The following is a 71,221-nucleotide window of genomic DNA, read 5'->3' as shown; positions in this document are numbered from 1 at the left end:
ACAACAATTAGCGGAGGGACATATACAACCTTCTGTATCTCCCCATAATACTCCCATTTTTGTCATCAGAAAGAAATCTGGTAAATGGAGATTATTGCAAGATCTAAGAGCCATTAATAATGAGATGGTTATTATGGGACCTGCTCAATCGGGGATTCCCCAATTGTCTGCTTTGCCAAAAACCTGGTATGTTTTAGCTATAGATATTAAAGATTGTTTTTTTTTTTTCAATTCCATTTCATCCTGAGGATAGTCCACGTTTTGCATTTACTATCCCTGCACTGAATCATGAAGGTCCTGATCAGAGATATGAATGGAAAGTACTCCCTCAAGGTATGGCTAACAGCTCAACTATGTGTCAAATTTATGTTAACAAAGCAATCCAGCCACTTAGAAATCAAAATTCTGAACTACAAATATTTCACTATATGGACGATGTATTATTAGCACACAAAGATAAAAACACATTGCTAGAATGTTATGCCACACTTACAAACTTATTAAAAAATTATAATCTAGAGATAGTGTAAGGGTCCGGCGAAGCGTTGGAGGGAGAGACCACAAGAGACCGGCTCCATGCAATTGGCAGAAGGGGTTTTATTGATTCAGCATGCTGAGGCTCCAGGCTCACTCAGGAAGATACAGCAGCCCAGAGCCCAGAGCAGAGGTCAGGCAGAGCTTAAGTACACTTTTTGGAGAGGGCGGGGGGCTTTGCATACATCAGAACAAATCATCATGAGGCACGGGAAAATTGAACAACAACTCTGAGACCTGATTAGTACATTCATTGGTGGGAACAGATTGGACAGGGGTGATTGGTCACTTCTAAGCGGGGTGCACATTTAAACTGATTGGTTTTAGGTCCTGCGATGTCTACGTGCTAGCTTCACAGAACCCCAGGTTATTAGACAACCAGAGGAGCCAGTGAGAATGTTTACTGGGCAGTTCGGGTATTGTCCTAACAGCTACAGAGATTACAGGTTCCGGGGGTAGCAGACGAATTGTAACAATACTTGGTCTTTTACTTTTTAACCCAAGCCTTGCAGTTAGAAACTTCACAATGTCCGGTCTTTTACACTTTAACTCGGGCTCTGCGGCTTAAAAACAGCTTAAAATTTTTACCTTTACAATAGCAATAGATAAAGTACAATTAAATTTTCCAATTAATTATTTAGGAGTTCTATTATCCTCAACCATGGTCCGTCCACCAAAAATTCAAATACAAGTAGATCAACTCAAATCACTTAACGACTTTCAAAAGTTATTAGGAGACATAAATTGGATAAGGCCTTATCTAGGCATACCAACAGGAGAGTTGGGACCTTTATTTGATATCCTAAAAGGTCCATCAGATCCAAATTCACCCCAAATGTTAACGTCTGAAGCAAGAAAGGCATTAAAAAATCATTGAAACTTATATGGAAAAATATGCATTTGGATAGAATTGATGTAAGTTTGCCTTTATTATTTATTGTACTACCAACAAAAAATATTCCTACAGGAGTATTTTGGCAAGAAGGTCCATTATTGTGGATACATTTATCTTATTCTCCTAACACTATTCTTACTAGGTATCCTGAGGCTGTAGGACAATTAATACTCAAAGGAATAAAAGCAGCGAAGGGAGTGTTTGGAATTTCTCCCAATAAAGTTATTACTCCATATACTATGGATCAAATTGATGAGTTAGCTAATGAGTTAAATACTTGGGCAATAATCATGTGTAAATCTAATGTTTCCTTTGATAACCACTTACCATCTAACCGTTTGTTGTCTTTTTGGTCTTCTCATCCTGTAGTTTTTCCAAAAATGACAAGAAAAACACCTATCGGGAATGCTCCAAATATATTCACTGATGGGTCAAATAATGGTACAGCAGCAGTAGTTACCCCTGTTCAAAATTTTACATTTTTAGTACCCAAACAATCAGCTCAAAAGGTAGAGCTTAATGCAGTATTACAAGCTTTTGTGATGTTTAAAGATTCTGTATTTAATTTATTTTCCGATAGTCAGTATATAGTTAATGCTATAGTATCCCTTGAAGATGCTGGTAGGATTTCCCCTTCCTCTACTGTTTTCTCTTTGTTTTCCACTATACAAAGTCTAATCTGGGACAGAAAAGATCCATTCTTTATAGGACATATCAGGGCACATACAGGATTCCCTGGAGCCCTTAGTTTGGACAATGATTTAGCAGATAAAACTACACATGACATACATATTTTTTCTACACTAGAAGAAGCTACAAATTTTCATAAGTCCTTCCATGTCAATGCAAATATTTTAAAAAAGCATTTTAAAATAACTAAGGAACAAGCTAGACAAATAATAAAACAATGTCAAAATTGTGTGACCTTTTTACCACAAGTTAATCTTGGAGTCAATCCTAGAGGACTGATACCTAACCATATTTGGCAGATGGACGTCACACACTTGCCAGAATTTGGAAAATTAAAATATTTGCATGTTACAGTTGATACTTCTTCCAGATTTTTGATGGGCTTCCTTCATGCCGGAGAAAAAACTAAAGATATTATACCTCATTGCTTACAAAATTTTGCCACTGTGGGTGTTCCAAAACAGTTAAAAACAGATAATGAACCTGGTTATACTTCTACCTCTTTTAAGCAATTTTGCTCATCATTTGGCATTACTCATATAACAGGAATCCCATACAATCCACAGGGAAAAGGCATAGTTGAAAGAGCTCATCAAACTATCAAAATGTACTTATTAAAGCAAAAAGAGGGAATTGGGAAGGGGTATACATCCCCCAAAGATAAACTTAAAATAACCCTTTTTACTCTAAACTTTTTAAATTTGGATTCATCAGGGCTTAGTGCTGCGGAAAGGCATATGTGTCCAAAAAATGTCATAAGCCCAAGGTACTTTGGAAGGATATTCTAACAGGACAATGGAAAGGTCCTGACCCAGTGATTGTCTGGAGTCGGCGTTCTGTTTATATGTTTCCACAGGGAGAACAGCAGCCAATTTGGATTCCAGAGAGACTAACCAAAGCGATTTCTACAGACCAAAAAGAAGATGACTTGGCTCAAATCCATAACAGCTGATATCCTTATATCTGCAACAGTGGTTCTCCCACACCTGGAAGCTAATGAATAATGAACACCATTAAAGCCTATTTCAAATGTAAAAAACCTTGGGGCTTGCTTGTGGGAATATCTTCAGACCCATTATGCAAGTTGCAGGAAAAAGGATGGGATATCCAAAGAAGAGTCAAACCCAGGTGGTAACCAGGATGCCTTTTTCAATATCTATTTTATTATTGCCTTTTCCCACATCATGAAGTTCTATTTTGTTTTTTGAGCTCATACAGACCTAGGTTAATGTTTTTCTGATCATTTCTATTTTTTGACTGTAGAGTTTTTAAACATTGCAATGGAGATTTCACCTGTGAAAAGTTACAAGGCCTTTACTATTATGTGTTGTATGTATTGTATTATGTGTGCACACTTGTGTTTTGTGTTGTATGTCTGTATGTGCGTATGTCCATATATCCTATATGAGGAGAGCTCATATATGATATTTGGATCCCGAGTCAGGGATCTTGGCTGAACGGCGGGTGTCGGGAAGGCCGGAGCCCAGGCAGGGCCATGGGGGCGGTGCGGGAGTGGCCCGAAGGTCCAGCGCCAGCGCAGATGTCCGCTGCCCAGGTGGGTCCCTCGATGCACGCCTGAGCCCCGCCTGAGCAGCCGGGCTCTGGAGCGGAGGAGCCGGGGTGACCCCAGGAGCTCAGCACGACCTGGCGGCCATACAGGTGGGGAGCGCGCCGGTGCCCCCGCCGCTAGCCCAGCCCGGAGCCCTGCCACCCGTCAGGCAGGCCTGGGGGGGGGCACTCCTGATCAGACCACCTCGGAGAGCCCAGAGCGGGACAAGAGTCCTCCCGCCCGAGGCCCGCGTTGGAGCTGAGGCGCCAGCCGCGTCGCGTCGCGTCGGATGCCCAGCTGGACACCAAGGCTTTGCTACTGCGCGGAGGGCAAGGGTGGGCGCTGGTGGAGGCCACCGGCCGTGCGGCCCCTCTCCTCCGCCCCTGGGGTGTCTCCCCAGACCTCAGCCTAGGGCCCAGACTCCTGCGGCAGAGTGCTGACCCTCCTGACGGCACCGGTGCGGGGGACTGGGGCCCAGGCACCGCCCTGCTGGAGGGGTCAGGGCTCCTGGAAGCGGGAAGCTCTGCCCGGCCTGCTGTGCTGGGGGCGGCGGTCGCTTCAGGTCCTCGCCACTGCTTGCCCCGCTCTGGGTTGCCCAGCGTCATCCGGACGGGTGTGAAGCGACGACGTCCCCTGCTGACCTCTGTTCCTCCGCTGACGACCCGCGAGGGGCCTCTTCCGCGCTGCGGGACAACTGCGGGCCTCTTCTGTGAAGGGCCTGTTTGCGATTTTGCTGATGTTTCTTTGGGGGTCTCTGCCTTTTCTTCTCCAGTTCTAGACTCTTCACAGTTCTGGATTTGGATCCTTTGTGTCGTCGCCATTGCAAAGACCTCCTCCCACTCCGCGGCTCCGCTTTTCATGGTCCAAACGGTTCCGGTTCCGTTGGATCAAGAGACACTCTAGGGGCTGGGGAGGTGGCTCAAGCGGTAGCGCGCTCGCCTGGCATGCGCGGGGCGCTGGGTTCGGCCCTCAGCACCACATACAAATAAAAGATGTAGTGTCCACCGAACACTGAAGAATAAATACTCAAAATTCTCTCTCTTTAAAAAGAGAGAGAGAGAGAGAGAGAGAGAGAGAGAGAAAACGCTAAACGTTAATGTAGTTCACTGTGCCTTTTTGTCCTTTATATTTTTGTGTCTGAGGAACCGGCCTTGTTGGATGGCACTGTTCTCCTGTGAGTTCTTCTGAAAGCTAGCTGCTCTAACTTTCACCTTTAGACCCATTTGTAATCTCTCCTTTGAAGTGGTGAGCCATGGAGTAGGAGTGAGGCCGGGAGTCCTTCCGCCCATTTTGAGAGGGTGTAATGACAGCTCTGCCAACATGTGGGTGGCTTACTTTGCTTTGCTCTTCCCTGGGTCCTGGAGTTGCCCCCTGGAGGCTGGCCCTGCCCTGCCCAGCTCCCTCAGCTTCCTCTGAGGCCCGGGGCTGCCGCCGCTGCCAGGCGCAGAGAGCACTGCCATAGCGCTCCCAGGACTCGAGGGCTCTGGGGACAGAAACATGCGCCTGCCCTGCCCAGACCCTGCAGGCTCACTCTTGGAGCCTCAGTTGCGGCCAACTGCCCTAGTGGGTCTTCACTTCCCCTGCCCCAGGCGCCCGACCTGGGACAGCCATGTGTGGGTCCTTGGCGAGGTCACCAGTGCTTACAGACCAGAAGGAGCCCAAGAGGGCGACCCTTCAGTGTCTGTACACCCTTCACACTGCCCTCTGCCCCGCCCAGGGGGAGACTGCAGCATGGACACCCAGCCCTCTGGACGGTGCAGAGCCTGGAGGCCTCGCAGGGGGCTCAATACCACCCAGTCTAAGGCCTGATCTGAACGTGGAGAGGCAGAGCCAAGAGGGAGGCCCTGCACCCACCTTCCACAATGGCCAGCCTGTACTCAAGGCTACCTGGGTCTCAAAGTGCCTCTGTGTCCCCCAGAAGCTTTGGTGAGCAGGCACCTCACCTCCACTGCTCCCCTGTGGAAGGCTCTCCCTCCTGGCTGGGCAGGCACCTCTAGGTGACCCTCAGAGGGATGGTCCCTGTCTGATAGAGCTCGGGTGATCTGCTTCCCGCTCCGTGTGTGAGCCAGCTGGGATCCCAGTTTCCACCCGCAGAAGCAGCAAGGAAGGACCCCCACCCCTCCCACAGCCTGATCTGGAGTGGAGGGGCCAAACTGGTGTGCTTTCACTGTCCCCCATCCTGGTGGCCATGGCTAGGGACCTTGTGGATGGATAGGTACCAACTCGCAGGACATTGGGGGTGGACTGCCCTAGCATCCAAGACCGCTCCAGAGGCTCCTGTGAGGTGCCCAAAAGAGACTGGGGCTGTCTGCAGGCAGCTTCCCAACCTTCTTGAGGCCAGGGGCACCTGGCTGGGGGTGCCACAGCTCCTGCCATTAAAAGCTAGGACTCCCAAATGTCTTCTCTACCTGGGAGAGGTGAGGAGGAGCCTCAGAGGTCCTTTTGCTGAGTGCAGCCCACTCCCCACCTTGGTTAGCACTAGATAGTGTTTAGAACAAGGTCCTTGACATACAATCCCTTGGCCATCCTCCCAAGCAAATCAAAACTGTCAGCCTTCTATGAAGAAAAAAAAACTGTTCCTACCTCTACCCCACACTGTTGCCCAGTGTCGGGAGCCATTCTCACATGTGACTGGGTGACTCCCGGTCAGGGTCTGAGGTGCTCTGGCTGTGTCGGAGCTTTCCCGGCCCTCTCCTGATGAGAGAACCCATCCGTGTGGGGGTGTGACTGACCACTGACCCTGGGGGCCCAATCACTGACCCTGACCTTGGAGTGCAGCCCCCCTTCAACCTTCATTGGATAGAATTCTCCCCTGAATTTCTTGTTCCCCAATAAAAGGCTACTCCCTGGCGTGCTCGCGCTCTCTCTCTCTCTCTCCTGCTAGCCCTGAGTAATCCTTGCTGCCCTGCCGGGCGGTTAGAGGTGGGAACCAGAGAGGGGAGCCGTCTCGGACCTGGTCATAGAAAAAGGTAACTGAGTCTGTGTGTTTATTTCGATCTCACTAGCTAACTTTTATGCCAAGAACCTCATTAATGAAACCATTGCGCTGGCCGCATGGTGGAGCCCAGAGCAACTGTTACAATGGTGTACATGGTCACTGTCATAACCCATCAGTGGTTAAGCACCCCTGGGTTCAATCTCTAGTGCAAAAAGGGGGGTTCTGGGTTTGCTGCTTAGTGGTAGAGTGCTTGCCCATCATATGAAAGGCCCTAGGTTCAGTCCCCAGTATCAAAAAAATAAAAAACAAACAAAAAATGGTATATATGTGTTATGGTTGAACTCTTAATTCCACATCTCAGAATGTAAGCTTATTTAAGAATAGGGTCTTAAAAGAGGTACTCAGTTTAAAGCTAGGTCATTAGAGTGTCCTTAAGCTAGGCTGACTGGCATATGTACATAAAGGGGACAGCTAGAGGCAGACATACATGCAGGGAGAAGGTGGACATCTGCAAGCCAAGGAAAGAGGCCTGGACTGATCCATCCCCTGGCCCCGGAGAAGCCTGCAAGCACCTGAGTTCAGCCTCTGGCTTCTGGCTAGGAGACAATGCATTCAATGCACTTCTTTTGTTTAAGCCACTCAGTGCATGCTGCTTGGTCCCAGTGGCCCTAGCATACTAAGCAACGTGCTTTGGAATATTTTCTGGTAGCTCATAAACTCATCCCTATCTTAAAAAGCTACTTTCGCATAAATAGATTCCACCACTTGTCCACTCATTTAACAATGTATGATGGACACTTCTGTGCAGGAGCATATGCTTATCTTACTCTTTGGGGCAGCTGCATGGACCCAAAAGGGCTTATTTAGGTTGCTTGCAGGTTGTTGCCACTGACAACAATCTACTGATGGGGTGACATTTCAGCCTGTGCCCCTTTGGGGATAGGGATGTCATTCAGTGGCTAGTATGTACAAAGCCTTGTATTCCATCCCAGAACAAAACAAACAAACAAAACCACAAATTCTAACCTGTTTTCCCACTGGGCAGCCTCCCTAGACTGGCTCAGGCCCTTCCAAGGTACTGGCCATTCCTGGGTCTTAGGTTTCATCTTCCTGCTCCCTGGTCATTGGCTGATCCTTCATGTGGAACAGATTTCCCCCATCCTTCAATGCTACCCTGACCCAGATGTGTACAATAGAGAGGCCTGAACTGATGGCAGTGTGCAACTGGAGCGGTGTGAACAGATGCACACGCTGGAGAGACCCAAAGGTTTGTAACTCTGTGTCCAGATCATGCTTGTTTGCCATTAGGTTATTTGAATAGTTTACATTTCTTTCTTTTTCTCCTAGGTGAAAGGGTTTCTTAATATCTCCTAATTGGAGGATGAAATATACCTACTGATTTTTAAAAAATCAAATCAATGTATTCATCTCTCATCCCTTTTTCAGTTTTCACTGCCCCTTGGAATACTCTTCTAGATAGCTAATCACATCATCTCTTTATACACTCATCCTGCCTCACCTTTCTAATCATTGTCTTCTACTTGAACTTCCTGAGTACCAGGTGCCATCAGTGAGACAATATGTTTGAATCCTTCTTCCTCCTGCTGCTGCTCAGTGCTGCACGCCTGCGTGGCTTTTCCATCTTTTCTTCTTGATACTCACCCCATGCTCTGGAGGGCCATCCCCTGGTCTCTGAAATGCAGATGGTGTGTGTGCCCACAAATTGCCACGTGCCAGACTTATTTCCTTTAGAAAATGTCTCTTCACAATTTCGATGAATGGACTTAATATACTATAAGTCCAGCCCACATGAAAACAGTTCCATTGCTACACGGATTTGATCCAAACTGGGCATTTATTTTCAAAATGATTTCATCTGTGTTCTTGGAATTTAGGTTGCCTGTTCTTAAACTTTGTGCAGAGAATCCCTAACTTGCTTCCCCATAACTCACTCCTTTAACTAAGGGCTGAATGGAGAACTTCCTGGACCAGACCTGTGCTTCAAGTTAAGGATCAGTGATTTGCATAAGAAGCCTTTGTATTGTTATCAAGGTAACAAAAGCCAAAGTTGGGGGGCGGGGGGAGGAGGAAAAGTCACTGCCAATCTTCCTGCCCTGACACAGAAATCAGATTCACTTTGTCTACTGACATCTAGGCTCTGCCCATGTAGTTGTCTCTTCCTGTGGCAGTCACCACACGACTGCACGTGCACAGTTTGAATGCTGCTTGTTGGACGTAATAAGTATTCACGGTTCCATGTAATCTGGGGATGATCTTGCCGATCAGCTGCACTTTCCCGTAGTAAGCGGATGGCAACATAGCTGACCATCCCTTGCACTGCGCATGAGGGGCTTCCAGGTTTTCACTATTGTACATAATACAATGGACATCTTTGTGCCAGGGCTTTTTCTGCTTTTGGATTACTTCCTCAGGCAAGGGTGGAGTAACTATGTCAAAAGATCAGAAGGGGTTTTATTTATTTATTTATTTTTACTTTAATTAACCTCCTAAGGTGTTGTGCTGGGTCACCTAGCTGCCAACACAGCAAGCAGAAGCCCAGGTCCACTCTGAATGGTGGCTCCTCCTCTTTATAGAGGACCTGCACCACTGCCATCACCTGAGCCCTGCTGGACACCAGCTGTGAAAGTTTGGGAGGTAGTCACAGAGGGTTGGTTCTTCACCCCAGTCTCCAGCAAGAGCTGTGGCTACAGGTGGAGGGGCTCTACCCGAGGTGAAACTGCCTTAAGGGACTCTGGAAGAATGTCAGGGCTGTAGCCTGAAGTGCTTTCCTGTGGACACCATCTTGGACCTGTACAAATGCCCAGAACGCAGGATGATTGCTCCTATCTGGCGCCCGTCTTGTTTATCAAGTGTTTCCATCAACTCTGACAGACACACATTTTCAGCCATGGTTCCTGTAAGAGAAGAAGTGTTTTTTGACTTTTCACACTCAGCACCAGCTGAAGTGGACAACTTCAGATGGAACAATGCAAACTATAGGAACTACACAAAATCTAAAACAAAGCGGGCCTTCTCTGCAGGAGTGGCTTCAGCATCCCAATTCCCTGTGAAATGTGCCACAGTGTGCCTGGGCCAGTGGCCTGGCCTCTCCCTCCAGCCAGCCTCACAGATTCCAGGTGCTCCTGCAGCCATCACAAGCATGATCTGTGAGAAGGTGCATTTGCTTCTCATGGCTGCTGCAGCACTCAGTGACTTTAGACAGCCCCTGCGGCTGTGCTCAGAGGCTGGCCTGGCTGAAAACAAGGGGCTGTTTCAGCCCATTTTGTGTTACTATAACAGAATACCACAGACTGGGAAATTTACAAAGAGCAGAAACTTAGGCTGCAGCTCTGTGGTAGAGTGCCTGCCTGGACATACAAACAAGGGCCCCGGCACTGAAAAAACAAAACAAAACAACAACAACAACAAAACAAAACAACAACAAAAAAACAAACAAACAAGAAAGCCTGGGACTGCCCAGCGTCTGGAACTGTAAGAAATGAGAAATTTATTATATACGTTTCTTCAAATAGATTTCTCACAGTTCTGAAGGCTGATAAGCCCAAGGTCAAGGTGCCAGCACTGGTGAGAGCCTTCTTGGTGTCCCCTTAGGGCAGAAGAGCAGAAGAGAACCTCCCCTGCAGGCGTTCTGCAGCAGCACTAATCCACACTGCAGCGGAGGGAGCCCCCACTCCCAATGCCTTCCAATAGGCCTCACTCCCAACTCTGTTGCACTAGGTTTTACTGTCAAGTGAGTTTGGGAGGGGACACATCCAAGCCATAGCAGAGACATCTCCCCTTTTGTGCCCCAGCAGGCGGTTCCTGGGGTTGAACTTGGGAGCTGCCATACAAGGTCTAAGGGATGGGGAGGACATATGGTGGCAGTCTCCACCTCCCCTCCTCCAGCAACAGCACTCCTTGGGAGGCTCAGAGTTGAATCCCTGACCCCATGCACAGAGCAGGCACATGACCAAAGCCAGCCCTTCCCAGAGAATGTGAAATAGAGCGGGCAGTGGCAGCTGTAGTATAAAGATGTGTCTGATACTAGGCCGACCTCCACCAAGGCATCTAGGAGGGCAAGGCCAGCCCACAGAGGCCAAGACTGAGGAGAGAGGCCTACAGGCAATAGTGCCTGGCCAGGTGCCCAGAACTGACCTTCTCAGGCTCTGGGGACACATTCAGTCTTCGGAATCTTCTGTGTTACAGCTAAGGCAGGTTGAAGATAAACAGGTGGTTATTTGCACATCTGGCATCAGCACTGCCTCTGGGTCAGTGTGCTAGGGAGCACAAGGCGGTCACACTGCCTGATCTCACAACTAGCTCTGCCGCCTTGGGCAGACCATTCAACTTGTTCCTCAATCACCTTGTTTCTAAAATGGAAATAAGAAAACTGTTTCATGGGGTTGTTGTGAGAAATGAAGAAGCTAAGAACTAGTGGGCCCTAACCAAGTCTTAGGTTAGCGCATGGTGTACCTCAGAAGATGACAGGAAATGGCGTCATTCATCTGAGGTGGTCAGATTCAGGCTCTTGTGGGCCAGTGAACAGTGCGGCTGGTTCTCTTGCGGTGCCCCAGGTGGGAAAGCGGTGCCCAAGCCACTCCAGTTGCACCTTCACCACAGCCTTGCCTTTAGCCCTTATCTTCTCTTGTCAGGACTCCACACTCGTTCTTGCAATATCTACCCAGCACATGTGTTCTGGGCACAGGCTATGTGCTCAGGGTGTGTGTGGGAAGCCATTCTCCCATGTGATTGGGCACCTCCCTGATTGGGTGGGTGTGAGGCGTTTTGTCCAAACTGTGTGGGAGCTAATCCCCACCCTCTCCAGGTGCCAGAGCCTGTCCGTGTGGGGGTGTGACTGACCACTGACCCTGAGGCCAATCACTGACCCTGACCTTGGAATGCCGCCCCCCTCGACCTTCACTGGATGGAATTTTCCCCTGAATTTCTTGTTCCCCAATAAAAGACCACTCCCTGGCGTGCTCTCTCTTTCCTTTCAGTCCTGAGTAAACCTCACTGCTCCACCAGGTGGCTTGAGGCAGGAGCCAGAGGGGAGAGCCTTCTGGGACCTGGTCATAGAGAAAGGTAATTGAGTCTGGGTGTTTATTTTGATCTCACTAGTAAACTTCTAGGCCACGAACCTCTTTAATGAAACCAGCGTGCTGGCTGCCTGGTGGAGGTGTGCTCTAGGCAATGACAACACTTGTTCAGCACCAAGAAGCCAGAGTGCAGGGCTCCAGCAAAGACACCCAGGACATAGGTACCCTCCCAAGATGCGGGACCTGGACCTGGAGGCCTCTCTGGGAAAGTGGTGCCTAAGCTTAGGAAAACTTGGGAGTTGGCTGGGCAAAGGGAGAAATGTTCCCAAACAGAAGAAAGAATGTGAGTTATTATTGAGGATTCTCTTGGCTCCTCTCCCACCAGTTCACAGATCCAAAAGCCTCTTTTAGAAAGAAAATTTAGGGTCTGGGGATATAGCTCAGTGGTATAGCACGTGATTTGTGTGGGGGAGGCCCCCAGTTAGAACAAAACAAAACAAGCCTGCCAGTCACCTTTTAAAATCATTCAGTGGAGCTCTTGGAAACAAGTCTCACTCTTTGGCTCTTTCTTCCTGTCTTCGTGGTTAACCTCATCTTTTGATGGCCCACTACTCCAGAAGCTTGCCTGACCCCACCCAGAGCTGCCCACCGTCAATCACACAAGCACATTAAAGGACAAGAGAAGAATTTGCACCCCATAATCTAGAAGTGGGACAACTTGAAAGAGATCTTTAAAGCATATGTATTAAACGGATCAGAGAAAGGCTAAAAAAGACAGGAACGGGCCACCCACCCTTCCGCCGGCCCACGGGGTGGTCATTTGCACGTCTGACCGCCCACGTCATAGCCCCGGCACGGCAGGCTGCTGGGGCTAGCCCGGTCCTTTGCATTGGTCACTGTGCTGGACACACCGGGCACTCCACTCATGGTAGCGGTCAGTTGAGGCTTGGCGCTTGATCAGTTCCAAACCCACAAGCCCGGCACATTGCCGAATGAATGGAAATAAGGAACCCGGCTCCACACGCGCGCTGGAGCTCTCAGGCGACAGAACTACCTCGGAGGCCCCGCCCTGGACTTCACTGACCAATCAGCGAGGACCTCGAATCCATGCCCGCCTCCCGCCGCGCCCCTCGACCAATCAGAGAGGCCAGAGCGTCCGCCTCGCCTAGTCCCGCCTCGGGCGGCACACGCCGCTGTTCGCAAGTCAGGTTGCAAATAAAGTTCTTCGCGGCTTTGAATTTTTTTTTTTTTTTTTTTTTAAAGCGCTCGCTGCAGCCGAGGGCGAGAGCGGCCGAGTCCCCGCCCCGCTACTTCCGGTCCCGCCGCCGGGAGCCGGTGCGGCTGTGAGGGGCCGCGTCTCGCCGCCGCCGCCCGGCCGGGCATGGTGTTGGGCGCCGGCCCGCCTCGCCTGTCTCGGGGTGCCCAGGTGAGGGGCGGCCGAGGCTCGGCGGCCCCGGTTTGGGGCCCTCGGGCTCCTCACGCCGGGCCGGACCAGGCCAGGCCGGGCGGCCTGCGAGCGGGGTCTGGCCGGAGGCTCACGCCCAGCACCCGGGGGCCGCGCCGGGCAGCAAGGTCACCGCCGGCGGAGCGGGCCGGGGGCTGCTGGGCCCCAGGCCGAGCCGAAGTGGCCGCCTCGCTCGCCGCGGCGGCAGAGCGCGGCCAGGCCGGCTTCCCGCCGCGGCGGAGCCACCGTGCCGCGCCGGTCGCCGGCCCGCTCCGGCCGGGGCGTGGCCTGGGGCGTGGCCTCCCGCGGGCTCAGTTTCCCCTTCTGTCGCCGAGCGGCTGGGCGCGCCAGGCTCGGGTCTGCCCCTGCCGGAGTGGGCCGTGGTGCGGCCGCCGCGGGGGACCCTTCTTGGGGAAGACCCGGACTCCGTAGGAATCGCGCTCCTTCGGGAAGGGAAGGCTGGGTGGGAAGGGAAGGAGCGCGTTCCGGGCCCGGCCATCAGGTGGAACAGAAGCTTCCAGAAACGAGCAGGGTGTTGGTGCGGGACGGTGGGAGGGAGATGAAGGCGGCAGAGTGCTGCGGGGCTGGGGGTCTCTCCGGGGACATACCTGCCATTCAGGTAGTGGGAGAGGGGCGGGTGTACCTGCTGGAAATGAGACCGCCTGGGCTCCAGGGGTGGTTGGCCAGCCAGACTGGGCCAGCCGGGAGCTTCCTGGGATCTGGCATTCTGGGGAATAGTGGGGCCTGGACTTATTTGTGTCCTGATCCGGGCTCCTTTGGCTGGGGAAGTTGAACGTCCCCTAGTGACCAGCTTGCATTTCTTATGCTTGGATTGGGGCTTCTCTATGGTGGAAAAATTGTAAATGAAGTTACCCTTACATTGAGCTGACTGGTCCTTGGTTGGCCTGCACAGGTGACATGGCCCGATTTCATCACAGCACACTGGAATGCTGAATAAGCAGCATTTGATGATTAGACCAGTAAATAATACAATCTTCTTCTATGGACACACTAAAAACAGGTCCCACCCAGAGGAGGAACTTAACTGGGCCAATTACTACTTGTGGAACCTAGAGACTGAGCATGCCATTCAGAATAGCTGATCTGTTCCCAAAATGCTGTTAGTCAGAGTGTCGTTTTCCAGAAAGGGGAAGTTTAATTTTAAACCAGATTGTGGAGAGTTTAGGCATTGAGGAGGTTCTGAAGCAACTGTAGATTTTCAGCTAACTTCTTGACAGTAATTGTTTTTGTTTGAATCTCTGTATAGATTTAATTTTATAGCAGTGGAAATATTTCCTAATTAGGCCTTTGGTTTATCCTTGAAGTGGCATGTGATAACGACACAGATGGAAGAGAAATAGATGGTCACTATAGTCATATTTCTTTGGATGTTAGGAAAGTAAATTTTGTATTACTTTATGTAAGGCAAAACTCCAGTGTTTTTTCTTTAAAACTTGCACTCAGGTTCCCAATGTGTTTGTTAGTGTTGTTATAGATAGACATGATACCCTTATTTATTAATTTTTGATGATGCTGAGAATTGAATCCAGTGCTTCACACATGCTAAGTAAATACCACTGAGCTGCAACCTCAGCCCTCCCAATGTATTTTTTTTTTTTTTTTTTAAGAGTTTCTCTTAGGGCTGGGGTTGTGGCTCAGAGGTAGAGCGCTTGCCTAGCATGTGTAAGGCACTGGATTCAATCCTCAGCACCATGTAAAAATAAAACAAAGGTACTGTGTCCACTCACAACTAAAAAATAAATGTTTTTTTAAAAAAAGAATGGAAACAATACCTTTATTTTGTCTACTTATTTTTTTAAATCCATTGCCTCACGCAGGCTAAGTGCTCTACCACTGAGCAACAACCCCAGTCCCCTCCCAATGCATTTTATTAGTAAATTTGAAGATAGTAAGCCAGGGTTCTGTCAGTGGAGTTGCATGGGGGGCCTCCAGCCTCTGCCACAGAGAAGGCTTCAGTGTGGGTGAGCAAATGGAAAAGCATGAGGGTAACTTCATAAGCACAGCCTTAGGCAGCAGCGGTACAGAAGAGGGTCTTGGTGGACACCCTTCTCCACAAGAATGATGACTCTTGCCAGGCCTTTCTAAGCTCTGCTTGGTACAGGTCCTCAGGGAGCTGGGATGGAGGGCTTATGTCTGCTGCTTGCTTTTCCATGGGGCTCTTCAGTATAACACCGGAGGACTGACCACTGACCTCTTCACACACTGCTTTTATTTTTAACTTCTTACCCTATTTTCACTACTGAAGTGAGCCAGAGGTTGAAAAGCTGGTGGTCCCTATGTGGGGCATCTGATGCCTCTGACTGACCACTGTGTGATGGACATGTGTCTTGGCCCATCATCAGGGAAGACTGATGTGCTCAAGTCTGGGCAGTGAAGAGAATCTGATTTAGGGCATTAATTATAATTTAGTGTTGGTGTTGTTGCCACAAGTGTAAATAAAGTACAGCACAAATCAATGCAAAGATCCTTTGAAGGCTGCATTCATACCTTTGTTAAAGGAAGAAGGAAAGGAACACCTCGCTGCTCCCTCTGTTCCTGAAGGGTGAGCCCCTGAGCCACACCTAGGACCCTATTACAGGGAAGAACAGACTTCCCAGTGAACAGTGGACCTGTTTGGATTCCAGTGTCAGGCACATGCTGGTAGAGAAGCTGTAGAGGCCCCCCCCTAGACTCTATGCTTGATACAACCCCAGGGCCTGACATCTGGAGGGTAAGCACTGAGTATTAAATGTCTTACTCTCCCTTTTAAAATATTTTAATTCACACTTTAAAAGTTAGGATGGTATGGAACTTTCCTAGGTTCATTATGAAGGAATCTAGTCTTGTCTTATGTCTTGTGCCTTCAGGATCTGATTGCTGTCTAGAGGCATGGTCTTGACTCTGCTCTCCCCTGGTCTTTCAGGGTAAAGGTGGCAGTAATGCTAACATTGGCAAGCAAGCTGAAGCGGGATGACGGTCTCAAAGGGTCCCGGACGTCAGCCACCACGTCTGACTCCACTCGGAGGGTCTCTGTGAGAGACAAGTTGCTTGTCAAAGGTAAGCAGCATCCTGGAAGCTGATTCTACATGCTGTCGCCAAATGAAGCTTGCTGGAGACATTTCTGAAATAACAAAGCAGCGTGCTGCTGAATTGAAACACTTATTCAAAAAGATTTTAGGGAAATACTTATACCTTGCAGATGATAATGGGATTGCTTGTGGCAAGGAGAGGATCTCAGAGGCTATGGTGCCTTATGCACTGGCAGTGTTTTTTGGGGGCTTGCCAGTGTGCTAGCAGAAGGAATAAGGTGCTAGGAGTCAGTAGGCCTAAGTCCCGTTGTGTGTGCTGCCATTGTCTTCCCTTCTTCTTTAGGGCATAGACTAAAGCAAATCCTTTGCAAAGTGATTTCTTTCCACAGTTAACACATAGTGTCCTGGAACCTTAAGACACTTCTGCTAGCCATGTCAGTGAAGGGAGACTTTATCTCTGGATATGTAGTGTGTGAGAATGTATGTGTGTAAGGGTATGGCCCTCATATTTGCATTTGTAAGTTTTTTGCAATATTTAGGTACAGAGGCTCTTATCACAGTTATGGGGCCTACAAAAGATGAAGAAGCAGCAGTTGTTGCCTTTTAGGAACTTATCATTTGCAGCACTTTTTATTTTATCGCAAATTACGTTTCTTGCATGTATAGTAGCTGGATAGCAAAGAAGGGTTGAGTAGTGTTGGCACTGGCTGTTTGCATGTCACAGTGAATGGACAGCAGGGATATCCAACACTGGTGTGTCCTGAAGGCATCTGGCAGCAGGAGAACCAATGTGTGTCAAGTCACTATGCCCACTTCTAAGCTGAGGAAGGAATAGGACAGGAATACAGCAGATTTGTGGAGACTTTAACAAGGACCTCTTCCTTGTAGCTTCCCCTGCGCTTGAATTGTGTGTGCATGCAAGCGCATACACGTACTTGTGTGTACAGGGGTTGAATCCAGGGCCTTTGCCATGCTAAACAGTGCTCTGCCACTGAGCTGTATCCTGGACTACTGCCGCTGAATTTTGACTTAGCTTTGAGTTATGCAGGCTGATGGGTGATGGGTTAAAAGTGGAGTAACAATTACTTTTTACATCTTGTTCTTACCTCCTAAGCCCAGGAGAACCTCAGGTTGTATTCAGAGCCTGTTAGCCTTTGGAGAGCAAGGGTCAGAGGCTGGGGCATGGGCTGGAGCACTACATTGGGTGAGCTGGACAAGATTTGGAGTCCTTTTCTCAGATTCTGGCCTCAAGGGTTCTACCTTCTGAGGAAGCCAAGAGCCAAGCAAACCAGAGGTGAGGGGGTGCTGTTGTGATACTTGGGCTGGAGAGTGTTTTAGAGCAGTGAGGAAGGCCTGGGCATCATCTGAGCAGGAGCAGTAGAAGCTGACAAATAGACTATCCCATCTTTGACTGTCATCATCATGGTTAATAGCAGCTTTGGTATGGAGGGCCAGACCCTGTGTTGGGCACCATCTTAGTGCATTTGTGCTGCACTAATAAAATAATACAGACTGAGTAATTTATAGACAATAGAAATGTATTCTTGTTCTTCTGGAGGCTGGGAAGTCCAAGATCAAGGTACTGTCAGGATTAGTGTCTGGTGTCTGGTGAGGACTGCTGTCTGCTTCCAGATTGGTGCCTGGTTGCTGTAGCCGAGGGAAAAGTGTTGTATTTTTACATGGCAAAGGAAAGGAAGGGACAAAAGAGCCTAAGCTAATTTATAAGGCATGATCCATCTCTGTGGGCAGAGCTCATGATATATTGCTTCCCCAGGGCCTCTCTTTATACTGCCACGGTGGGATTAAGCTTCAGCATGAATTTTGGCCACCTTGAGACTCTATTGCAGCTTTGTTGCAGCAGGATGGACAGACCCACTTCCTGGGGTGTGGCAGGCTCTGGGGGAGCAAACTCAGCAAGCAGAGGCCCAGTGAGCAGAAGTGCAAGTCCACAGGAAAGAGAGTGCTAGGAGGCTCAGAGTTCCTACTTCTATTCTGCTGGACTGACCTGGGAGCTTTCAAATGGTTTGGGGGCCTTCCCAAGCTTAGTGGGAGCCCACTGAGTTTCACAAAGCAGGACAAGGTCTCAGCTCCAGGGCAAATGCCTTTGGATGGTTGACAGGGCCTATCAGATTTTTCAACCTTGTGAGACCCATTCAAGGAGAGGTCCAGGTGGGGTGGGGGAGTCCATGCTGTGGGGCTGGCAAGATAGTTGGAGGGGTGATCATGATGAGAATCCCTTGACTTTTTTAAAAACAGGCTGTTTGAGTTCAGCAAGATTGCTACAGTCAGAACTGTTGTCCTGGGCTTCTGTGAGGATGTAATTCACAGGAATTGACAGGTTATAGAATTTTGTCATTGTGTATTTGGGACTTAAAGTCATAGACTGGGTTCCCAGAAGGGGAGGGAGGGAGTGTGTCATGCAGGGTACTTATTAAGCAGTATCCTTGGAACAGTACCCATGAAGGGAAGGAGGTGAGAGAAACAGAAGGGGCAGAAGGAGGATTGCTTTGCAAGAAGTCCCCAGGACAGCCTCTTCTCTAGAGTGAGCTTGGCCCCTAGAGCTGTCCCAGGCTGGTGAGATTGTCAGGCCTCCTTCCACAGTCATTACATGGAGGCTGGCCTGGGAGGGACTTGGCTTGGGGTGGGAGAGTCTGTGTAGCCACAAAATCCTGGAAATAGCTGAAGGCCATCTGCTCAAAGGCCCCTCTGAGGGGGCAACTGGACAGTGTATCACAGTGGCTCTTCTGTGATGTGACTGGCTACAGGGCTGAGTGGACACCTATGGTGGGGAGGGATCCGAGTGGTTGCACAACCAAAATCCCATTTATTGGAATAGTGACAGAGGCTGGAGTCAGCCCTCCCTGCTCTGTTCCAGGTTGCTGGAAACCTTTGGCCTTGTCTGCACTGGCAAGGGCTCCCTTCTGCCACACTGACTTTCGTTAGTGTCCCTGCTGGTTCTGAGGATGCCCTGCAGGCTGAACCAGTGACACTCTCCTAATAGTGGTTCCTGGAGTTGTTAAATGACTCATGTTTTTGGGTCTGTCTGGCCTGGCTCCTGGTAGCTGGGTCACAGAGGAGGGGCTGTGTTCCCTGTTGGTCTACCTTTGTCAGGACCTGACTGGGGTGCCCTTGCAGGTGGTGTCAGCATTCCTGAGCCAGGGTTAGGCCCTGATTCATCAGGTTTGGAGTTCTGAAGATGCTCCCAACCCCATAAGACACCCCTCAGAGCAAAACCAGCTACTTCCTTGTCTGAAGTTGGCACTTCCTTGTCTGAAGTTGTTAGATAGCTAACAGCTGAATGCCTTTCTTTCTCCCTGTTCTTTCACTTGCTCACCCACCAAACACGTTAGTGCCACACACTGTTAGTGACCCCCAAAAGACCCAAGGGTACTTCAGGCAGGTTTGCAGGAGCCCTCGCCTGTTAATCATGGAGCTTAAACACGGAGACTTGGAATTGAGGTCTTCGGGGTGGGTCTAGACTCAGGGGCTCTTAACAGTCTTTGTCCCTAGCAGCTCCATGGGCTTCCTATGATTCTCTTGTGTTCGCTGGTCAGGGTTGTGGAGTGTGGTGCTCTGAGTCCACCATCTGTGCTCCACTGAGAAGAGTAAGGAAGGACTTCTGTGTCACTGTGGACCATCAGTGTATAGGTGGGGCCCTGGCCTGCACCAGGTCTGCATGTGCCTGCATTCCAGTGTGATTCCTGGAAAAGGAAGAAAGAGCATTTATTGTTTCCCAGAGGTACTCTCTTGAGTCAGTCCCTGCCCAGACCTCTTGCAGGTGGGTAGGTTTTGATCTGCCGCATTGTCAGGGCCATCATAGCGTTTGGCAGAGTGTGAAGCTGAGGGTAACATGCTACATTACACATTATTGAAATAAGAGCAGTGGCCCTGCAAGGAGGTATCCTACCAACATGGAGGTAGGGTGGTTGGTCATGAGGTTAATCTTTGTGTACTCCATTGGGGCATTAAATACTGTTGACCTACTTGGGGAAATTTGGAAGCCCCTTCAGGTACTTCCAGTAGTCTGGAAGGGCAGGGAGGTCCTGTGGGAATTTTGGACAGGGGCCCAGGTAATATGCTCATGAACAAACTAGGTGGCATCTGGTCTTGGGCCCCATTCTCAGTGACACCAGGCTCTTCTCAGGGGGCTGTGTCTGCTTTTCAGGGTTATAGCCTTGCTTTCCTAGAGTGTGGTGCTAGGAGGCCCTTGATGGTAGCAGCTAGGGGTCACTCAGGGGTAGCAGTATTCTCTGCAGAGGCTAATGCCCCAGGTATGGGTCATGTGCCTCCCAGATAAGTGCACTGCAGGTGGGTGCAGGGAATGCAAAAGAGGCAGGATTTGAGAATTTTATTGCATAAAGATAGGAAGCCAAGGGATCAAGTTCTAGTTCAAGAACTGAAGGAGGCAGTGCTGCCAATGGAAGTGGTTGGGTGTCCTGGAAAGGAGCTGTTGTGGCTACCTCCAGGGAAGGGCTCAGCTATTCTGCCTGGAGTTGTTTGATGGGGCTTGGTGCTCCCTCTGGTTGTCTGCACCTGCTACTGCCTTTTGTCTTAGAGCAGTAAAAAACTGCCACAGGATTTATATCTTATAGTTCTGGAGGTTGGACATTTAAGATAAGTTCCTAGTGAGAGCTGGTCGATTGAATTCCTGGTGGGGGTGCTCTCCTGGCTCATGAACAGCCACCTCCTCTTGGAATCCTCACGTGGCAGAGAGAACAGGAACTTGGGTCTTCCTTCCTCTTGTGAAAGCACTAATCCCATCCTAGGGCTCCCCCTTCTTGACCTCATTTGAACCTACTTGCCCCAAAATCCCACTTCCAAATACTATCACGTTGAGGATTAGGGATTTAGCATAGAAAAGAGGGGTCACAAATTCAGTCCACAACACCTTTGGAATACCTGCTCAGTCTCCAGCCCTGTGAGGAGAAGGGCTCCTGGCATCTCTGGACACTCATGGCAGGGGCCGTGCCTCCCTATAGGCAGGTGTGTTTCCTTGTCCCACGTTTCCTTAGCCCTCATGTGCTCAGCCCAGTGCCACATACTGGTTTCCTGGGCTGGGTCAGGCTGTGCAGCCCCTGCCTGTGAAGAGTGGGTAGATCCAGGTGGCAGTGGTAAGGAAGCAGCTAAAGCCCTGTGTTGTGAATGGCCCAGGCCAGGACAAGCTGAGAATGTGCAATGTGGGGGCCATTGTGGTAACTGGGTGGATTTTGCAATCATATTTGAGCTTAGTCATGCTTCAGGTGGACTCTGTGGCTTGATCCTTAGAAAGAAAAAGAGTAGTTTTTCAGAAGGAAGTTGTACGTTATGGAATTGTGCAAGGTGCCTCCCAGAAATGCTGAACCACTGAGTGGTATTAGCATCTTGGAACCAGTGAGTCATTAGCAATTTAAAAATATTTTTGTGTTGTTACCTTACAGGTGGGATAATGTCCTTTGTATCCTGAGGTTTTGCAGGGAAGGGCTGCTGCTCTTCCAGGAGGCCTCCAGGCTGGCAAAGTGATGGGCTTGCTTCTTTGACCAGCCTTCTGTATGTTGACTCTGAGGTGATAACTATAGATGACAGTAAATTATCCACTGTCGTCATTTGAAGTGTAGACAAATTTGTCATTTATGACAACTCCCTGAGAGGATCATTGTGCAAGTGTGACTAACTTATTTTATGTTCTCCACTGGGCCAGACCAAAATGCTCAACGTCTTAATTGAAACCTATGTCCCCAGGATTCTGTTTCTTGCCTGTGCTGGCTCTTGAACCAAAAGTCTGCAGGGGCTCTGCAGTGGGGTTCATTAATAGGCTGAGTCGGAGGCTCAACCCTTGTTCACTTTCCTTGAGTGAGTTATACTGAACATGCAATTCATTGTGGAATTTAAATTCTTGACTATCATATGAAGTTATCTTAGAGCAAAACTTTTTTATTAAGTTCATTTATTTATTTATTGTAATTTTTTTTTTAGTTGTAGTTGGACAAACACCTTTATTTCACTTATTTATTTTTGTATGTGGTGCTGAGGATTGAGCCAGGGTCTCGCACGTGCAGGGCGAGCACTCTACTGCTGAGCCACAACCCCAGCCCTTAAGTTCATTTATGTGTGTAACGCTACCTGTACACATTTTTACATGGCAAAATGGTCAGTAGCATTTTCTGTACTTGGTGCTATAGTCTGAATGTTTGTGACCTCCCCAAGTTCTTGTTGAAATCTAATCACCAGTATAATTAGAAGGTGGGGCCCTTGGGAGGCAATTGGTTCATGAAGGTGGGGTTCTCACAGATGGGGTGAGTGACCTGTAAGAGACCCCAGAGAGCTGCCTTGTATCTTCTACCTTATGAGGATACTAAATGAAGACACAGTCTGTGGCCAGAAAGTGGCCTCTCGTCAGATACCACATTTGCTGGTACCTTGAGCATAGACTTCCCAGCCTCCAGAACTGAGAAGATAAATGTCTACTGTTCCTAGACCATCTGTGTAAAACGTTTTGTTATAACAGGCCAAATGGTCTAAGAACCTGGGGAAAATGAAAAGAATTCAGAGGCCAAGGCCTCAGCTGGAACTTTTTACACAACTAATCTGCATTAGGGCAGGGGTATCAGGATTTTTAGAAGCCCCATATCTATTGGCTTGTGATGATAAATACATAAATCCAAAATTTACTAAAAATTAACTGAATCATTTAAAGTGGCTCTTTTTTTTTTTTTTTTAACTATAAAGGAACTTTTGTTTTTGTTTGTTTAAAGTTGCTGTATTTTACAGTGTGTTAATTATTCCTCAGTAAAGCTGTTGAGAAAAATCAAATTGGCAAAACATTCCCCAAGCAAAGGCTGGGAATCCCTATTTGAGGTATGGTGTCCTTTGTTGGGAGTGTCCGTGCTATCATCCCTGGAGGGAAGGGTTCTGGCCACGGTACTGTTCCTCTGTTGAGATGTCTGCTCCGCTCCTTCCTGCTTCTCCTGCTGCACTTTGTCACAGTCTATATTTAGCATTGGTCAGTGTCCTCCTTTCCTGTGCACCTCTTCCCCATCCCTGGCACTAGACTATACACTCTTGTACTTTTGTTACATTGTCCCTCACTAAAAATTCATACCTTCTGGGTATGTTTTTAAATTTCAAAAGGCAAAACTAAATGACAGGAGTTATCATAACTGTAGACAGACTGTCCCTCTGCCTAGGTGGCTTGGGCCACTGCCACAGAGTGAAGTGAGAGAAAGCCAGATAGATTCCTGTGGTCAACATCAGTCTCTCAAAGGAAGGTTCCTTGAGAACAGTTTCTTATTAATTCTTAACAAAAATATAAATAATAATGTAGTATTTGCTTTGAAACATAGTTTAATTGTATGGATAAGCAATTAGAAATGATTAGTGTGGATGATCCATTTGCTGTCTTCCTCAGCCCTCTGCCTGCCTTACTTCTCCCTAGGAAGGGCTAGAATAGCTGGTCAGAAAGACAACTGAAGGTCAAGGTCAGTTGGGTCACTATAAACATCTCAGTAGTGAATCTTTCTTAGTTTACCATCATGCTGTTTTAAGTGAATACTTTGAATGTTCCATAACTGCCAAGAGGGCGGACTTAGACAGAATTGGTTGCCTTCCCAGCCCCAGCCAGAGGGTGGTCAGTTGGTAGGTTTCTTTGCCCCACAACCTGCCTTGCTAAGAGCTTTGCTCTTTTTCTCAGACAAGAAGGTCTCCCTGGCAAAGCATTGGCTGTGACAACCGTGGGGGGAGTGTGGGACTCTCCCTCACCCTAGCTCCTCCTCTGCCCTCTCTATTTTTCTGGGTGCCTCACCCAGGTTCCTGGGCCCTGGAGCAGGTGCATGAATGGTCACTTGCCACCATCCACAGGCTCTGTTGTTCGTGCACAGCTGCTGCCACAGGCCCAGGCCTCCCACACCCAGAGCCTCAGTGTGCCTCTTGCTTTCCACTCGCCTCAGCGACCCTTCCCCACTTGCCTTCTTGGAGGAATAGTCTTGCTGCACTGCACTTTTGGTTTTTTTTTTAATAGTTTTTTTAGTTGTTGATGGACTTTTATTTATAAGTGGTGCTGAAAAATGAACCCAGCACCTCATATGTGCCAGGCAAGTGTTCTACTGCTGAGCCCCAGCCCCAGCTCTTTGCCCTGCATTTTGACCATATATTTATTTCTTCCTGTCTTGCCCTCCATTTTCCATCTCCCTTGTATTCCAGCTCTTTGCGATGTCTCCAGTGGCCTTTCCTGGGGCCACATGTCCTCTTTCCCTGAAGCATTGCATTCTTGAGTCTTCTGCCTTTTGGCCTGTTTCTCACCTATGACTTTTCCTGCTCTCTGTCTGCTTTCTGCTGAAGTTCTCCCCCTACCCCTCTTTGTTAACCTTACCCATTCTCTTTATGACACGGCTTCTTGCCCTGGCTCTGATTGTGCTGGAGACTTTTCAAGTTTCTCATTCTGGGCTTCCCTGTTGTGTCAAGCCCTGGTACCATCTCTGACCTGTCACTCCACCTTCTGTTGCCATACCTGTAGTTCAGTGTGTTCTCTGGCCCCTGGCCTGCCATCTTGGCGGTATCTGCTGCCCAGCACACAAGACATCTGGCCTCAGCTTTTCTCTTGTATAATGGTTGAGAAATCTTCTTGGGCTGCCTTCATGATCTTGGCCCTCTTCTACCTTGTTTCCCGTCACTCTGCTGCTGTATGTGGACCTTTGCTCTGGCTGCAGGTCTATCGGCTTTTGTACGTTGCTGATTTGTATGCTGGGAATATCCATTTTTCCTACCTCTGTAGGATTAAAGTCTACTTATTCTTCGAATCCCAGCTCAAAAACCTCCATCAGTACCCCCTACACACACACTAGAAGGAATCTCCCTGGCCAAGGACCATTTTACCTTTTGCTTGAGGCATAGATTACTTTTTGGCCCATTTATTGCAGGGTATGCAATGAGCTACCAGACTAGTTTTTTTGATTTGTAATTAATTCATTTATTAAGTTAAAAAGCATGATTCCTTGATGTGTGTGTGCGTGTGCATGTGTGTATATATATACACACGCACACGCACACACACACACACACACACACACACCCATAATTGAAATGATGACTAGTCAAGCAAATTAACATATCCATCTCCTCACATGGTCACATTAGATCTCACATTATTCATTCTAACTGCAACTTTGTACCTGTTGATGAATATCTCCCCATTTCCCACTGCCCTTTCCTTGCTCCCAGTCCTGGTCACCACTGTTCTACTTTGTTTCTCTGTACTCTTCGGCTATTTTAGATTCCACGTATTAGTGTTATCTGTAGTATATTTCTATGTCAGACTTATTTCACTTGGCATAATGTCCTTTAAGTTTATCCATATTGTCTCCAATGACAGGTTCTTCTTTATTAAGGCTGAATAATGTTCCTGTGTGTGTGTGTGTGTGTGTGTGTGTGTGTATAAATGTGTGATATATGTGTATGGTATGTATGTATGTGTATCATAATTTATTCATCAGTTCAGGCAGCTTCTGTATCTTGGCTGTTGTGTACAGTGCTGCAGTGAATGTGGGGGTGCACAGATCTCCATGAGGTATGACCTCATTTCTTTTGGATATACATTGAGAAGAGGATTGCTGGGTGATGTGGTAATTCCATTTTTAATTTTGGGGGAATCTCCATGCTATTTTTCACAGTGACTGTACTAATTTAGAGTCCCACTAATGGCCTGCAAGGATTTCCTTTTTGTGGGGACAGGTGCATGGAATACTGCAACACATGGCCTCCTCCAGGTACTTGGCCCCACACGTTTTCTTCACACCCTCACCAATACTTGTTATGTCTTGTCTTCTTGGTAGTAGCCATTCTACATAGGGTTGAAATGATTTCTCACTGTGGTTTTGATTTGCATTTTTCGGTGTTTAGTGATATCGAGCATCTTTTTTTATGTATGTGTTTGCTGTTTTTTTGTCTTCTTTGCTAAAATGTCTGTTCAAGTCCTTTGCCCCCACCTATTTTTTTAAGTACAGAGGATTGAACCCAGAGCATTCTTCCACTGAGCTATATCCTCAGTCCTTTCTGTGTTTTTTGTTTTGAGACATGGACTTGATAAATTGCTGAGGCTAGCCTAAAATTTATAATCCTCTTGCTTCAGCCTTCTGAGTAGCTGGGATCATAGGGATGCACCACCACAACTGACTCCTTTGCCCGTCTTTGACTCAGGTTTTTTTTTTCACTGTTATGTTGTATGGATTCCTTAGATATTTTCAATACTTATTTCTAATTTCTTATCAGATACATGATCTGCAAATGTTTTTCCCTAGTCGTAGGTTGCCTTTTTTGCCATTCAGAAGCTTTTTGCTTTAATGTAATCCTGCCTGTTTTTTTTTTTTTCTTTTTTTTCCTTTTCTTTCTTCTTTTGCTTTTGGTGCTTGAGCTTTTGATGTAACTTACAAAAACTCATTGCTAAGGCCAAGTCAAGGAACTTACGCCCTTATATATTTTCCCTTGGAGTTTCATGTTTTCAGGTCTTCTGTTGAAGGCTTTATTCCATTTTGAGTTGGGTTTTGTGCAATTGTAGGTTATGAAGGTCCCCTTTCATTTTAATGCCTGTGGATATCCGGTCTTCCTAGTAACATTTGTTGGCCTTCATCTCCCTATAGTCTTGATCTCCTTGCAAATTAATTGTGTGCTTAGGTTTATTTTTCACACTCTTTATTTTTCCTATTGGTCTATATGTTTTTATGCCATATCATACTATTTGATTACTATACTTTTTAAAATTTGAAATTCGAATATAATGCCTTCAACTTATGTTCTTCTTTCTTAGGATAGCTTTGGCTGTTTGGATCTTTTTATGGTTCCAGACAAATTTTGGAATTGTTTTCCATTTCTGTGAGGAATGCCATTGAATTTTTTTTTAATACCTTTATTTTATTTATTTATTTTTATGTGGTGCTAAGGATTGAACCCAGTGACTTACCCATACTAGGCAAGGTTTCTACCACTGAGCCACAACCCCAGCCCTGCCAGTGAAATTTTGATAGGGATTGCATCAAATCTATAGATTGCTTTGATTAGTATGGACATTTTAACTATATTAATTTTTCCAATATATGAGCACAGGGTATCATTCCATTTCTTTGTAGCTTCTTCAGTTTCTCTCATTCATATTGTATAGTTTTCATTATACAGATGTTTCAACTTCTTGGTTAAATTCACTATAAATATGCCATTGAATTTTTTTTAATTCCTTTATTTTAGTATTTTTTATGTTATCTTTTTTTTTAAGAGAGAGTGAGAGAGGGAGAGAGAGAGAGAATTTTAATATTTATTTTTTAGTTATCGGCGGACACAACATCTTTGTTTGTATGTGATGCTGAGGATCGAACCCAGGCCGCATGCATGCCAGGCAAGCACGCTACCGCTTGAGCCACATCCCCAGCCCCTTTATGTTATCTTAAATGGGATTGTTTTCTTGATTTCTTTTTCAGATGGTTCATTTTTAGTGCATGGAAACAAATGGTTTTTGTGTATTGATTTTGTATCTTGCAATACCAAATCCATTTATTATTTCTAACAAATTTTTTTGAGAAGTCTTTAGGACCTTAAGTGCTATAAAGAATCATGTGTGCCAGGCGTGGTGGCACACGCCTGTAATCCCACTGGCTTGGGAGGCTGAGGAAGGAGGATCTCAAGTTCAAAGCCAACCTCTGCAAAAGCATGGCGCTAAGCAACTCAGTGAGACCCTGTCTCTAAATAAAATACAAAATAGGGCTGGGGATGTGACTCTGTGGTTGAGTGCCCCTGAGTTCAATCCCCGATACCTAAAAAAAAAGAAAAGAAAGAATCATGTCATGTGTGAACTTGGATAATTTTACTTCCTTTCTGAGTTGGATGTTTCTTCTTTCTTTTTCTTGTGTAATTGCCCTTGCTGGTGATTCCACAGTACTGTGCTGAGCGTGGGCACGTTGCCTTGTACAGGTTTGTCCTCTAAGCTTTTTCATAGCAGGCTGGTAGGAGGTAAGCAGTTTTGTTCTGCAGAAGAGTACTGAGCTTACGCACCTGGTGATGTACGGATAGAAGAGGAACTGTGGTGTTGAAGGCCTCAGGAGAGGATTGAGACCAAGAACCGTAGCTACAAGGAGGCAGGTCTAAAAAAAGATGTAAACACATTCTATGTGTCAATCAGATTTTAAGAGGAGTACTTCTGTGACTCAGTGGAACAGTTTTCAAAAACACTGCAGTCACCATGTAATTTCTCTTTATTTAAGATGATTTGCATACATTTTAAAGTGAATTTTCAAGGCTCGTTGTCCAAATTTGTTGGCATTCTGAAAGTCACCTTGTATATCTGAAAAGTAAATAGCTTGAGATAAAACTTTAGACCCAGTTTCAGTGTTTTCAGTATTTTTTTTTCTTTTATATTCTGGAAGAAATTGATAATTTAGAACTGGTGCATTTTGAAGACAAACATTAACCATAATCTCTTTGTTTCTACAGAGGTTGCAGACCTTGAAGCTAATTTACCTTGTAAGTATAGCATCACCAGTCAAAATTAAGTATTCTAAAATAATTGCATGAAGAAAGCTTGTTTTTGTTTAATGACCCTGCATAGCAAAAAAAAAAAAAGCTGTTTTTCATGTATCTCAGAAATGAATTTTAATTTTGTACAAGAATTTCTTGAGGACCTACTAAGAGTACAGAGGTGTGTAGTCTTTGTGAACATCTCACATGCAGACTGCTTTCTTAGTGTACCAGAGCTGTACCAGAGTTAGGTTTTGGATCTCTTCCACATGTATTTTGTCCCATGTCCAGTCTACTTTGTGAAAATTTAATCAATAACTGACAGTCCTATCTTTGTTAGTGACAATACCACTACTTTAGTCCAGAAGGTACTTGTCTGTGACCTGCCTTGGTGTTTGAGGTAGGGCTTCTGTACTGCTATAGTCCACGAGTATCTTCACCTTGATCAGTCTTTCCTGCCCCAGACACACAGGCCTGCCTTGGAGTGCCCACTCACCATGCCCTGCATGTGTAATATGTGTCAGGTTTTCCTTTTTTTTTTCTATCAATTCCTTCCCAAGACTTTATTTATTTATTTATTTATTTATTTATGGTACCAGATATTGAACCCAGTGGTGCTTAACCACTGAGCTACATACCCAAGCCTTTTTATCTTTTATTTTGAGATAGGGTTTCTTTAAGTCCTTAGGGCCTCACTAAGTTGCTGAGGTTCTACAGGAACTTGCAATCCTCTTGCCTTAGCCTTTTGAGCTGCTGGGATTATAGGCATGCCGCACCGCACCTGGCCTCCCAAACCTTTTATATTTCCATAATAACATCAAAGTTTGAAAACTTGGACCATTTTACTATTTTTTTGAATTACAGCTTTTTGTCACACTTGTTTTAAAAACAGTTTAAGTAAGAATGTCTATTGAAATATTTTGTAAGTTGGTCTCCTGTTTTGGCTGAGTGCTGCAGAGAACTTGGGGTATTGATGTGAAAACCCACTGACATGGCTAGGAAAGGGCTCATTTTCCCTGCCACCTGAAGTTGGAGGGCTGCAGTCCTTGAGTGGTTAGCTTATGAGGGTAAGTACATAAACTGTTTAAAAGTTATTTTTAAAGTATAGATAGATGAGAAGAGTGGTTATGACATAAAATGATTTTTACTTTGGGTCTCAGTCACAATGTTGCAAGTCTCTAGATTGCTTGCCCTCCAAGTGTTCGACTCAGAACTGAAGGCTTTGTCTTGGGATACTACTAAAATGTTAACTTTATACCTACTGAAGTATTTATAGATGAAATGATGTGCTTTAAAATGCTCCAGGAGAACCAGTAAATAACTGTGTGGGTGTAGGACAGATGAAGCACAACTGGAAAAAAAATTTTGAAGCTTAGTGATGGGTCCATTTTACTCTCCTTTGCCTTCACGAGTGTAGGTCACTTTCCTAATAAACAGGGAGGCTACAGTCCTTCCACTTCCACTCCCGACATTCTTGCCACTGGCCCTGACTTGAACATATACACATCATCTTTTCATTCAAGACTGCAAAAAAGTTCCCCTTACAAATGATTTATTTTATTCTTTTTTTTTTTTTTTTTAAATACTGGGGATTGAACCTTGCTAAAATTGCTTAGGACCTTACTGAGTTGCTGAGGCTGGCCTTTGACTTGACATCCTCCTGCCTAACCCTCCCAAGCTGCTGAGAGTATAGGCATGTGCCACTGTGCCCAGCAGTTTGTTTTCGTGTTTCTTGAACATGAATCTTACATAGATTGCTGGTTTGTACCAGAGTGTAGTTTCAAAACTTCACATCCCCTTTTTAAATTAGGATTTTAACTAAATAACTGAAAAAAGCATTCCAATGTCTGAGATAGCTGGTAAAAGACAGCATGCTACCCTTACCTGCACCGGCAGGCAGTGGCTCTGTTCCCAGGGGAAGTTCCTTGTCCTGATCCAGGACACTTCTGGCTTGGGACCACTGAGCACAGAAAGTTCCCTCCAGGTTGGCAGAGCATCATTTCACCAACAAAACAAGCTGAGCCACCAGTTAGTTTGTGAAGATGTTCTTTTTAAAATGTCATGGTAAACTCCAGTTGGAGCCAGTTCTCAGGAAGCATACTTATTTTCAACTTCTCTTCACCACAATGGCCTGTATGTCTATGTGCTAGGGGAGCAGATTAGAAATTTGACCTGATAGTTTTCCTAGATTTTTCGTGTTTACCAGCCTTTACTCACTACATACATCACTCTCCCCAGGGGTGTTTTCTTCTTCCTCCTCCTCCCCTCCTCCTTTTCCTTTTTTCCGCCTCCTTGTGTTGGGGTTTAACCGAGGGCCTTGAGCATGCCAGCAAGACTCTACCCCCCAAGCCACACCCCAGCCCTTGTTTTTTCAAAGTAAAATAGTGTAATTCTTGAAAGTAACAGTCAGATTGCTATGTTTAGTGATCATTTAAAGGTTGAAGGAAAATATCAATTTGGAATTAACTCATAAAAAACTGTAAGGAGAAAAAGAATGGTAAAAGGCCCTGGTTTGCAGCTGGAGCCTGTTGGCATAATTATGGAACACAGCAGGGTGGGTCTTGCATCTTGGGTTATCAGCAGCACTGTGGACTTGCTGCGTGCGTGCTCAGGTCGCCTTTGGCGTGCAGACTGCTGCTTATGCCAGACTTTCCTGATGTGCTGTTTCTTTTGCAGGTACTTGTAAAGTGCATTTTCCTGATCCAAACAAGCTTCATTGCTTTCAGCTAACTGTAATCCCAGGTAATAAATATTCTTACATACTTCAGTAATAAAATGATTTTCAAACATTGAGTTTTTAAAAGTTTAAAGGTTATAATCTTTAACTTTCTCCTTTAGCTTTTTCAAAGTTAAGACATTAGCTGCTATTCCATATGAAGGCAAGACATGTGCTTTGTAGTCAAAGCATAGTACGTGAACTTGAGGCATTTGATTTACACTCCATTAACCATGTATAAACTTAACAACTAAAATGAACGTTGACTGAGTCTTTTGTATGCTGGAGTGTGGGCTGTGAAATGATGTGTGGGTTTTAGTTATGAGCCTCTCTTTGGAGCAGCACAGCCTTTGTTATGTTGTAGCCTCATCTGCAGAGCAGGCATCAAATGGGCTGCATCCCATAGGACAGCAGTAGGGTTAGGAGACCATGTGTACAGCACATGGCCCAGGTCCTGGTGCACAGAAATACTGCTTGCCAGCTGTCCTCATTAGAACCGGGTAAGTGTGTGCTCTCCAGGTTGCCCCTGCATGGCACCACCCCTCTCCGTGTCAGACCAGGCAGGAGAGGAGGACGGGGGGCTCTTCCAGCTGCCGTGCAGCTCCAGGAGACTCAGAGCCCGCTGTGCTGGGGCTGGAGCAGGTGGCAGTCAGCTTATGCTGCTATGGGGAGGCAGGAGGAAGGAGAAGGGGAATTCACCACAAAGAGTCCTAGAATTCTGAAGTCTTAAGTTCTTAGAATTTCTCTAAGAAAAGTAACATGTAGATGTTTGTAAAACTCCTACCAGAGTAGGAATTTCACCAGCTGGGTCCCCTTTCACTTTTGCTGCCTAAGGATTAAGCTGAAGCTGAAGTATTAAGAAGTATCCAAAGGAAGCCAGGTGTTCCTCAAGTGAATATTGTCAGTAAATATTCACTGTAAAGTCAGAAGTGTTGGACAGAATTACCCCAAGGATTGTGGTAAAGAGGGAAAGGAATATTTATCGTCTTGAAGTGTTGCTGATAGAACATGGCAGTTAGTGGGGGCTGAAGAGGTCTGACCTTTTGGAATAGGGTTGGTTGAGGTTAGATACCCAGGGCTATTTTGGGGGCAGGCAGTCCACAGATTTTTCTGGCATCATTTGGCAAATGTAAAGTTCAGATTGTTATTTAGAGCTGAAGTGGGTAGAGAATGCAAAAAAACAAACAAGAAGGGAGTTTGTCTTGGAAACATAGGGTGTTATTTTATTTAGGGGATGGAAAGGGAGTGAGGAACTAGGAATAATGAGTCACAGCTACAAAAGCGGAAGAGAATACAGAATTTAAGTGGGTGATAATGAGCCTGGCCCTGACTTTGTGTAGGTGTGTTATTTGCTGTGGAAGATGTTTTATAATAACAAGAGAAATCCCAATTTCAGAATGTGCTTAATAGTGTTTAAATTGCATTTTCTCTATGTAGAGGCTGTGCAGAGGGTTCTGGGACGTGCTTGTGAACTTGGTCTGGTACCCCATCATGCATGTAGGAGGAGAGTCCCAGGCCCATTCTTAGAAGCGGCCTCTTAGTGAGGCAAGCCTCTGGGTGAGGAGCTGGTGAAGACTGCCCATCCCTTGCTGCCTTCCTCCGATATCACGGGCTCTGCCACGTTCAACTCGGTGCTGAGCACACAGGTGGTTTCTCGGTGACTCAGGGTCACCCTTAAGAGCCCCTCGCACTGTGTCTTAAGTAGTGTGTGGTGTTTCTCAGAAGTTCTTAGAGTGGTCAAGATTGTTTCCTTTCACCAAGAACCTAGACCTGGGTGTTCATGGTGAAAGCTCCTCCCTGGCCTTTCCAGGTCATCCCGAGCAGCTATCGGGGGTTTCTTTTGCTTTTATGGTTGATTTTTCCAGGCTTCTGTCACATAATAGGGTTTCTGTGAAGTTTAACCTTCAGATAAATGTTCCTCTCCAGCTTTTTAACTTAAAGTTTTTACTGAATCACATGAATGTTGTGACTATTGAAATTGTGTATATGGTAGCATCTTTGTTGTTCATATAATTACTCTTGAAAATGGAAAATAATTGTTATATTTTGGTATTCAGTATCTTATCAGATTAAAAAAATAACTTATTTTGGTGCCTATAAATACTTACTACTTCAGCATTTATATTTGTAGTAAGTACACACTGGGGACATTGTCATTGCATTGAACTGTCCGACACTGTGTAGCACCTGATCTTGTAGGGCCATTGAATCAGAGAGCTGTGGGGCTCTTGCCTTTGGTTATTAGAGGTCTGTCAACTTTTAAAACTTCTCTAGTATCTAGTTTTTCTTAAAAAAACTTCTTAAAACAAACAAACAACAACAACAAAAATACTTATGGATATGTCTAAGCAGTGAAGCTTTAACTTCATGCCTAAGTAAAATTTCATGCCAGTTGTAAAACTGGTTCATTTGCAGCCATGAACCTACAGCTGGATCTGAAAACTCAAGAATGCGTGTGAGATGGGCGTTCAGTGGTCTCTGCAGATTTGCATCTACATTTCCAGCTCAAAACTCTGTCTGGCTCCTGGCCACTTGGTACCATTTTCATGGATTTGTTTTGGGAATGATTCTTCAAGCGTAGGAATAAATACACTCTTCAGAGAAAAAAATGGAAACAGAATTTGGTGATGGAGAAAAGAAAGGGACTGTTGCGGGGTTCTCCATCAGCTTACAAAACAAAAGAAAGTACTGGTCAGTCAAACAGGACCATGGGGATGGGCCCAGGCTTCCCATGGAGCCTTCTGGGATGTTAGTGGGACAGCTTGAAAAACTGGATCAGCTCAGTGGCCCAGCTGAAGGAAACACAGACTTAAAAATAACAGTGATTTTTTTTTAAAAATTTTTTTACTTTTAAAATCAGTTTTACTATAGTATAAAATTGCAAACAGTAAAATGTGCTAATTTGAACTGTCCAGCTTAAGGAAGTTTGAAAGTGTATATACCAGTGCCACCATGACCCCAGTAAAGGTGAAAAACATTCCCAAGACTCCCAGTTTCCTTGTGTCTCTCTGTAACCAGTTGCTGCCCCTCATACCACCCAACATTTCTTTCTGGTTTTTCTTACCATAGTTTTGTTTGTTTGAATGAGTGGGCATTCTCATGCAAGCCTTTTTGGTTGTATTTTTCCTTTTTCTTCAGTTCCGCCTAAGAGTGGAATTTCTGAGTCATAGAAAGATGTATATTCAACTTTTGAAGAAACTTTCCACTGTGGTTGTACTGTACACTGACCAGCCACGTGTGAGAAGTTTCAGTTGTTCTGCACACCTCTCAGCATGTGTGTGTGATATGGCTTACCTTGGTTTCACACGTGTTTCCTAGTGCCAGATCATGTTGAATGTCCTTTCATCTACTGACTGGGCCGTTTGTCTGTCTTATGAAGTACCTAAGTCTTTTGCCATTTTCGATCTTATTTTGTGACAGTTCTCTCTGTGACCTGAGCATGTGTCCTCTGTCAGACGTGAGCTGGGAAAGTTCTCTCCTGTTCTGTAACTTATGCCCATTTTTCAGTGCTCTTTTGTTGAGAAAATTTTAACTTTAATGATGGGCAGTTTTTCAGAAAAATTTAATGGTTTGTGTTCTTTGTGTGCTGTCCAAGAAATATTTGCTTGTCCCAAGGTTGGAAATACATTCTCCTGTGTTTTTCTCCGGGAAGCTTTGTGGAAAAGAAGTTGATTTCTCTTCAGAATCATCCCCTGCAAAATGGTTATCTTTATACTCTTATTACGTGAGTTCGTGATTCTACTGCTAGATATTTACCTAGGAGAAATAAAACACACAGAAATGCGTGTACAAAATTCTGTAGCACTTTATGCATAATGATCCCAAAGTGGAAGCAACACAACAGTTTTTTCCTTGTGAATAGGTGAGTAAATTAATATACGTTCCTACAATAGAATACAACACATCATTAAAAAGATACAAAACTGCTAGCTGGGTATGGCACACACCCATGATCCCAGCAACTTGGGAAGCAGGACTTTGATCCTCCTAAGGCAGGAGGATCAAAAGGTCGAGGCCAGTCTCTGCAGCTCAGTGAGACCCTCAGCTACTTGGCAAGACCCTGGTCTCAAAAAGAACAGGGATGTAGCTCAGTGGTAAAGTGCCCCTGGGTTCAAATCCCCAGTACCCAAAACATAAAAGTAAAAAATAAAACAAGAAACCATGTAGAATGCTGATGGCTACAGCAACGTAGGTAAAGCTCAAAAGCTTATGCTCGGTAAAAGAAGATCACATTTCAGACAACACTGCTTTCTAAAACACTTCAAGTGATGATCTAGAAGAAAACGAGTAATGAAATCCAAAGTATAAGGAAGGAAATAGTAAATAATAGAAATGAATGAAATGGGCAAACAAGAACAGCAAATACTAGTTCTCTGCAAAAATTAACTGGATAAACCATAGTTCACATCATCATGAGAAAAACTTCAAATTACAGTATCAGGAATGAAAACGGGACACTGCTATTTTATAGTTTTCTGTGTCTTGCAAATTTTTGTTGAACCTAAGTATTTTGTGTTTTTGAGGCTATTATAAATAGGGTTTTTTAATTTAAAATTTTAATCTTTACTACTCTATATAATTGATTTTTAAATATATTGATCATTTATCATTTGATCTTCCTGTTTGTTAATTTTAGTAGCTTTTTGATATATTCTTTGAATTTCCATGATTATTGTATCTGTAAATAAAAATATTTTTACTTCTTTATCAGTATGTATGCCTTTTATTCTTTTTCTTGTACCTTTGTCATGATTTCCAGTACACGTTGAATAGAAGTAGTGAGGACATGCATCTGTCATCTTTATGATCCTAGGGGCACAGGTTTGTGACTCATTAAATATGATGTTGGCTTAGGTTTTTTATATATGTTGGTCTCTCAGGCATATTGTTTTTTTGAGAGGTTTTTAAAATCATAAATATGTGTTTAATTTTTTCAGCATCAATTGAGATGATCCTGTGGTTTTCTCCTCTGTTTTACACTTATTTGGTGAGTTATACATAGTGATTTTTGACTGGTAAGCTGGTCTCAGTTCCTGCAGGGTCTTGATAAGTTACTGAGGGCCTTGCTGAGTTGCTGAGGTTGGCCTTGAACTCATGAGTTTCTGGCCTCAGTCTCCCGAGTTGCTGAGATCATAGGCCTGCATTACCATGTCTGGCATTCATCCTTGGCTCTTTTTAGAAAAATTCTTAAAATTTTAGTTTGGAGATAACCATTGTGAGGGGGATAAATTTGCAGAATAACAGACAGCCTTGCCTTGGAGTTTTTTTCCCTTCAAAGAATTCTTAAAAAAAAAAAAAAAAAGATGGCATTCTCCTTTTCTTATGAATTCTAGGAATACAATTTGAGCTTTAGAGCAGCAGCTGTCAGTCACAGTGTCATCTGACTTTTCTTAGGCAGGCACTCACTCCTATCTTCCTTGCTCCTGGTCAGAACTCCATAATCCAGGGGTGGGATGCTGCTTTTCTTATGGTGGTGCTGAGGGAAGACTCCTGTTTCCCCATGCAGACACATCACACCTGTTCACAGCTGAGTTCTGCCCTGCCTGGTCCCCAGCTCCCAGGCAGCGTACAGGAGCACTCAGCCTTCCTAAAGTGAATATAAAGCATGTTTTCAAAGGCATTCATTGGGCTGGGACTGGGGCTGGGGCTGGGGCTCAGCAATAGTGCACTTGCCTGGCATGTATAAGGCACTGGGTTCGATTCTCTGCACCACATTTAAATAAATAACTAAAAAAAAAAAAATTTAAATTTTTTTTTAAAAAAGTACTCATTGCCACGGTTAAGATACACATTCTGGTGTTTACCAATAAATGTGTACATTATCTATAAAAAACCCAAAATGACATGGCCATTTAAGTGCTAAGTTTTTTTAGCATTTAAATTTCTCAAATGTCCTGTTTAGCAGTTATAATTTACAGATAGTAAGTTCTCTGTTCTTAGGTATGATCTGCATTTTGACCAACATGTATAGAACTACCACCTCAATCAAGATAATGTGTCTGTCACCTTTTGCAAAAAGCTCCACCCCTAGCCCTGGCATTTGCTGATCTAATATCTTTCCTTACAGTCTTGCCTTTTCCAGGAAGTTTTCACACAGTGATTCTGAGGTTGCTGTGCTGCGGTGTGGAAGGTTTGATGGTGTGGTGAGCTGCAGTTGTATTCATCATATGATGGGCACTCGAGCATTCCCTGCTTTTGGCAGTTAGGAATAAAGCTGCTGTAAACATTTGTTCTTGGGTCTTCCTATGGACCTGTTTTTATTTTTCTTAGCAAAATGTATAGGAATGGGAGCAATGACTCAGGAAAATGTCTGTTTAACTTAGAAGAAACTACTTTTATTTTTTTGTGGAGTAGCTATACCTGTTTGCACCAATAATGCTTAAGAATTCCAATTGCTCCATATTTTCACCAGCATTTGGTTTAAAAATTTTAGTCATTATGACGGGTACATGGTTGTATTTGATTATGTTATTTGCCTTTTTTAAGAAGTCACTGTTACAACTATTTTTCCCTCTTGGGTTTTTTTTTTTTTTGGCGGGAGGGGAGTGGGTACTGGGAATTGAACCCAGGGACTCTACCACTGAGCTATATCCCCAACCCTTTCTGTTTTTTAAATTTTTAAAAAATATTTTTAGTTATACGCAATACCTTTATTTTATTTATTTATTTTTAAGAGGGGCTGAGAATCGAACCCAGTGCCTCACATGTGCTGGGCAAGCCCTCTACTACTAAGAATCACAACTTTGAAGTTGTTTTTTTGAGGCAGGGTCTCACTAAGTTGCCCAGGCTCGCTTCAAAGTTGTGATTCTTCTGCCTCAGCCTCCTGAGTTTCTGGGATGGTGGGCATGCACCACCATGGCCAACTAGCACATATTTTTTTAGTTTAATTTTTTTCTTTTTACACAATTTCAAGAATTCTTTATTCTAAATATATCTTCTCAGATGTGTGTTTTACAAATATTTTCCTAGTCAGTGACTTGTCTTCTTTTTTATACTTTTTTATTTTTGGTACCAGAGACTAAACTCGGGGGCACTCAATCACCTGAGCCACTTCTCCAGCCCTGTTTTGTATTTCATTTAGAAATAGGGTCTTACGGAGTTGCTTAGCACCTCACTGTTGCTGAGGCTACTTTTGAACTCGCGATCCTCTTGTTTTAGCCTCCTGATCCTATTAAATTAAAAGAGAAGTTTTGTAGCTATAAATTTTAGTTAGATCTGTAGTCCATTTTGAGCGTTTTTGCACATTGTACCAAATAAGGGTCTGGCTTCTGTCCCTCTTGGCAAAAGATCGCCCAGCTCCTGTAGCACCATTTGTGGAAGAGGCTCTCTTTTTCCCATTGGCACCTTTTTGGCATCATTTGACCTTGATGTCTGGACTCTCTTCTGTCCCATTGTTCCATGTCTGTGGTTACACAAATACGCTGTCTTGACAGCTGTGGCTTTATAGTAAGTCTTGAAATCCCATCGCCTGACTTCTGACTTCTGCTCCTTTGTACACTTTTTAAACATCATTTTTGCTTATTTTCGGTCCCTCTCTGTATATATATATTATAGTCGGCTAAATTCTGCCACACACAAAAAAAGAACGCTGCTTAGATTTTGACTGCGACTGTGTTGCATTTGTTGTAGATCAATTTGGGAAGAATTGCCATTTGAATTATTGCATCTTCTGATCTGTGAACACGGATATGTCTCCATTTTCAGTCTTTATCTGAAGTAAATCAACTTATGAAGAAATACAATTTATTTTTGTGTAGTAACCCTATATTCCCAACCTTGTCAGCCTGCTTTTAGTTCTATTCTGGAGACTCCACAGTCTTCAGTGTAAACTCTCATGCACGTGTAAGCAAAGACTCAGGCCTCCCTGTCAGGCTTTTATTTTGGCAGTGTTGCACCCCAGCCCGGCCTTGGTGTGCTAAGCAAGTGCTCTGCCAGGAGTTTAGCCCTGCCCCCGCTTTCAGCATCCATCCTTTTATTTCCTTTCTTGCCTTACTTTACTTTCTGAGGTTTATAGCACAGTGGTGGGTAGAAGTGGGGAGAAGAAGGATGTCCTTGCCTTGTTGTTGTTGTTGTTGTTTTTAAATATTGTTTAGTTGTCAGTGGATCTTTATTTATTTATATGTGGTGCTGAGAATCAAACCCAGTGCCTCACACATGCTCAACAACACACTGTGCCACAACCCCAGCCCTCCTTGCCTTGTTTCTAATTTTCCTGCCAGTTTTTCATCATGGAGTAGATGGTTAGACATAGGGTTTTTTTAGAAACTTTAATAGAAGTTAAAGAATTCTTTTCCTAGTTTATTGAGACTCTTTATGATGAATGGCTGTTGATTTGCCAAATGCTTTTTCTGCATTGATTGAAATGGCTGTATGGTGTTTTTTTTTTTTTTTTAGTGAATCTGTTTTATAGCAAATTACATAGCCAGAATTTTTTTTTAAATGTTGAACTACTCCTGCATTTGAGTTATGTGTTGGTGGTATTAATCCATTATGATAGATCGCTCAATTTGATATGCTTAATATTTTACTTAGAAATTTCTTGTCTATTTGTGAGGGATATTTGTAGTGTTCTTATGTTGGTTTGCTGGTTTTGGTGTCATGGTAATGCTGGCCTTAGGATATAAATGGGCACATTTTCCCTTCCCCTCTGTTTCTGCATAAACCTGTGTAGTTTTAGTGTAAATTCTTTAAGTGGTAGAATTCACTAGTGAAGGCACACCAAGGTCTGGAGTTCTGTTTTGTTTGTTGTAAGATTTTAAGTATAAAAACAGTTCCTTCTTTATTTCTTTTCTTTTCTTTTTTTTTTTTTTTTTTTTTGGCAATGGGGATTGAACTCAGGACTGCCTAACCACTGAACACCTCATCCCTAGCCCGCCCCCCCCCCCCATTTTTTTTTTTAAATTTTGAGACAGGGTCTTGCTGAGTTGCTGAGGCTGGCTTTGAACTTGGGATCCTCCTATCTCAGCCTCATGAGCCACTGGGATTACAGGCGTGCACCACCACTCCTGGTTTCATGCGGTTTCTTTAGTAGATATGAGATGGTGTAGCTTCTTTATTTGCGTGAGCTTCAGTGATTTGTGCCTTAAGGTATTGTTCGTGTCATCCACAGTTTCCAGTGTATTGGTATGAGGGTGTTAATTCTTCTTATCCTTTGAAGTTCTATAGTCTGCCCTAATATCCTTTAATTCCTGGTATTAGAATTTGTGTCATTTTTTTTCTTGATCAGATTAGTGAAAGAATGATTCATTTTGTTGATCTTTTAAAAAAAAACAGCTTTTGATTTCATATATTTTCCTGTATTATTCTGTTTTCAGCTCATATCATTGTTATTTCCTTTATTCATGTTTTTAGTTTAATTTTTCTCTTTTTCTAATTCCTTTTTTGGACAGGGAGGTACCAGGGATTGAACGCAGGGGCACTCAATCACCTGAGCCACATCCCCAGCCTATTTTGTATTTTATTTAGAGACAGGGGTCTCACTGTTGCTGAGGCTGGCTTTGGATGTGCAATCCTCCTGCCTCAGCCTCCTAAGCCACTGGGATTGCAGGCGTGTCCTACCACACCCAGCATCTTTTTCTAATTCTTAAGGCATAAGCTTAGTGCTATATTTCCTTTCCCAGTCCCAACCTTTTTTTATGCCTAGCATGTGTTATCTTTGCTTAAACAACCTATTTTCTTTACATTCGCACATAATTTTGTATACATGTTTCTACAGATATATGTTACACATACATTCTTCAGCGCTTAGACCCTCATTCCTTTTTATAAGTCTGGGTTTTTGTCGGTTGTTTTCCTTCAGCCTGAAGAGCTCCTTGAGGGTTCTTGTAGTGCAGGCGTATTAATTGTGTTAGGCAGCTTTCCAGTCACTGTAAACAAATATCTGAAGTAAATCAACTTATAAAGAGAAAATGTTTATTTGGGCTCACAGTTTTAGAGGTTTTAGTGCATGAGGGGTTAGTCCCATTGCTTTTGGCCTGTGGCAAGGTGGCATATCATGGCAAGAGCATGTGGCAATCTCATGCCAGAAAGCAAAGAGGTTGGGAGCAGAGACTAGGGTCCCACTGTCCCCTCCAGGGCACATTCCCAAAGACCTCTCTGTAGGCCCATGTCTTAAGGTTTCCACCACCTCCCATAGCGTCAAGCAGAGGACCAAGCCCAGCACGTGCATCTTTCTTGGGTGTTCCTGATCCAGACAGCATCCCTCATGGCGAGTCCTGACCTCCTGGCCGTGGTGTGGACTGCTGAGCCTCCCACTGACAGTTTTAGCATTTGAAGAGTCGTTTTTCTGCCTTCTGGATTTTTTTTTTTTTAATGTTAAGTCAATAGTAATTCTTTGTTCTAGTTTATGCTGTGAGTGTTTTATTCTCTTGCTGATTTTAAGATTTTTCTCCTAATCACTTGTTTTCAGCAATTTGATTATAGTGTGATTTTTTTTTCACATATATAATGTTTCACAAATTTGCATGTTCTTGCGCAGGGCCGTGTTCCTCCTCTCTGTGTTGGTCTAACTTTAGTTATGTTTGCTCCCAAAGCTAGCACTTTGAAGTGATTTTCTTTTCATCCCACTTTAAGTTTATTGTGCTTTTTATATCTGAGCTTTAATGTTCATAAAATGTCACATAATCTGGTCAACGTGTCTGTATATATTCTGTCTCTTCCATATTTATTACTAACTCCAGTGGAAGTGAGACCTCCCTCAGGTTGTCGCTTCCACACTTTCCTCTCTGGGCTGGGTTTGGGGTGGCCTCTGTTCCTGCAGTGTCTGCTCGCTGTGAAGCTCGTCCAGTGAATTTTAAATTTCAGATTATCATGTTTCCAGCTACTGATGTTCCATTTGTCTTGTTTTTTTCTAATCGTCCATTTTTTTCCTCATTATGTTCATGTGTTCCTCTAAATCCTTGTACCTCTTCATAATAGATAGCTGACTGTGTCTTCGGCCCAGTGTCAACTTTCCTGTTCCTGCTTGCCTCCCAGCCCTGGCTCAGGGTTTCTTGTTGCCCTGACCACTCCTCATGCCCCCAATGTTGCATAAGATAGAATTTCTAGTGTGCAGAAATTTTGCCATTTAAAAATCAAAGTATGGCATCACTCTTGGAAGTGTTTCCAGAGTCGGATCCAGCACCATGCATGCAGCTACCCCAGGTGTGCAGAGTGAGTGGCTGCACTGCAGAATGGATTCCTGCTGCCACTTTTTCTCCTGGCACGCTTACGTTCGTTTCATTTGTTCTACAGAATTTCAGTCTAAGGTGAAAATGTTTGTGCTTACAAGTATTTGTCATTCTAGAATAGATAGATTGAGCTGTTCACAAGTCCCTTTGCTGGGAGGCTTGTTAAGCAGCACTCAGGCTTCTGGCTCTCCTGTTGTTGGCTGCCCCTCCTCCATCTGGTCTCCCAAGCTCATCTTCCTTTCCTACCTCATCTTTTGAAGTTAAGTGCTCTTACACTGAAAGGCTCTCAAACTCTTCTCTGCGGCCCAACCACGCTGCCGCCCCCCACCCCCTGTACACAGGACCCACCAGCTGCCCACTCCATTGGGATGTCACTTAATATCCATTGTTAACTCAGGGTCAGAGACCTTAGCATCTTCTTTGACTACTTTCCCTCTCCTGCCCCACTCCTGATCTGTCCGCAGATCCTGGTGCTGCGCCCATCTCAGTGTCCCTTCACTGTCCGCTCTGGGCTAACCCTCTAATCGCTCACCTGGATGATTGCAACCTACCCTGCCCTCCTGGGCTCAGATCCCTCTCATGGTTCCTGTCTCCCCCTGAATCAGCCAGCCTCCTGGCAGGTAGTCTGCTTGTCACCATGGACTGCTGACCTCTTTGCCTCTGCTGCCGCCTCCCTCTCTGGCCCACTGGCCTCTGTGCTGTTCTGAGAATGCCAGGCCTCTTGCTGCTTCATCTGCCACCCCTGCCCAGAGTGCTGTTGGTCCTACCCCTACCAGTGTCCCAGGTGAGATGCAGCCTCTCCAGCCTCCTCCTTCCTTGCCTTTTCTCCTTCTGTTGGCTGTACTCGTTTTCTCCTTCTGTTGGCTGTACTTTCTCTTCTGCCACTGGAATGTAAGTTTCCCATGGGCAGGCATTGTCCCCTGTTGACGTGTCCCCAGTGCTTAGAACAATGTCTGTCACATAGTTGTCACTCATCAAGGACGCGTGGAATGGAATGATGAATTTAAGCAGTTGGTTGTAAATTTTGATGTTTTTAAACATAAATTAGCATTTCATGTTCTGTGAACGCAGGACATTCCAGGACATGTTCTGTGAATGCACAGCAGAAATAAGTGTTTAAATACCAGTTTCTTCATGTATTTGTCTTTATAGATATAAATACTGAGAATTGCCAGTTCACATAAATAAGGAGACAGTCTTGGAAGGGGATTTGTTGTAGCTCTAACTTGGTGACTTTGCAGTTAAGTTCAAAGTTAAAACCAATAATCCGAGCAGGTATTTTCAGAATTGTTCAGCTGACTCCCAAAATAAGTGCCCTCTTCAGCGGTGTTGAAAACAGAGAATTAGAAACGCCTAACTTGGAGGAGGCTTTGCCACCCAGGATTCCAGGCCCAGCAGCTGACCATGAGTCTCACCTGCCACTTTTCTTTCAGTGCATCTCACTTTACCTGAACGACTCAGAGTTGAGAAAATTACAATAGTCTTAACTTCAACATATCTTTACCAATAGAATATTGAAAAAAAATAGTACCACACTCTTTGTATTTTTATCTAAAAGTTGGAGCTGTAGATTTGGCTCAATTTATGAGAAATGTCTGCCAAATTCATTAATTGTCAAACTAGTCACTTGCTCTCAAAGTCCTGCTTAACTTTCCACCACTAAGCATACCTCGACAGCCATCTGATTCCCTTCAGGGAGGGGAGGCATGAGCCGGGTGCTGGTAGCAGAATGCACCAAGGCTGCCTCATTGGCATTCGCTGCTTGCCTCTCGTGGTTGGGGGTGCCTTCTTTACAGTGATCTAGATTGGAGTTTTAATGGCCCCTGCCACCAGACTCCCTGTATCTGAACGCAGGACATTCCAGAGCGAACTGTTTTTTTTTATGGTGCCGCACTGTATCCTTATAGAAATGGGTGTGAGAAGGGAGAAACAGTTCTCCACAGCTCCTCCACCAGCTGGCCCGCCCCACCACTGGTCCTCTGGCCCTCTGGAGTGTTTACCTTGAAGCAGAGCTTCTGCTGAGAGGGTGGAGGAGCATAGGTCTTCTTTTAAAGGTGGGAGAAAGACTGAAATAGGTCCCTTTGTCACAGGGTCCAGGTTTCTCCAGGTGGAGCCTGAGGATGTTGTGCCCTTTGGGAAGCTTTGTTCTCCAGGGTTATCCCATAATCTCCTTTGAAGATGCCCGTGTGTGGTCCCTTGAAGGCAGGAGAGAGTAGGCTCCAGAGCTCCGGGAGCGAGAATTTGTTAGTGGGCAGCCTGGAGCTTTCTCCTGCTGTGTCTCCTTACTGCACTTTAAAGCCCCCTTTGCTGAGAAGCAGAACGTTTTCAGTGTCTGCAGCCATGGGTAGTAACATAGAGTCAGCCTGTCTGTATTTGGAAACAGTGCCCAGGGCCATGTTCACACTGTGGTTTTTCAGGTGCTGATTGAGCCTTCTGATTGCCAGCTTGGGGTGCTGAATGGGGTGGTGCAGGCTGTAGAGGCTGGTGCAGAGGGAGTGGAGAGTTCTGCATCTGGGGTCACCACAGAGAACGCCTAGGGCACAAGCTGCTTCCGGGTCTCCCCACTGCCTGTGAGCTGGGCGTTGGGACTTCTGGGCAGATCTAGTCATTACTAAGCAACCTTGGTTGGGGCCAGCAGCTGTGCAGCTTCAGGGAGAAAGGAAGCACTGATTCAGAAGCAGGTGATTTTCCTCAGATTTGTTTTTTGAAAAAGAAAGAAATTAGAACACTCTGTTCTTGGTTTGCAGTGAGTTAAAATACAATTTGGACAATTATTAACTGAGAAGTGGTTGGGACAGAAGGAACATGATGAGATTAGAACCACATTTCAAAGTCCAAACTTTGAAACTGGTGGGCAACAGAGTTGAAATGTATTGAATCAGTGAAACAGGAAGCCAACCAGAGAGAAAATTCAGTGTGGTGGGATGGCATGGCTGGGCAGTGTCATGGATAGGCCATGGTGTGTGATGTGGGCCACAGTTGGTTCTGCAGGGTCAGCACAGAGTGGGCTGTGCACCTGCAGAGTTGATGAGCCTAGTGGTAGTCTTCCCTGCCTTGGTGGTCAAGGTTAGTGGGGAGACCCACATCCACAGAGTCCTTGGTGAAGGAGAGTGCACTCCACCTGTTTTACACATAAGGTACCACTTTTAAAATTCTCATATCTGGAGTTTAACATTTTTCCAAACAAATATCTTTTCCAAAGAGTTTATACTATGAGTCACAAATCCAGATATATTTTTAAGAATCAGAAATATATAAAATAAAGTGCTGGAAGAATGGAATAGTAAATGCTGTAGGGATGGTGTGGTTAGGCATCCAATTAGAAGATAATAACACCTTATTCTGTGTAATGAGCTAGTGGTCTCATTAAATATAACATGTGAAATCACCAAATTACCAAGGAGAGCATTTGTATAATCTTGGTTGGAAAAGATGATTTTCAAACATGATATTAAAGACATAAAACATGAACAAAGACTGATTTCTTAAAGATGGAATACTAGTGTTGAGAAATAACAAGATCAAAAGGCAAACAGCAAACTAACAAAAATTGCTAACAAAAATTAGGCAAAGGCTAATTCTCTTAAGAATCTTTTTATATTGATAATCAAAAGATGAATACCTTAGTAACATGTTAATGAATATTGATCATTCAGTTCTTAGAAAAAATATGAATGACCAGCAATCTAAAATAAATTGCAGCCTCACTGGTGTTCAGCAGATGAATTTAAAATAAAAGAGAAATAGCATTTCTCTTCTTCATCTTGTATCCAATTGCTTCCTATCAAAACCTTAGGGCTCAATGTAGCTCTGTGGTAACACGGTTGTTTCCTGTGCAGGAAGCCCTGGGTTCCACCTCCCATGTGTGTGCAATCACACACACCCATATTGCAAATTTTTTCATGGTGGTAGATGTTTGGGGGAAAGTTGAGCCTTGGTTTTATAATTTTGCTAATTATGGCACATTTCAAAGTTTGAAAACAGTCTGAAGTTTGGGAGTCTTTTTCCTGGTCATCCATGCTGGAGCGCCCTCTACAGGCAACAGCACCTGTAGCCATTTCCTGACACCCAGACAGTGCAGTTGGGAGAGAAGGGACTGCCTATGGTGTCTGTGAACCCGGGGCCCAGACATTATCCTGCAGCCCATCAGCCCCCATTTTCTGAAGTCTGCTCTGAAGCTGCACCAAGCACTCACTGAAGAAGCAGTTTAGTGTTCCTGGCTGTGTCCCCAAGCCTGGCAGAGAGAGGGTACTCAGCAAATGTAAGCCCAGTGGCTAGAAGTCATGCAAGTGCTGGAAGCAGAGGAGCTCACCCAAGCAGGAGGCAAGGTTAGGAGGGTGCACATCTATAACAGCGTGGAGCAGAAAGGACGTGGGGTGGCGAGCAGCCAGGCCCCCAGAGAATGCTGCTCTTCACTGTGTGATCCAGGTGGATCCCCTGTTGCCCAGGTCAGGGGAAGGCCCTGCCCATAAGCCTGCCTTTGGCTAAGGAACACTGCAGCCCTCATTGTAACCTCTTATTCTGTGTTTGCCATATCCTAATGTAGTATTTGTTTTTTGTTTCCTCTTTTTTTTTTTTTTAATTTAAAGGATTTTTTTATTTTGTTTTGTGTTTTTTGATAGATGAGGGTTACTACCAGGGTGGAAAATTTCAGTTTGAAACTGAAGTTCCTGACGCATACAACATGGTGGTGAGTAGCCTGCACCTGCACCTTGTCTTCCTGCACCCAGGGGGTGTCTGCCAGGGGGCCTGTGGCCACGCAGGGCCTTTGCCCCTCCTTATGCCCTGGGACCCAGCACAAGATTGCTAGTGTTTCTGTGATGAATTCACTCATCAGCCGTACTTAATGCAGTAGAGAAATACATTTGTTCAACAGTGGTTGTTAATGTTATGTGCCAGGCAGTCGGCCTGTGTATTTCATGTAAAGTCTTACTTATTAAGAGAGGAAAAAAAATTATATTTGTAATTTAAAACTAGTTTTGTTTATGGTATAACACCAAAGTTCCAGAAGTCCATAACATAGGTACTTTAGACTTTGAGAGAATAATAGCTTATTGTAAGCTATGAGTAGTTTTTACCCATAGGTACATGTTAATCCCTCAAAGACCCTCCTAGATAATAACGATACCAAATACTTTCACATCTCTCTTGGCTTTTGAGAACTAACAGAACCATTAGGGAGGTGAAATAAAGAGTAAAAAGCCAATGAAGCACTGAAAGTGGTAAGTAGCAGATAGGCTGATGGTGACAGGAGCCAATGTGTGGGCGTTCAGAGAAGGGAAGGAGGTCACTTTTGGAAAATGGTGAAGACCAGTGTGACTTCTAAAGAACCAGATTTGGGTTGTCCTGATTTGGCCCATAGCAGGGGGGAGGGTGCTCCAGGTGAGCTGGGAATGTGTGGATCTGTGGTCACAGGTGTGGAAGAGCTTCCCCCGTGGAAGGCAGAGGGCCACTCAGCAGAGAAAAAATTGGAGTCAAGAAATAATGGAGAAAACTACAAGAAGTCTCTGGTTTGTTGGCCTTTTCGATTTGGCAGCGAGAAGCTGTGGAGGATTCTGGGCCCGGGGCAGAGGGGAAAAGGCTGCACCTGGTGACACACCTCAGGCTGTGCCCACGGCAGTGCCTGTGGTATCAAGGTGTATGCTTAATACAGGATCAGAGTGCAGGGGTGTAAGAGAAATCTGTGGGGGAACAGGGACAAGGTGGAGTCTCCTGTTAGCCTAAGGATGTGGGCCTGGGGACACCATGTGCCCCATTATTCTGCTTGTGGCTGCTGACTTCCTTCTATCTCCCACCCCACGCCAGGTTACAGCTCAGAGCTGCAACTCTTGTTTGAAGCCAAACTTTAATCTCTAGAAATTGATTTTTGCTGCACTACTATGTTAAGAGTTCTTTATAAAGATGAGGGATAGTTGGCAATTTAAGGGGAAAAAGGAAATTTAATTTTTAAACAAAGCATGTGTATTTCAGGTGTTTGTCTAGCCCATCAGTTACCCACTGAGACTTTCCACCTTTTCCAGATTACACACCAAAAACCTTATTGAGGCAGCTTGGGAGGTTGTTTGGCTTAAGTACAGGTATTTAGAATTGGAGACAGTTTGACTTCTGGAAACCTAGGACTATAGAATGTAAAATTCTAGGCTGGACGTAGCCCATCTCTGTAGACTATACCTCAGAAGAATTAGGACTGTGAATTAAAGTGGGTGAGTTCACGTCACTGTCCTTTGGCTAGCTGAGGGAGAAGTTTAGCATGAGCCTGTGTGCTTCTCCAGCAGGCCTTGAGGAGCCATTTAGTTGTAAAGTTGTTGTTCTTGTTATAGAAAGAAAGCAAAGAGTGAGAAACACGAAAGTGGGAGCAGTCATGACAGAACGTCTATGTCCAGGGTTTCTGTTCAGGTCACCTCTGTCCATCCTCCACCATTGTTCAGGGGCTGGTCATAATATTCTAGTCTCTTTATATGGTAGTGAGTTAGAGCTCAGCAGGTTAACTTTTAAAACTTAATCAAAGCTGGGCAAGGTGTTATGTGCCTGTTGTCCTAGCTCCTCAGGATGATGAGGTGGGAGGGCACTTGAGTCCAGGAGTTTGAGGCCAGTCTGGGCAGCATAATGATACCCTGTCTCAAAGAACCCCAAACAAAACAAAACAAAACTTACTAACAAGTTTTGCCAGTGCAGATAGCTGAATTGCTGAGGCCAGTGCATGTGCAGGGCTGCCTAGCTTGTAAATGTGCGCCCTTCCCTTTGTCTATACCTGATAATGTCCATCATTCTGTTCCACTCACATGTGACTTTGAGAAGCAGAGAGAATTGCAGGAAAATGGAGTATACTGTGGCTAAAACCCCTGAACCTTTGTGTCTTGTGTCCCTCAAGAATTGAAGGCTGTCCCAGAGGTTGACTCTGCTGTCCACGCTTTGTGGACCTCTGCTCTGCAGTCCTGCCCACTACAGTCCCCGAACAGAGCAGAGGTGCATCGTCCTGCAGCCGTGCTACAGATCCCATGCAGTGTCTGGCCGTTGGCTTGTCACCATGATTCTGTGTTTCCTTGGTCTCACTGCTGCTGCTCTGGCAGTGTTCTGAGAGATGAGCTGGGGTTGCCTTTGTTCCTGACTGTTTCTGCTCTCTTTAGGCAAATGTGGGGTCCACAGCAAGGGGTCTCCAGGAGACCAGGAGGTGCAGTGCTGAGTTGAATACAAAAGCGTTTATAATTCATCTTTCCTTACAGAGTTCTTTAGCCTCTTCCCTCTAGCCTGTGAGCTCCTGGCAGGAGCCTACAGCTGTCTTTCAGACGCATGTCCAGTGCGTAGCCTGTGCCTGTCTTCTTAGGCACCTGTTGCTCATATTTCTGGAGCTCAACTCTCTGCTTAATAGTGTAGAAAACAAAATGAAGCCAACATGTGCAAGGGCCAGGCTGCAAGTCCTTGGATAGAGGTCATGAGTCTGAGCCTGGACAGACGGCTCCACTGTTGGCAGTGTCAGACCCGAGGCTGGGGACTTGTTGGTTCCTCCACTCCTGTGCCACGGCTTTGCTCACGTGACTTCTGTACTTCATGAAGACTTCAAACACCCAAGAGTTATGGTTTTTGTAGTGAAGGTTGGTTATATGGATTATAAATTGAAAAAAACTTTTAATTAATAAAGTAAATCATAATTCTAGAAAAACTTGCTAAGAAAAGTGTCCATTCAGTATCCATCCATACACATGCTCCCACATCCCAGCAACTAGAATTCAGATTTCCTGGTGAGTTGTTTTCTTCCTGTCCCTTTGTCTCTGAACTTTTCCTCACAGCCTGAAGCCTGCCTTGTCATCTCTCAATCTTAGAAACTGGCTGATTTGGTTTAGTGACACTTATTGAGCTCCTGCAGTATTAGGCACTGTAGGCCCTTAGGAATTCCGATCACCCTGGACACAGAAGCGGGACTCCTGGAAGTTGATTCCTTGGGTAGAGTGGACCCCAGAAGAGTACTGACAGCCTGGGTGTTGGTCACCAGGCAGATTTGAGAAGCAGGAGAAAAAGAACGGCTCTGTACTTGTTTCTCTGGTTTCCTCCTGGAAGTGACTCGTGTCATGCCGCTTTGTTTGTTATTGGCCATTTCCGCCCTGTGCACCGAGGGAGGGAAGCCAGAGACACTCAGATGACCACAATGACTGCAGGTACCTCCTGGAATCCCGCTTGCCTCTCTTCATTTCATTCATTGTGTTTGTACTTTGAAACTGAGATGGCATGGCTGTGTAGAACAGAATGTTAATCACCAGTGATCCCCTTTGGAAACAGGGTCACAGGAAAGCTCAGGGTCTCTGCATGGAGCTGTCCACATAGAGCCTAACAGCTTGGGCTCCTCAACTCAAAATGTGACAGACACTTACTGTATGGTCACAGCTTCATTAGCAAGGGTGCCTCAAATGCACCTCCTTGGAAAAAATGGCATAGGACTCCTTGGTAAGCATTATCTTATTCCTGTTCAGAGTATATAGTTTTGTGAGAACACTATAAAATGAGCTCTGTACCATGTGCTTGGAATATATAATGACTTCAATAAGCATTCATTGTACAGTGTGTACAGGGTTAAGCCAGCCCTGTATTGTTGGCCACTGGATGGCTGGTTTTTGGATAGCTTATAAAGCAGACCTTCTGTAAAGGGCAAAGTGGCAAACATTTTAGATATTCCAGACTATGAATGGTCTTTGGCATTTTTGTTTCCCCCTGGCATGGTACTAGGGATTGAACCTAGGAATACTCTACCACTGAGCCATATCCCCACCCCCTATTTATTTATTTAAATTTTGAGACAAGAATTAAATTGATGAAACTGGCCTCAAACTTACGATCTTCCTACCTTGGTCTCCCAAGTTGCTGGGACTTTAGGTGTGTGCCACTGTGCCCACCTTACATTTAGTTTTATTGTGTCCGGAATAAAGCTGTAAGGGGGATCTGTTTTTCCAAATCGTTAGCCGGGGGTCCATTGAATAATCCCATTTTCCTTGTTGATGTGTAATGCAGAGTTAAGCTCTTAGCTGTATGAATGGGTGCCAAGCACCAAAGGGGATCCAAGAGTGAGGGAGGGAAGGACTAGTGAGACAAGGTGCTGTTGGGCACTTTGGGTCTCAGAGAGGTCCACATTTCTAATGCAGAGCTCCGCACTGTCACAGCCTCACAGTTAAAGGGCGCCAGGGATAGAGGAGGCGTCTATGTCAGCCTCTGTCTGGGGGAGCTATGGGGCGAGGAGAAGCAAGGACAAGCAAGACACTTGGGGAGCTCTAGTAACCTCAGCTCCAGGAATGCTCCAGAAAAGGCGCTTGGTCTGGGAGAGCATCAAGCTGGCCACTCCTTTCTGTCCCACCCCGGACTTGGCTCTATTCAGCTGTGTGGAGGGGTGCAGCTCTGACCCTCCTCCTCAGCCTAAACACCTTATTGGAAGTAAACATCAAGTCAGCTTTATTCCAGACACGTTTAAATGCATTCCCACGTATTTGCAGAAAACAAAGGAGAGCATGTGGAATGTATTTAAACTCAACCTAAATTCTTTCACCCTCAGACATGTAAGTTTGCACAGTGGATTTAATCACGTGATTTTTTGGTTTTGATATCAAGTAGAAAACAGTGTTTGTTATACAATAAAAGTGAAACTGTGAGTATTAGAAAAAGTAAAAGGAGAGTATTTGGATGGTGAAAGGCATTTTAAGTATGATATCAGAAGAGAAATTTTGATCCCAAAGATTAAAAGAAAAACCTTTCACACCTCAGAAAGCATCACAAATAAAATTGAATACTAAATGACAAGCAGGGAGCATGTCACCCCATTTGACAAATGGTTGATCCTTTATGAGATGAGATTCTGATGAGACTGTGCCTGGATGCTTACTACATACCAGTCACAGGGGACTGCAGGAGGGCCCCTCTGCCTCCCTGCGTGGGAGGTGACTTGGCCTCCTGAAGGACACAAAGCACTGCATGAGAGCCAGGATTCCCGAGCAGTGTTGCTGTCAGGCCTTCATCCTGAGGAGTTATTTCCTACAAGGATGTGAGCAAAGATATAAGCACTGGTGTGGAATGGCTTGGAGTGGGGGTGGGAAGCAGCCTACCGTCCAGCAGTGTTTTTAGACATCAGGAATGCAGGAAGGTCACCTGAGGTGGTCGCTGGGATAGGAAGAGATGCAGCATGTGTTCCCACTCCTGTGAAGAAAAATGCTGTGCACACACACCTATGTGTGTCTGAGGTCTAGAAGAGTGCATCAGCTGTGAGTGGAGATTATTTCTGGGTGGAATTATTTTGTGAGTGTGTACAATTATAAAAACAAGTGAAAGGAAACATAACTTCATTTATGTAATTATGCATATAATATTATATAAATAAATGTTTTTCCTTTCATTTTTGTTCTCCCTTTAATTACGAGTGTGATTTACTTTTAAAATAGAGAGGAGAACTTTATTCAAACATGCCAAGTTGTGAATGATGTTGGTACCTTTCATGCCCATGGGCCTCTTCATTCTTCCCCCTCTTTAAGTGGACTGGGACTATTCTGTAGGAAAATGTACGGAGTGTTAGCACCTTCAGAAGCACACAGCCAGGGTAACTGGCTGGTCTTGTGAGGAGCAGTGACGTTCAGCTGTGGCTCAGTAGCTTGGTACTCAAAAGAGTCTGTTGAGCTGCGGCCAGGAGGGCATGGGAGCTTTCCCTGGAATGTACTGCAGACTCTGGCTCCACAGCCCTGTGTCCATGGCCCTCAGGACATGGCCCTTGTAGAGAGGTGTGGTTAGACTCATGAGAGGAGCACTTGTCCTGCCTAGGCAACTGGGACAGCATTCAGGGTTGAGTTAAGCCTGGAAAGTTAGCCTACATGTTGGGCAAGCCTCGAAATTATGGACAGATGGGAAAGTGGAAAGGCTTGGGCCACAGGTGTGACCTAGAGAGGTTGTTGTGGTGACATCTCTCTCTCTTTATGTTGCAGCCTCCCAAAGTGAAATGCTTGACCAGGATCTGGCACCCCAACATCACGGAGACAGGGGAAATATGTCTAAGGTGAGCCTTCTTCTTCTCATGCTCTCCTGGACACTGGGTGAGTGCTGGTCTCTGCATCACATCTCCTCTCAGAGGAGACCTTGAAGCTTGGCCAAGAGTAGGAAAGGTCTGGGGTTCACTGAAACGGCTCCTTCCAAGCCTTGTCTTCCAGCTGTGCCTGCAGATGGCATCCTTCCACTGCATTTTGTGGCCAAAGCCCTGCTGGCTTCAGTACGGGATGTACCTGTTGGAGGCCACTGCTCTTCTGCCACCTCCCTTAGTGAGAGGTCACATTCCCTGGATGTTGCTGATTTTAGCAAGAAGGGAAAATATGATTAATGAAGCCCAGGAGAAAAAGTGTAGGTGACAGGCTAAGCTGTCCTCAGTGCTTGCCTTGGATGTACTCTGTACCAGAATGGACTTGATAAGTGGGGTGCAGTGGTGATTACCTGTATTCCTACCTACTCCAGAGACTGAGGCAGGAGGACCACTAGTTAGCAAGACCTTGACTCAGAAGAAGAAAAAGACTTGGGGTACAACTCAGTGGTAGAGCACTCTTGGGTTCAATCCCCAGAATGGATGTGATACATGTAGGAGCCCTTCTGAAGTGACAGCTTCCCTATAAGCATGTGGCCCTGTGTGTCTCATTCTTCCAGTGGCACAAAGTGAGGGCTTGTGCCCCTTCAAAGGGTGCTGGTCTCTAAGGGAGAGAACTGGAGAAGATCTGTGGATTAGGTTTTTTTACCTTTTGTTTTTGAAGTAAATTTATCATTTGGACTTTCTTTTTCTGCATATCATCTCCTTTTCTTAGTAAGGCAGTGATGTTAATTGTTCAGACCAAGTGGATTTAACTGGAGACCCACCTCTGGCAGCCGTGGGACTTGGGCAGGCTAAGTATTCTGTGCTCATATTCTCCTGTGCTAGGAAAGGAGGCAGTGTGCGTTTTCCGAGCACATATCTTGGGCAGTATGAAATGCTTTGATTGGAGGCTGTTCTCGGTCATGGCCTCCCTCTCCTTTTCTCCCACTCCTCTTTCCTCTCAGTAAACACTTACCACTTTGGAAGGAAACAGAATGTATGTGGCTCTGAGCTACTGGGAAACCTTTTAGACCTTTTCTAGCTCAAAAAGTGCAGTCTGTGCCCACTGACCCAATCCATTTTTATGTGTGCTGTTTCCTTTCTTGCCAGTTTTATTTTGATAGATAGTTAAACTTACATTTTATGTCCAGGCATGACTTTTAAAGTATGTTTCCTTTAAGCATCGCTTAGAACCTGAAGACCCTAGTTGCAGGTGTGAGCCCCTCTCAGCTTCCCCTGCTCACAGCCCTCTGACTCCAGGGGACTCGCTTCACTCTGCTTCCGTGGGTGTCTCCTGCTTCTGTTAGAAATGGGACCAGGATAGGAAATCCTACCCTTGTGGTGTCTTTTGGGAAACCAGATTATTAGCAAAGTATGGCAGCAGCTAGCAGGTGGCAGCCTGAGACAAAAGCCAAGAACCTTAATAGAACATTGCCCAGTTGAACCATGTTAAAACTAAAAACACATAAGCACAGTATTGAAAGGCAAAATATTTCTGCGTGTAAATCATACTTACCCCTTATGCAAAAGATGGGCACTGCCCCTGGAAAAATGAGCAGCATCACACATGGTGATTCACAGGAGAAGCAGATGCTCAGCCTTACTGGTGACCAGGAAAAGGCACAGAAAAACCACGAGGTGCAGCGGGTTGCTGTCAGATGGCCAACACTGAAGCAGTGCTGGGGGCGGGTGGGCCCGAGGGGGCTCTTAGCTGGAGGGTGCGTGTTTGTACAGCTCTTCCAGGTCCTGCAGCAACATGGTGTCCCTGTAACTTGTTTTTACCCTTGGACTTGTCTGCTGCTCTTCTAGGGAATTAACCTAAGAAAACAATGTCATCGTGTGTACAAGGGCCAATTCGTTGTTAGTGAAAAGTAGACAGTATCTTTGCAGTAGTAGGGCCTGACCATGCATCTCCTGGATAAAGGAGACAGAGCCAGGCATGCCTGTAGTGTGCAGAGTTCACTGACATCCTCCACCTTTGTTCTTCCCAGCAGGCTTGAGTAGCGCCTGGATCCAGAGGGACACATGTCAATTAGTGTGCAGGACCACTTCCCTCTTTAAAGTGTTGTTCTGACCGGCCCTGTCATACTTATGTGCCCTACTCAAGGGGCTGCCTGGTCTTGCAGGGCCCTCACTCTGCTCCTGGCAAAGGGTCAGAAACCCCTTGTTGGGGGATTGGAAGGCCCAAGGTCAGGAGCTAAGTGATTGTGCTTCAGCCTTTTTCTTCCAGAGTCCAGGCTTTCAGTCCCTAGGTGTTCTCTGATTCTTTTCTTAGTAACCTGATGACCGTAAGTCTTGCACCTGATCTCCTGTTGGACCATCCTCTGTTGAGGCCAGGCTAGAACTTCCTCAGTGACTAGAGCACCACACCTTGAGAGCCTCACTGCTGCCCACAGGCTGATAAGACCCATGGCCAGCAGACCCTGACCCTAGCCTCCCCAGTGGCACTCGCTTCCCAGGTACCTGCTTCCATGTGTGAAGTTTTCCTGCTCTGGCAAAACCATGAGGACACTGACAGGCGTCTCATTAACCTGAGCTCCCTGTTTCGCTTGCCTCCCCTCCCTGCTCTGATCATGCCTAAGCAGATGGAGAGCAATTTGCATTCCCTGCTCTTATGAGGCTTGCTGTTTGGTAGGTAAGTCCAGGAAACTAACAAGCACCTAACCAAAGGTGACATTAAAAGAGGATGAGCTAGATCAGAACCGCCCCCTGCAACTCAGTAATAGTCTTGTACTGGACCGTAAAAGCCACTAGGATTTGACAGATGGTTCCCCAAAAGGTATTCAAAAGTTGTAGAAGTTTCTAATTCATCTAACATCAAATTCACTGAAATCTCTGTGAAGCAGAAAGATGCCCATCCAGTTTTTAGGTTTCATGATTTGAGTGTTCTTTTTAAAGTTCAGAGTAAATTTTAATGGCTTATTTAAGTTTGGTTATATTTTTTCTCACTGATATTCATAGATAATTAAGATTTTAGCTTTGATTCAAATTCTAAGTATTTATTTTCTCCTGATGTGAATCCGACTTATGTGGATTTCAACTATTTTAATAAAAAAAGTTGCCTTGCTGGGCATGGTGGCACACATCTGTAATTCTGCTAAGTCAGGAGGACTGTAAGTTGGAGCCAACCTCAGTAAGTTAGTGAGGTCCTCAGCAACTTAATGAGACCCTGTCTTAAGATGAAAAATAAAAAGGGCTGGGATGTTGCTCAGTGGTAAGGTGCCTCTGGGTTTAATCCCCAATACTGCCCCCCCCAGATTGTCTCAGCTTATAATTATGGCCTTTTTATAAAAGCCTGATATCGACAGCTAGCCTGGGGACTTCTATGTACAGATCAAAGTAATAGCATAATATAATAATTTAACAAATGCAAAAATAACTTTATCTCCAACAGAAGCTTGACAGTAACTCAGTTTTTTTCAAAGTATGGAATAACATATGTGAGAGAACACAGTGTGCATTTGCAGCTGATATAAAATGATCCTCAGGCATCAGTTTAAGAAACAGGACCCTACCACACCTCTGAAACCTGGTGTGCCACCTTGCAGCTCAGTCCTTCCAACCAAGGAGTGAATCCTCTCCAGAATTTTGCATTAATCTGCTGAAGTTTTCCCTTCTTAGTTTTTAAAAAAATATCTAATAACTTGTCTTGTGAGAGCTGGTACTGCAGTGCACACCTGTAATCCCAGATGCTTGGTGACGGAGGAGGCTGAGGCAGGAGGATTGCAAGTTCAAAGCCAGCCTGGGAAACTTAGCAAGACCTTGCTTCAAAATAAAAAAATAAAGGGCTAGGAGTGTAATTCAGTGGTAAAGATTCCTGGGTACAATCCCTAGTACTGCAAAACTAAATAAAATGTTTTTAAAATGTCATGTGTGATTTGAGTGTGATGGTGCACACCTATAATTTTATCAGCTTGGGAGGCTGAGGCAGGAAGATCCCAATTGTGAGGCCTGCCTGGTCAACTTAGCAATATGTAGCTCAGTAGTGGTGTATCAGAGTTCCATTCGCATTACCCCCGCCACACCCACATAAATAATAACAAAATGTCTGTGTGATGAACTCAACATCGTGGTGAGCCCCATCAGTGGTGGCTCAGAACACAGGTTCTGGGTTTGAACGACACACCACTTGCCAAGCGTGCTCCTTGGGCATGTTTTCTCTGTAAGACAAGGAAATGTTGGCACTTTATTCACGGGTTGTCAGAGGCATGAAGTAAGTTTAACGACACAACACTTTCCGTTATGCTTGATACAAAAATGGTCAGCTTTGGGCTTTAGTTATTGCTGTTTTCTTTTTTCTTTTTTTTTTTTTTTTTTTGGTACTAGGGATTGATCCCAGGGGCACTCAACTGCTGAGCCACATCCCCAGTCCTTTTTATATTTTATTTAGAGACAAGGTCTCACTGAGTTGTTTACGGCCTCACTAAGTTGCTGAGGCTAGCTTTGAACTCATGATCCTCCTGCCTCAGCCTCCCAAGCCGTATGGGATTACAGACGTGCACCACTGTGCCCAGCTGCTGTTTTCATGTTTGTTGCTATCATTTTTGAATGTTAAATTGACCAATATTTCTTGTATGTTGTTTTAAATATGCTTTAAACATCTGTGGCTAGGATTAAAGGTACAGTAAATAAAAATAACACAGGTCATTATAACTGAATATGCATTCAACCTTGGAGGTAGAGAAGGCAGCCATCAGCAGGACAGGAAACAGCAAGCCACAGAGCAAAGACAGGTTTCCCAAAAAGTAGATCTCCTTTTGTCCTAAGATAAAGCAGTGGGCTGAGGACTCTAGTCGCATTCCAGCTGTGCCTTTGGCTCAGGTAACTTAGGTGCTTCCTTTCTAGTTGCTGTGCATTTCTGTGTCTGTTTCAGTTTACTGAGAGAACATTCGATTGATGGCACTGGCTGGGCTCCCACGAGAACCTTAAAGGTAAGAGTCAGCACCTTTGGGGCACAAGTCCTCCTCTGTGGTCCTCACCTGGCACCCCACACAGGTGGCCAGGCACACCTGCTGCTTGGTGAAGCATTGGCTCCAGTCCGTTCTGGTTGGGTCAGTCTCATTGGCCAGTGCCAGGTGCCATTCAGGAGCCTGGGACAGGAGCACACAGTGCAGGTTTCAGAGCCACACCAACAGACAGCATAGGAAGCCATTGCTCATTCAACAGGAGTGTGCCCAGGAGAGAGCTGCAATCTTTCCTGTGTAGATCACTCCTGTCAGATGGTGGGTTTCTATCACCAAATTGACACTTTGGAAGAACAGTGCAGGGAAGGGGTTTTGACCCCAGTCCAGTGTCAGGGAATATTGCAGACTTCATTCACTTGTGACCCAGTTCCTCCCAAGCTTTGGCCTTCTCTCCAACCTTTCTTCATGCCCTTGATGTGTTCTGTCCTCTTGGGACTTAGTGTCTGTCAGATTACCTGGTAGGTACCCCCTCTTCCAGACTTCCACCTGGCAGACTCCTGCTCCTCCCGCAGGCCCCCACTCAAATGACTGCCACTTCCACTGTGGGGCCTGTCCCCCCAGGATTGGTGCTCTGGTGTTAACCTGCTGGCCAGCCCTCTGTCTGATACCCCACCACCAATAGAAGTGGAGCTTATTTCCACTTCCAGCTCCAGCCCAAGGCCTAGCTCACACCAGGAGGATGGGGATTGGGCCAGTGGGTGGGTGGATGAAAGAAAGCAGAGAAGACAAATAAAAATTACCAAATAGCAGAGAATATAGGATGATCATGAGATCCAGTTTAAAAAAGATGAAAGATTCTAGCTGATAAAGAGGCAGAGGGAGAAAGACTTTGTAGTTGAGTTGCAGATCTTGAGTCAGTACAGATGGAACAATGCGGCTTTCAGTTTTAATAAAAATCTCTAGTCCTTGAACTGTGAGTCTTCCTTGATTCTGGAAGTTAAGTAGAGCAAAAGTATTAGAACTCAGTAGGACATAGGTAATTAGCTTATCCATGAGCTCCGAGTGCAATTGATGTTAAAAACAACAGATATTATTTTAAGGTACTTTTCAGAAGTCAGAAGACTATTTGTCATGGCTGGTGGGAGTGGTTGGTTGGTGACAGAAGCACACATGTGGCCTGTGGGCTCCTGCCCTGGGTCTGAGGAAAGGCAGTTGATGTTCCTTTTGACCTTATATTTATTCCTGTGGCTGCTTGGTCTCTAAATTTCCTGGCTTATTATACTTGAAAAAAAAAAAGTTATTTTCTCTTTGTCTTGAGGGGGGAAAAAGTGCTTAGGATAGGTTTTGGTATGGCACAAATCATATTTTTGATCATGGGTTTAAAGACTTTCATTGAACAGGAGCCTAAAATTTTGTTTTCTGTTTTCTTTTTTATTTCAGGATGTTGTTTGGGGATTAAATTCTTTATTTACTGTAAGTATATTGATCAAACTCCCAAGTTGTTTTGCTTTCCCTGGTTTGAAACATCACCTTAATGCTAGCCCAGGGGATTAAAAGCAAGCCATGCACGTAGTTACCCATCATTCCTATCGGTCAGAGATAGAACTGTGGCATGGGAATCTCAGGGGCTTTGGAGTGACATGGGGAGGCCATCAGGGGAAGCCCTGCTGGGCAAGCTGCCTCCTCCTTCTGGGTGACAAGCCTGGTTCCACTTGCTTTGACTTCTTCAGAAGTAGCTATTTCTCTGTGTTTTCTGTGCCCAGTCCCTGCCTGTGCCTGCCGTCTCACCAGGCAGCCCATTTGGTAGCCCTCTTCTCTCCTAGGGGTCCTGGTTATGTGGATGATGTGGTCATCCAGGAACCCAGGACCTTACAGCCGGTTTCTGTTGTCTCTGAGCCTCTGAAGTTTGCTGTTCTTAGATGACAGTGCCTCTAGGCTGACTGGAATTGCAGGCAGGCAGGACTGGAAGGACACACCTGAAAGCTTCTACCTTGGCTTTTAAATATATTTGTTTCTTGGGCTGGGGTTGTGACTCAGTGGCAGAGCACTTGCCTCACATATGTGAAGCACTGGGTTTGATCCTCAGCACCACATAAAAATAAATAACCAAAATAGATGTATTGTGTTCATGTATAACTAAAAAATTTTTTAAAATATACTCGTTTCTTTGAATCTTTACTTTCTGATTCAGAGAAGAGCTTTCAAAGCATCCAGAGGTATGTCTCTGAATAAAAAATAATTTCTACTTTTGGAAAAGTCCCAGGACACTCTATGAACACACACCTGCCCTGGACAGTCTGCCAGGGTGTCCTCCTGGCCCTTGTTGTGTGTATGCACTACTCAGACGTGCCGCGGCCAGGTCTGCTGCTCTTCTTGACAAGAGCTTCACACTGAGCTGAGCGTCCCTGCCTACCTTTGCCTTTTTGTCTGTGTTCCTGGGCGACACCTGCCTCACAAGCAAAGAGACCAGCACTTGCAGTGATTTCCAGAGCTCCTTGCTCCCTGGAAAGGCAGCACCTGTGGCTGTGGCCTGCACTCGGCCCCCAGGGACAATCTGGCTGTGCCCGTGGCTCTGTCGCAGGCGTTGGTTTCTTCATGAAGCAAATGAAGTTCCATTTGTGTTGCTGCAAAGGGAGAGCATGATCTTAAGTCAGCCCAGCAGTGGGACTGTCGGGTTGAGCCTTTGCGTCTTCAGTTTGCCTGAGAGCCACTGAGAGCAGGAGCTAAGGCAGACCTCTTGGGGGCCCTCTCACTGTCATTTGCTCCACCACCAAAAGCATCTCTCTGGAACCACCTGTCTGTCCCAGGTTCCTCAACCACAAGCAGGTTTTGGCTGGTGACTTGGTACTGGGGAGTTGGTGGAAGGAAATGCACATTAGTTCCTTAGACTTTTTATTTAGAGAAATCTGGTGGTGGCTCCCCATCTCCAAGTGCTCAAAGCTTCCAGATCCCGAAGAGCCAGTCAGAGTGTGACTTAAGTCTGTATTGGTTATTCCATCTAATATTTTCATTCTACGTGAGGCCTATGGTAAAGGGAAGTCTTTATGTATACTAGGTATTGCATATAGTATGTACTTACATATTTTGCCTATGTCTTGGACTTGGAGTCTATTTTTCCAATTCTTAGTTTTTTTGTTTTGTTTTGTTTTGTGCTATATTTGTACCGTCTTATCCACCATTCCCATATATATTTCCAAATCAGGAATGCAGTTCCCAAATTTAACATAATTCCTGAAGAGGAATATGGTTGTCCTTATAATGACCCATCATAGGGCACACCTTACAAGTCTTGCTGGCCTGAGTTTCAAGGAGAACAGGGAGTTCAGATGTGGCTTCTGCTTCAAAGTCCAGTTGCTTCTGGGAGGAGAGGAGAGTAGGTAGGCCATTGCTTTTTAAGGTATCAAGAATCTGCTCCCACCGGGCACAGTGGCACACGCCTGTAATCCCAGTGGCCCAGGAGACTGAGGCAGGAGGATCACAAGTTCAAAGGCAGCCTCAGCAACTGCAAGACACTACTAAGCAACACAGTGAGACCCTGTCTCTAAATAAAATACAAAATAGGGCTGGGGGTGCTGAGGTTGTGGCTCAGCGGTAGAGTGCTCGCCTAGCACATGCGAAGCACTGGGTTCAATCCTCAGCACCACATAAAAGTAAAGGTATTGTGTCCAACTACAACTAAAAAAGTATTTAAAAAAAAATAGGGCTGGGGATGTGGCTCAGCGGTTGAGTGCCCCTGAGTTCAATCCCCGGTACTTAAAAAAAAAAAAAAAAGTCTGCTCCCCTGAGGCAGGGACGCCAGCCTGTGAGTGGGTGTCCATGAAGGCGAGTCAAAGACAGGGAGATCCAGAAAGTTTGGAAGATAAACAACAGGTGCCTGGAGGCAAAGGTATCATTAAATAAAGGGAAAATTAATGTTTATAAAACAGAATGGGGTTTTTATTTAGAAATGCTCACAGTGGGAGTGGTTATCATTCTCCATTTATCAAAAATATCAGAAATTAATGAAGTTAATGTGGTTGCTATTTTCCCTATTCCCACTGACGTTTAGACAGTTGTATATAAACATAACCCTGAGCTCTTGCAATCAGCTGTCAGCTATCTTTTTGCACAGAGAACCAGCCAGCCCAGCACTCTGACACCACAGGAGCTTGAGGACTCAGAGGTGCTCCCAACTCAGCTGAGCCTGCAGGTGGCTGATTAGGTTTTGTTGCTGCTTTGTAGGGTGAAGACTGTGACACCAGACAAGCAGATTCTCCAGTGTTCACCTTGAGTTTCTCTCTTTTTAAGGATCTTTTGAATTTTGATGATCCACTGAATATTGAAGCTGCAGAACATCATTTGCGGGACAAGGTGAGCCATGAACAGGTTTTTTTTAGGTTGGTGTAACAGTAAAAAGACAAATCTACCTTTTTTTTTTTTTTTTTTTTTTTTGGTCTTTTCTTTTTTGAAACTAGGGATCAAACCCAGGGCTTCTCACATGCAAGGCAAGTGCTTTACCTGTGAGCTACATCCCAGCCCTAATTACTACCATCTTTTTTTTTTTTTTTATTGATTGTTCAAAACATTACAAAGCTCATGATATATCATCTTTCATACATTTGACTCAATTGGGTTATGAACTCCCATTTTTACCCCAAATACAAATTGCAGAATCACATCGTACTACCATCTCTTGATTGCACAAATGAGAAATTGAGAGTAGTGGAATGCAAGACTGGAAGTTAAAGCAATTTATATATATATATATATATATATATATATATATATATATAAAATGTGTTACAGAAAACTTGTGTGACCTTGGGAAAGCGTTTGCCTACGTAGAGAAGTGGTTTTTATTAGATGGGGTTTCCTAGTAAAAATGAGTGTTAGTAACAGGCAGTGACTCCTTGTTTAACAGCACAGGCACATTGGCAATGGTAGTAGTAGACCCCACTGCTGGGCTCTTGCAGGCTGTCTCCATCTCTCACAGCCTTTGCTGAGCTTTTTCATGCATACACATGGGGCTTGACCTTTTCCCAGAATTGTGGATCTTGTTTCTTACTCTTAATCTTCCATTCCTTTTTGTCCTTAATGAACTTTTTCCCTCCCAATTAATGCATCAACCAGCACTCATTCATTTCAGAAACTGCCTTATGTTCTATGAAGTGACTCTACCATATTTTTTAAAAACCATTCTCTGGGGTTCCCCATGAAGTTTTTTTTTTTTTCCCAACTAGGAACAGTAATTCAATAAATATCCTTTGTAAATATAACCTGAAATATTAGTGGTTTTATATCAACAGAAGGGAGTCCTAGAACTGGGTCACTGGGTCAAGGATGATATGCATCCTTAATTCGAGTAGCTTTCACCTGGTTGTTTTCTGTGGCTGTGACTGCCTGGCCTGCTGGCAGTGTAGATGGGTGCCTATGTCCCTTGAAGAAGACTATTTATTTTGAAACAGAGCATCTACACCCATGGGGAAGAGAAAAGCATAATGGAACTGAGCTGGTAAAGTTGCTGTCACTGAATGTGGCCAGGGAGGGGGGGCGTGCTATCTGGCCAGGGTGCTTGAGATGACCTGGCATGTGGGCCTCCTGTGGATTGTAAGGGCAGTCGTGTGGGTCTAGAGACATCTGAAGCTTTCCTGTCATTCTGGCCATGCAAGTCCCACTACTATCACCTGACATGCCTAGGCATCCAGGTGGACTCTGCTTCTTGTGTGTGAAATTGGCACTTCATAGCATACCCACCTTTCCTCTGGGCAGTACAGTCACCCTGAGGCTGGGGCTAGGCTACTTGTGGGCCATGAAAGATAAGCATGTTTTAAGTGGGCAGCAGGTCCAGGAAAGCCACTCTGGAAGGCAGATCTGGAAACAAGGGCCCCAAGAGCAGCAGCTGATGCTTGTGTTTGTGGTCAAGGGAGTGTTGGCTTGTGGGCCAGGTGTGATCAGGGTTTGCACATGTTTCTGCCCACCCCAGCACAGCAGGCAGTGTCGTGAGCCAGGCCTCTCACAGGGGCTTTCCCTCTAGGGCATCTGACCCTGAAGCGTTGCTTCCCTCAGTCATGCACACTCTCTCTCTTCTCCACAGGAGGACTTCCGGAATAAGGTGGATGACTACATCAAGCGTTATGCCAGATGATAAGAGATGATTGCAGGCCCATGGACTGTGTGTCACAGTTTGTCTCTAATGTGAAGCAGCACGAGGTAGCCCTCCTCCCTGTCCTCACGCTCCCTCAATCCCATGGGATTGTCCCAGTCCTGTGACCTTGTCCTGAAGAAGACCATCCTCCTGACCGCCCACCGTAGGCGGGGAATGCAGCATAAATACAGCAGGAAACGTGTTTGGGCCTCTAAAGAGTTGTCTGCCTCCCTTAACATGTTCACTTTTCTGAAACTGTGCTGTCTAGGCTGTCGGTGAGACTCCTGGGAAGTAGTAATGGGCTCAACATTGAGGCTAGCGCTTGCTTCCCCTTCCCCTGCAGATGGGTATCCAGTGTCATTTGCAGATTGACAATAAGAAACTATGGCACACTGTGGTTGGATGCACATTCTCTTAGCTTCTCCCGCAAATGCTGGCCCTGCCCAGATGTGAGGCTTCCCAGAGCACAGTCATTCACTGTAGATCTTACTGAAATGCGTATTTTATTTAATGTAAGTATATTTTGGAACAGATTTGTAATTTGTACAATTTAATGCTTTATTTTTTTCTATTCTCATTTAGTTTGTATTTTCATTGTATAGAGCAGATAGATGTTGGGTCAAGCAACTATTGAAGAGAAATACAAAGTAATGACGAAAGACATCACTCATTCTGTCCAAATGAGCTGGAACCTGGCTCCTAAATACCAGCTCTTGCTTTCCAATCCAGATGTGGCAAGGACATTTCAGAGCCCTTTGAAGCCACATCTGGATGATAAAAATAAAAATAAAAAGGCAGGGAGCCCTTTCTCACATATTGCCCAGAGGAAGCAGGCTGGGAGAGGCATGGTGGTCCTGAGTGGTCACTTGAGTGTCAGCCAGGCCCTGCTTGTCAGAGCCAGGCTTTTACTGTCCCAAGACAGGACAGATACTCGGGGGGGAATCAGTCCAGACAGTGTCTGGACTCTTGGGACTGTACTGTGGCCGTCTCTGAGTTGCTGTGGTTCTGGGGCCTATCTGGGGTGAGCCTCCGAGGCCTTGGAGGGTCATGGATCAGCAGCAGCATGAGCCACACGTGGACAGCTTAATGTGCTCCGGAGGAGGAGCCCTGAAGAGAGGCAGGTGGCTTCATTCCAGCGTTCAGACATCTGAACCAGTAGAATCAAATGCAAAATAAATGTTTGTCTGGTTTCATTTGCTGTCTAACACTCAGGTTTAACTGCTAGCTTTCTCCTTTGGAGTTGCCCCTGTCTGCCATCTATGGGGTTTACTTGACTTTTCTTAATTACAGAATGTCTGATTGTTTGGTTAACCTCTGGTGGAGATCGAGCAGGTCAGCGTCAGGATTTTACCCTTAGACTTGAGAGTGGACCCTGGCTAACATGCCACACATCTGGGTGCAGAGGAGGAAGGGTAGGCATTGTGGGTAGGGATGCTCTCATGAGAGTGCTTCTGTGGGAGAACTGGTGCCAGTGCTCATTGTTTCTTGGAGACATGCCCAGAGTAGGAAGGGACCACAGTGAAAGCCATGTCAGTTGTTAGTTCTAACTTCACAGTATTTGCACAATAGGAAAACACTTTGCTTATTGTCAGACTTTTTCTTTAAAACTGACATTTCAGGTGGTTGAGTCATTTCATTCTGTCCAGTAGAAATCCTTCAGAGATATTTTGCCCTCCCCCACCTCTAAAGAATATACCCAGTCTCAGCTCATGGCAGTGAGTAGTTCGTGCTGTGCTGGGTGCTTGGCCAATGAGTTCCCTGGGACCTGCTGGTGACTGTGACCCTGGCTTTCAGACATGTTGGCATCTTGAGGTTCCTCCCCACTCTCAGGCCAAAGCCACATTTCTGGCCTTGGTCCACATGCCCCCAACCAACTAGTAATAGTGAATTTCTGATCTGCCATGGATGGGGAATCCTAGAGGCTCACCTGAGACATGGATTGGAGTGGCCAGGCCCATGGGGACATGGAGCTTTTGGACATCCAGATCTTTGTTTCCTAACTCCTGTTCCTGGCTGTGTTCTGCAGGGTCTCTGTGACTCTACTTACAGTTTGATGTGCAAGCTGCATGTTTTTCAAGCACTCTTAGAAGGAATGACTTGTGGGTGGGCTTGTCCTGGGAGGCTCATGTCTCTCCTTAGGTCTCCCCTACACACTGCACCAGCAGGAGCACTCCTCAGAGCAGAAACTCCCTTCCTTCCCAAGAGGTTTAAAAATAAATCACAAATTCCTATGCACATGGGACATTTAACAAATAATAAAATCAAGCAATTATTTTTCATGTAAAAATTCCAAGAAGTGTTAGGCCGCCAATAACAGTCTCTAAGCAGAGACTTTCTCAGCTGCGTACCATCTATCCATTCCAAGGGTGTTCTCATCTTTATCCATTTAAAAATGTTCCATCTTGGAAACTTAGATTTGTTTATAATTTCACTATTCTTCATAAAATGTGCTAAGTAAAATGCTAAAATATAGTCTTAGTAAAATGTTTACCATTCTTTCGTCAAAGAACTTGAAAAATGAGAAAACCTGTGAATCCGCCCTTCCTATTGCCCTGCCCTGAGGAAAAAAATACCCTGACAGCTTAGGAAGGCCAGCTCGGAGGAGTCATACCGCCCATCGCTGTTGCCTTCTTGTGCTGGGTCATGGGATTACAGAATTGATTTATTGAGTGGGAAAAACATTTATTTTTTTAAAAAAAAAAAGTTCTTCAAAAAGCCTTTGCTGGGAGTGTTGGATTTGTTGAGAATGTGCGTTTATTCGCATTGAGTTATAAAAACAACTGAATCCTCTCCTGAGAAAGCTCAGTGGTGGGCTCATTAATTTTCATTGTCAAATTCATAGATCCAGAGTTCTTCCAGTAAATGCACTGTTTTTTAGCTTTCAGTAGGGCTGCTTGGAAATGACAGTGCCTGTTCCAAAACCTCCCCTTGCCAGAGGAGAGACCCCCTGGGAACTAGGCCTCAGACACAGGCAGGCACCAGTCTCCAGCTGAGGTGGCAACTGTAGCGGCTGAGGGCTTCACCTAGGTTCCTTCAAGCCTTGGTCCACAGCTCACATGGGGCGTTTTATTCTCTGCTCTGGTGACAGTGGAGCGCCTGGCAGGCCTCCTGCAATCATCTTGCTCTACTCTATGTTGGGTTTTCACCCCTTAGTGTCCAGCCTCGCTGGAGTTCCCATCCTGACTGCTGTGCTGTGCATGGTGCTTAGAAGGCCGTCTGGTCTCGTTCCCGTCACGGGTATTCTCAAAAGTCTCTCTCTCTTTTTTTTTTTTTTTTTTTTTTGAGGTGGCCCATCAGTGGAAGGCTTTTTAAATTTATTTTTAGTTTTTTTAAAAATTTTGTTCTATGACAACAGAATGCATTATAATTCATATTAGACATACAGAGCACAATTTTTCATATCTGGTTGTACACAAAGTAGAGTCATATTCTTCATGTCTTCATACATGTACTAGGGTAATGGTGAGCATTGCATTCCACTGTATTTCCTATTCCTATGCCCCCTCCCTCCCCTTTTCCCCTTTGCCCTATTTAGAGTTCATTTAATCGTCAAACATCTCTCTCTTTAAAAAAAAAAAAAAAAGTGTTCCAACTTCAGTGGCCTCACTGTGTTCTTCCTTCCCCTGGCCATGCAGAGCTGGGTGCGGCACTGTGGGTAAATAGCCTTATTCCCTGTTTGAAGGGTTTCAGCCACAAGTCGGATTGTGTTCTGTCTCCATGGCCCCATGGTACTTGCTGTGGGCCTTGCCAGACCAGTAAGAATGTGTGACAGAAAATGCAGTCATTGGAGGAAGCCGTTACCCAACATCTGGGTGAGGCCAAAACATGCTGGGGGTTTGGGGACTCCCCAGACCCTCCCTGCCTTGCCAGAAAGGTTTCTAAAACACCTCTGTCCATCTTCTTCACTTTGTAATCAGACCTCTGTCCACTCTTGCTAGCCTCATTTTCGCCAGCTACTGACCCAAGGTCCCTGGCCTCAAAGTAGTGCTTTCCTGCCCTGGAATGATGTCCACACTCTGCTGAGACACTTGGCTTCCTTCTTGGGGCTCATCCCAGATGCAGTTCCTGTGGTGCCACTATTGCGACTTCTTTCTGCTCTTACAGCAGGTGGCCACTTCTGAGGAACCTCCCGCCCCCCAGGTTTCCCAAAGCACAGATGCCAGGGACTGCACTTCTTACATATGTATTCCCACCCTTCCCCAGGTTGGTCCACACCTGGAATATGGACCTTCTATCTGCATGGCTGGGTAGGCTATTAATGAGTAAATGTAGAAAAGTATGTCAGAGGCAGGCTGTTCAAAGGATCATCCAGAGAAGTAGGCACCCTCACCAGCCCAGGCAGTAAGTTGCTCAGAGGGCATTTGCTGCCCCCTAACTGAGCTAGCTACCCTTCCATCAGAAGACAGGTGCCAGGTCTGGGCAGAGCATATTGCTTGGATAAGGGCCTATGAAGAAATACTGCAGAAAGAAAGAATCTCCAGGACACTCTTAAGGATAAAGATAACAAATGAAATATAGGATAAAAAAAACTTGGGGAAGAAAATCACATTTAGGAAGACAGCAAGCTGCGTCTTTGACTCAGTTAACTGAGTCACAAGTAGAAAATAGGCTACAAAGGTAAAAATGAAATACAGAAAAGGAGCTGGAAGAAGAAATAACAATGAAGCCTACATCTGAATGGACAGGATTGACACAGAAAATAGATCAGTGATGTGGAGACAAACTAAAGGGTTTTCCCCTGACTGTAGAAGGAATCTGACAAGCCATCAGAAGAAAGATAAAGAACAGGGTACTAGTGCTTGCAGTGTGAGTAACAAGACTGGATTTACTTTCCTGAGATCAGCAAAAACCTGGGGGCACATAGAGAAGTTTTTAGATTCTGAACATCAGGCAGTGCAGGACAGTGATTAGTGGGTGAGACTTACCAGGTCCTAGCTCTGAAAGGGCACCCAGGTGGAAAGCAGCAGCTCAAAGTTATGATGGCACTGGAGAAGCCAAGAGAGCTGGGGCTCCAGGGGCAGAGAGCCACACCAGACAGGCTGCAGAGGTCCTAGGTATGCTCATGAGAACACTGAGATTGGAAGAGCACCACCCAAAGGAGCAGAGAACACGACACTTGGAGCTCACACAGGGCCAGGAGAGTCCACATTCCCATGAGCTAGAGTGGAAAGTCAGAGCTTTGGGTAGAGCACTCAAGGTACTGGCTCAGTAACAGGAAAATTAACCCTACAGGCTGTGCTGGTTCCATCCAAAAATCTTACAAGCAAGCTGTCCCAGAATAAAGCCCCCCAAATATTTGTAGACTGCTACAACAAGCAACCAAGCCTGGGAAGCCCTGATTCCGCAGGCCTGAGACCCCGGTCCCCTATCCAGAGGCTCCAGGGTGGCTAGATAGCACCTGCAAAAGCAATTCTACAACCACAAGCACCAGCCCCCTGAAGCCTCTTTGGCCTTCAGGGACCTGAGAGGGCCTGAGACTCTGAGCAACCAGAAACACTCGTCTTGCTGAAAGGAGCCCAACAGAGTGACTGCCCAGCCAGGCACAGTTCAGCCTCTGATAGCTTTAGGTTCCCTAGCCTGTGGACCCCTTCCATTTTCACAGGCAGACCAGAGACACCATAGCCCCTCAGCTGCACCTGTAATGCTAGACCTAAACACAGTGCTGCCTGATTTAAAAGGCATCCACAGTCTCCTAACTAGGGTGTCCAGGACACTAAGCAAAAGTCACTCATCATAACGAGAACCAGGAGAACAACTTAAATGAGAAAAAGCAATCAACTGACCACTAGTGAGATAAACTGAATGCTGGAATTCTCCATCATAAAACCAATTATAAATTCTCTTGGAACAATAGAAAATACTTACAAATATACAGAATTTAGAGATAAACAAAAACATTAAATTAAAATGTGCAATGATAAGCTTTAAAAACTTCCTGGCTTGAATACTACAGTGGAAATGATAGAATAAGTAAATATGAGGACAGAACAATAGGATTTGCTTAATCTGAGCAGAAAACACAGACCCCCCCCTCCTTCCCTGCAACAAAGAACAAATGTCATGGGGCTTATGAGATAATAGCAAAAGATCTAATATACTATCAAAGTCCCAAAAGACGGCTGGGGATGTGGCTCAGTTGGTAGAGTGCTTGTCTAGCATACACAAGGCCTTGGGCTCAGTCCCCAGCACCACACACACACACACACACAGACACACAGAGTGAGTGAGTCCCAAAAGGATAGGAAAAAGAAGGGAGCTGAAAGAGTAACTGAAGAGATAAATTTCCCATATTTGGTAAAAAGATGTGGATTCATGAAGCTGAGTGAATCCTGAACAGGATGAAATCAAATCCACACCAAGAAATCAACCTTCTAAGAACAAAACAAGAAATCTTGAAAGCAGCCGGAGCAAATGGTACATTACTTAATGGGAAACCAACCTGAATGACGATGAGTTTCTCCTCAGAAACCATGGGGGCCAGAGAAAGTGACAAATGCTGAAAGTTAGCCAGGCACTGTGGTAACCCTGTAATCCCAGCTGGTGGGGATACCCTATCTCAGAAAAACAAGCAAAACAAAGTAAATGTCAATCATGAATTAAATATCCAGCCCAACTTTTATTTATTTATTTATTTTGGGGGGTGGTG

At 45.2% G+C, this 71,221-nt stretch overlaps 1 protein-coding gene across 2 annotated transcripts; it reads left to right on the top strand.

Annotated features, from left to right (window-relative positions):
- The first annotated feature begins 12,943 nt into the window (after positions 1–12,943).
- Ube2f (ubiquitin conjugating enzyme E2 F (putative)) lies at positions 12,944–65,768 on the top strand. 2 transcript variants are annotated; one of them, XM_076866218.1, is made up of 10 exons: positions 12,944–13,068; positions 16,010–16,143; positions 28,563–28,592; positions 31,263–31,328; positions 47,093–47,160; positions 53,420–53,490; positions 58,421–58,478; positions 59,892–59,924; positions 62,739–62,801; positions 64,525–65,768. In XM_076866218.1, the coding sequence occupies exons 2-10, from the start codon at positions 16,026–16,028 to the stop codon at positions 64,573–64,575; spliced, it is 558 nt and encodes a 185-aa protein (XP_076722333.1). In that variant the 5' UTR covers positions 12,944–13,068; positions 16,010–16,025; the 3' UTR covers positions 64,576–65,768. The 2 variants fall into 2 exon arrangements, with proteins under 2 accessions (XP_076722333.1, XP_076722332.1); XM_076866217.1 differs by having other exon boundaries at positions 62,673–62,801.
- The last annotated feature ends 5,453 nt before the right edge of the window (positions 65,769–71,221 follow it).

This window comes from Callospermophilus lateralis, chromosome 9 (assembly GCF_048772815.1).
Source record: "Callospermophilus lateralis isolate mCalLat2 chromosome 9, mCalLat2.hap1, whole genome shotgun sequence".
Lineage (NCBI taxonomy): Eukaryota > Metazoa > Chordata > Mammalia > Rodentia > Sciuridae > Callospermophilus > Callospermophilus lateralis.
The sequence above is the reverse complement of the archived record's forward strand: the minus strand, read 5'-3'. Positions and strand labels throughout refer to the sequence as shown.

Coding starts and splice junctions, on each gene's coding strand:
- Ube2f (XM_076866217.1), top strand. CDS start 16,026: ATGCTAACATTGGCAAGCAAGCTGAAGCGGGATGACGGTCTCAAAGGG. Junction 28,593..31,262: donor CCTTGAAGCTAATTTACCTT/GTAAGTATAGCA, acceptor TTTCTTTTGCAG/GTACTTGTAAAGTGCATTTT. Junction 53,491..58,420: donor ACAGGGGAAATATGTCTAAG/GTGAGCCTTCTT, acceptor TGTCTGTTTCAG/TTTACTGAGAGAACATTCGA.